This window comes from Pinus tabuliformis, chromosome 2_1, assembly GCF_031772625.1.
Source record: "Pinus tabuliformis cultivar Carrire ecotype Pingquan chromosome 2_1, CPIR1, whole genome shotgun sequence".
NCBI lineage: Eukaryota > Viridiplantae > Streptophyta > Pinopsida > Pinales > Pinaceae > Pinus > Pinus tabuliformis.
In genome coordinates this window covers 77925658-77997746 of record NC_142299.1, presented here as the reverse complement: position 1 = coordinate 77997746, position 72089 = coordinate 77925658, and positions in this window count along the sequence as shown.

Sequence of the window (72089 nt, the reverse complement as noted above, 5' to 3'; positions counted from 1 at the left end):
GAATTTGACACAGATAATTTTATCAGGCCAGAACCTGTAGCGTTAATTTTCTCCAGTTTATGAACAGTCATGCACAGGCAGAATTTTGGTGGATAACTCCACAAGGAAAAGACAGATGCTGAGCCAACTCAGCAAGGTTATTTACTCACCACAGCAGCAATCACAATCACAGGTGGCAGACCCAAAATACAGCGCGCAAGCCATAAAGTCGGGTTCTCCAGCATTTGATCAAAGTATCCCAACCGACTTAGCAGCTCCCAAAGGCCAAAATATCTTCTGACAGAACATCAAGACACCTTTATCTTGTATTCAATGCTGTAATAAATTTCTTATAATAATATCTCAAAAGTGGGTGAGAACATTAAGTCTGAGATAACTTAGAACTCAGATATTTTTGTAAAATTGTATGTATATATTCGCCCCTGACTGAAGCTTAAGGGGTTGTTGTTGTTTTCATTTTGGGCATCTCACTTGCTGTAAAATTCTCAGAGAAATAATACAAAGGGTGAATGGAATTTCCGAAGCTTGGCGTACCTTGATGCATTGTGATGAATGGTGGATGTTGCAGGATTCCAGAGTGTTTCATAAAACAATAAGTCTTTCTTAAATCTCTGTGTTACATGTTTTCGAGTCTTTTGTTCTCTTTCATTGTTTAAATGTTTTACACTTGATAGCAAAGTAGAAGAATAGTTCCAGGATTTAATCACTGATTACCCTGAACTCAATCTGAGCTATTATCCATGTTTTCTTCAGATACAATGAATGAAGTGTAATTCTTAATTGCTGCACTTTAAAACTATATCTTTTACAGTGATAGATATTACCAGGGATTCAAGTTTGCTCCTGAGATATCTATCTGTTTCTCATACCTAGTTTGGTGGAAATACTTGAATACTTTAGTGAAAATTCTTAATTGCTTTCACTGGTTTTTTCACCTGTTTGTGTTATAAATCAAAAATTTTGTCGTATGAAGTATCCAAATGGCCCTGTAAGTTTCACCAGTTCACCTCAAGGTTTCGAGACACCTACAGCCATAGACTCCATTGCCCAATGATATTTGACTCCTTGAACATTATATCACAAGACCTGAAAGGAAATCTTCAACCAAAACATGAACAAAACCTGTGCCTAATACCTAGCCTAAAACACTATCGTAACAGATACAAATCATAAAGAGAGAGCCCTCTCTGATCACAGTTTGGCTAGAAACAGTGATCGAAAGATTGGTTAGTGGTTACCCCGGCTGTATTCCCTTGGGAGTCATAGGGAACAACCTGGGTGTTAACATAATTGGCGACTCCGCTGGGGAATTCTTAAGATTTTTCAATTACTATCTATCTTCCAAAGCTACCATCAAGCCTGAAACTAGCCAAGAGGCCTTAGAACTGTTTCTGTAATACAGGGACAGCTTTAGGGAAGAGCTAATTAGGGAATCTTCCTCCTAGCTTTGGAACATACATAGCCATTCCAAAATTTTCACCCAGTCCTTGCATATATAAACTTCTTGTACAAATTCGAAAGAAATTAGAAGCTGGCTCCCAAAAGAAACCCAAGGCACACTAGGGCAAACCCTAACCCTAATCAACCTATCATTGTTGATAATCCAAATACCATTCCAAAGAACATTAGGAGACAGCAAAAGCAGGAGAAGCCTGCTGAGTCAGATATAATTTCAGATCAGCCTATCTGCATTCCCACACCCTGCAAAGTTCTTTTCCGGTCCTCACCAGGTTCCCCTAGTTCATCATCAACACCTCAAAGTCCTCTTCTCCCATCTTCACCATCTGCACATACTCTTTCAAACAGTTCCCCGCTTGTTACCCATACCATTAACCCTGTCACACCTGTAATCCCTGTTGTTCCATTTGTTCCTGTTAACCCTCTAAACCTCATAAACATCGCTAACAGGTATGCACCTCTGCAGATACCAGCTAATGCTCCAGCTCTACCCCAAGACTACCAAACCAAAATCTCATTTTTTGACTCCCATGGCCCTTTGACAGCTGTCCAGCATGCTAAGAAGATGCAAGACCACTTTGAGACCTATGAAATAGATGATAACAGCGTCAGGATGAGAATTTTTGTTCAAAGTTTAACTGGGGATGTTAGAACTTGGTTCAGATCCCTCAATGCAAACTCCATTGCAACACCTGATCAGCTTTACGAAGTTTTTGCTGAGAGATGGGAGAAGAAGAAAGATCCTCTACACATACTTGGTGAATATAACACTATTAAAAGAGGTCCCCAAGAAACAATTTTGGAATATTGTGCTAGGTTTAACAATGTATATAATGCTATCCCCCAGAACTTAAGGCCCCCTCCTGATTTGGCCCTGTATAACTTCCCTGACGGTTTTGATTCTGATATGGCCTATCAGTTGAAAGAAAGAGATCCTCCAACCCTTGCAGAAGCTCAAAGGGTTGCAGTCACTGTAGAGGCTAACCTAATTGCCAAAAGAAATAGGGCAAAGTTGGAAAAGAAGACTGGCTTCAGAGAAGAACCCTCAGGTTTTGATCAAAAGCTGGATGCAATACTAAACAGCATGAAGAGATTGGGTGAGAGAGTGGAATCAGTTGAAAGAAAATCATCATGGGAGGCATCACAAAGCAACCCTCCTAGAAACCCAAATTTTAGGAGAAATCAGAACCCAAACATAGGAAAAACAAGTGCTGACCAAGATATTAGACCCCCTTTTCAAGAAAACTATGCAGAAACTTCCACAGCCAACCAGCTCAATGAAGATCCTGAAATTAACTTAATGGGTCTGGATGGTGAAAGCCATGTTTTCTTAACACAAGAAGACCATGAGGAGGATGAAAGCAAAACATTCCAAACTAAATCAGGAGAATCCTTTGACTTTAAACAAGGATATGACACTGCTGTCTATGAAGTCCATAAACAGTATAAACTGAGGAGTAGGACTGTGAATGTAAACCAGCCCGACAAGATAAAAGATAAACAGAGGTCCAAAGAAACCATGATCACAAAACCCAATGACAAAATAAACTTTCCTGCAGAAGAAATTGTAGTTGAGGAGGTTACTGAACTGCTGTCCCCACTACAACAGCCCATGGCAACTTCGTCCTCTCACCCTGATTCAAATTTTACCCCTCAAGACATGAGTAAAAGGGGCAGGTCTCAAAATCAAGATGAAATCCAACAAGAAGATTTAATGGACAAAGAAAAGACTGTTATCCGTGACTCTAAAATCCAAGTTGACAAACCTTTTGACCTAGGCACAGAGATTGGCAAGCTAAAAATAGCAATTCCTCTCTCAGAGCTAGCCAAGCATGATATCTATAAACAGCAGATCAAGAACTCCCTTCAACTCACTAATAGCAAAGATGATGTAAATGTGCTAGATGACACTCCAGAATTACTGTTTGGCCCAGAGGTAGATGGAAAAACAATAGTCACAGGGGTTTTACCTTTTTATGTCAGCCTGCATGTTCATGATAAAATACTGCATAATGCAATGTTCGACTCAGGCGCCTCTCACAACCTTATGCCAAAAGCAGTCATGGAAAGATTGAATTTGGATGTAACAAGACCATACAAAGACCTGTTTTCCTTTGATTCTAGCCAAGTCAAATGTTTGGGCCTAATAAAAGATTTATGTGTGTCCCTGGTTCAATTCCCCAACAAAACCATTCTAATGGATGTTGTAGTCGCTGATATCCCACCCAAATATGGGATGCTGTTATCAAGATCATGGGGAGCCAAGCTCCAAGGCTCCCTGCAATTAGATATGTCATATGCAACCATCTCTGTCTTTGGGCAACCAAAAAGACTTTACAGGGAAACACTCATGAAGTATATGGTCAGCAGTGAAGAAAAGCCTCAAAATTTTCCAATATATGCTGTCCATTCGGACATAGACTCCTTCATCCTTTTCAATGACAGCACAAGCCTCTCAAACAATGACATTAGGACCGAAACACTCATACAAGAACAAAACATTGATCAAACAAGTATCGCCTGCCAAACATTAATCAGCCCAACAATACACAGTATCCCTCCTCTAGTTGTCAAAGATTGTCAAAAAAGTGATGAAATTGTCCTAGAAAACAAATGGGAAAAGAAACCCCAACTCATGCTCACATTGCCATCCCATGAACAGAATTTTAAATCTCCTGTTCAGCAAGACATCCTGTGGGTCCTAGAATTTGATGGCTCAGTTAACAAGCTAGGAGCAGGAGCTGGAGTGTGGATACATAACAAAGAGAAAGATTATGCAGAAGGCAGGGCTTATAGATTGAATTTTAGATGCACTAACAACATGGCAGAATACGAAGCTCTGTTGCTTGGTCTCAAACTAGCAAGGTCATTACAAGCTCCTAAACTCTCCATCATGGGAGACTCTGATTTAGTAATTCAACAAGTGAAAGGAAACTTTGTCACCAATGACAAAAGATTGAGGTCCTACAGATCTGCTGTAATTGAAATATTAGAGACCTTCTCTGAGTGTGTTATCACAAAAATTTCAAGGGGCCACAATCTCCATGCACACAGCTTGGCAACGTTTGCCAGCACCTTCAAATTCCCATTAGATCCCAATAACTGTTTCACAGCCGAGGTCAAATACAGACCCTCTATTCCAAACAATGTTAAAGAATGGCAAGTATTTGAGGATGACATGCAAATAAACAATTTTTTAACCTTGCAACAAGAGTTCACAGGATTAAATATTGATATTGATGGAGCAAGTCAATCACAAATACCTGAGTCAGCAAGTCAATCACAAATACTGTTTCAACAGTCTGCTCACCCAATGTCACCTAGAACAGCAAAACACTTACTGAGTCCAACTATTTTCAACAATGAAAACATTCAGCAAATTCACCAAATTGACTGTGAAGAGATGAGCAACGCTGAAACTGAAATCATACAACTCAAAGACAATTTCCTTCCAGTAGGCCTTACTCCACTAGAGGATATTTTTGACTCAAATGACATCCCTAGGAAGCCAAAGATGCAGCCGTTGGATGCAGCAGTTGAAGAATGCAACATTGGTACCACTGACAAGCCTAAAATAATAAAACTATCTGCTGCTTTGCCCCCTGATCAAAAACCCAAATACATTGATCTCTTTAAAGAGTTTCAAGATGTTTTTGCTTGGGGTTATGAGGATCTAAAGTCCTATGATACTTCTGTCATCCAGCACACCATTCCCCTCAAGCCTAATCAAAAACCATTCAAACAGAAATTGAGAAGGATCAATCCTATGCTCCTTCCTTCCATTGAAAAAGAATTACATAAAATGTTCAAAGCTGGTATCATAACACCAATTAGGTTCTCTGAGTGGATTTCAAATTTGGTCCCTACAAGAAAGAAAACTGGTGAGATTAGACTTTGTGTAGACTTAAGGAATTTGAATCAAGTATCACTCAAAGATAACTACCCTTTACCCAAAATGGATCACATTCTTCAAAGAGTAGTAGGGGCTTCAAGGATATCATTGCTTGATGGATTCTCAGGCTTCAATCAAATCCTAGTACACCCTGATGACCAAGACAAAACTGCATTTACAACCCCATGGGGAACTTTCAAGTATGTGAAAATGCCCTTTGGATTGAAAAATGCAGGGGCAACGTTTCAAAGAGCAATGGACATTGCTTTTGCAAAAGAGATTCATGACTTTTTGGTCATTTACTTAGATGATCTAACACCCTTTTCAAAATCTGACCAAGAACACTTGAAACATTTGAGACAGATTTTCATAACATGTAGGAAATATGGCATTTCCTTAAACCCCAAGAAGTCATTATTTGGCTTGGAAGAAGGGAAACTCTTAGGACACATTATTTCAAAAGATGGGATAAGAATTGATCCAGATAGGATACAAGCTATCCTACAAATGCCTCACCCAAGGAATGTCAAGGAATTGCAAGGATTCTTAGGGAAAATCAACTTTTTAAGAAGGTTTATCCCTAATTTAGCAGAATTAATCAGATTACTAAACAATATGCTAAAGAAAGATTCAAAGGTCAAATGGACTGTTGAAGCAAAACAAGCCTTTGAAAGTATAAAATTGGCCTTGACTCAAACCCCAGTGTTAACCAATCCTCAGTTTGACAGAGACTTTATCATTTTCTCCTTTGCCTCCCAACATACTATTGCTGCTGTTTTATTACAGAAAGATGACCAAGGGAATGAGAAGCCTATTGCCTTTTTCAGCAGAGCTCTTAGAGATGCTCCTCTAAAGTATCAAATTATGGAAAAACAAGCCTATGCTTTGATCAAAGCTATTAAAGACTTTAGGATTTACATCCTTTACTCCCATGTTGTGGCTTACGTACCAAGTCCTATTGTCAAAGACATTCTCACCCAAGAAAACTTAGAGGGCAGGAGAGGAAAATGGATTGCCAATATACTAGAATTTGACATTGAAATAAAACCTACTAAGCTGATAAAAGGGCAAGGTTTGGCCAAATTAATGACAGAAGCAAATTTCCAAGCCTTAGATATCAACCAACTGGACAGTGAAACAGAGCTGGCGACTCCAAAGATCAATGTAGCCTTTGAACAATCTCCTTGGTACTCTGATATCTGCTATGTGTTACAAAACCTGTGTGCTCCCCCAGGACTGTCCAGAACTAAGTGTAGGTTCCTAAAAATGAAAACATCTAGATTTTGTGTGATAGATGGAAACTTACTTTGGAAAAACCATGAAGGTATATTGCTGCACTGTCTAATAGAGAATGAAACTAACAATATCATGCAAGACTTCCATGCTGGAGACTGTGGTGGACATTTGTACTGGAAGTCCACTGTGGACAAAATATTGAGGGCTGGTTATTACTGGCCCACCATGTTCTCTGATGTTAAGAAATTTACAGCCTCATGCCACAAATGCCAACTGTTTGAAGGCAAAAGACAGTTGCTGCCACTTCCTTTGAAGCCCATTGCAACAGAAAAACCCTTCCAACAATGGGGTTTGGATTTCATTGGGGAAATTCATCCCTCATCCTCAGGCCAACACAGATGGATTTTAACAGCAACAGACTACTTCACCAAATGGATTGAAGCTGCCCCATGCAGACAAGCAAATGATTCAGTAATCATTCAGTTTTTGGAAAACAATATACTGGCCAGATTTGGCTGTCCGGACAAGATAATAACAGACAATGCTGCTGCCTTCAGATCCAAGAAAATGGTGAACTTCTGCCATAAATTTCACATCACTTTGGGCCATTCTACTGCTTACTATCCTCAAGGAAATGGCCTTGCTGAATCATCAAACAAAAGTTTAATAAATATCATAAAGAAAGTGCTGGAAGAGAACAAAAAGAACTGGCACAAGAAACTAGTAAATGCTTTATGGGTAGATAGACTAACGACAAAAAGATCTATTGGGACCAGCCCATATGAGTTAGTCTACGGATTAGAAGCCAAATTTCCTTCATCACTAGGAGTGCCGGTTATGAAACTTCTGCAAGAGAGCCAAGCAGAGCCAAATGATATGCAAAGGAGGATCAATCAGATAATCTGTTTACAGCAAACTAGAGAACAAGTTTTCAGCAGAGTGCAGATACTACAAGACAAATTGAAAAAGGCCTTTGATAGGAGAACCAAAGCAGAAGATTTCAATGTGGGGGACAAAGTCTTAAAGTGGGATGCAAGAAGAGAAGAGAAAGGAAAACATGGAAAGTTTGACTCTTTATGGAGAGGACCATTTGCTGTCCAAGCAGTACAAGGTAACAACACTTACTTCCTTAAAAGTTTGACTGAAACTGACTTGGATGAAGGTCCTGTCAATGGCAGGATGCTGAAGCACTACTTTGACTATTCCCCATGAGTGGAAACTAAGGATTCATTGTATATATGCAGATGTACATATTGTTTTCTGTTTTAGATTGTAAAATACAGTTTTCCAAGTGATTCACCAACCAGCAAGAGGCAAATAGAATCAGAGGTCTTCCAAGAAAGAGGCACACTATTTTGACACATCAAAGCAGCGAAATTTCAAGATTGAGATGGGCAGTCAAAGAACAAGGCAATCTGACCTGCTGTTCTTGGTCTTTCAGAAGAAAAACCATCCCCATGTGGAGCCACTGTTGGATACCTATACTAATAGGTTTCATATTTCATGATTGGCCAAGGAAAGTCCAAATATGCTCTGCTTTGATATCACAAAGATCCCATATTTCCTAGAGAACAAGAGGTGTGTAAGATGTTTCAAATATTGATGACCTTATTTCAAATTTTGATGGATGGTCCAAAAGTCTAATCTGGATCATGCCATGTTTAAATTTTTTGTTGTAGAATAGAGAAAGGAGTCTGTCCAAACTGCTTAATCTTGGCAGACAACTAGTTAAGGTAGAGAAGAAAAGGATCCCAACAGCTTAATCTGGGACCTTGGAAGAGATAAGGGTAGAAGTAGATAGAAAAGAATAAAGAAAAAGCCAAAGAAAAGAAAAGGCAAGTAAGGGTTTGCAAGCCCAAATGCACCCTCCAAGGAGAAACAAAAAATGTTAGGAAAATAGCTGGGTAAGCAGTTGTGGTTGCAGAAAAGGTATTTTCACCATTACACACATGTCAAGAGGTGTTTTGCCAAGGCAAAAATCTATCAATGGACAAAGTGGTGAATTCCATCAAAATTACAGCAAGGAGCATGACTAACCTCCCTCTCCCCCTTCATTCCATTACTAACATTCCCTTTCTTTAAGCTGAGATTTATGAAGAGAGATCATGGTTTTATGATGGTTCTTGTTCTTTCAGAAGCCACAATTCTTGTCTAAGATCTTTTCATTTTGATCTACTCTCAAAACTAAATCAACTTTACATAAACTCAGTAAAATCCCCTTCATTTGCTCCCCTCATTCATATTAACCTCTAATTCTACTATATAGCTCCCTTATCTTACCCCTCCCCTAATAATACTAACACTATGGTGTATAAAGCCCCAAAATCTTATAAATACTCCTCCCCTTGGCATTATAGCCATATGTTCTTCAAAAGGAACCAAAGTGACCTCTGGTCACCTTGGTGAACCTATCACATCCCATTCCCCCTTGCTACAAGCCAACTTGCTCCTCAAACCACCAATTGCATTGAAAAAAAAACCCTTGAAAACCCTCTTTTACCCTTAAAAAACCTTTGCAAAAATTACCCAAAGTCTAAAAGCCCGCCTCTGGCACATTTCCAAAGGTTAGCGCGCAGTTTGATTTTATAAAAAACATTGAAAAACCACTAAAAAACCCACAACCCAAAGTTTTCTGCCCGCGCATATAACCCGAGCATGTTGATGCTCCGCCCACCGTCGGATCAAGGCCCGAAAATCCGACGATCCACGATGATATCGGAGCAGCCCCCGCAGCCGTCCTTTACCGCCCGAGAAGGTGACGTTGCGTCACGTCAGGGCCTCTCCACGCGTCAAGCAATAAGGTCTCTCGGAGCCAGGCCTGACACTTTCAGCGCCGTACCCAAACCGCCCCGAGAGACCGTAGCGGTTAGCCTTAACCGTAACCGCTACGGTCCTAACCGCCATCTGTCTTCCACTAATGCTTCGCCACGTCATATCCACTTGTCCTCGCCCCTGTTATTCGTCCACCTGGCCGCTGACGTGGCTGCCACCTCATCGCCCCCATGGACCAACAGTGTACTGCCACGTCACCCGATGACGTCAGCTGACGTCACCTCACCTTGACCCACCAATGACGTCATGCTGACGTCATCACTAAAAAGCGCCAAAATGGTAAAAAGGTCCATATTAACCCAAAAAAACCGTGTTTTTCTCACTTTTCACTCCTGTCGCTACTTCGGCTCTGCATGGCTGTTTACGTCCAAATTTTCGCCAACCTGCTCGATTGACCGAGGCGACCTCCACAGCTCCAACCGTGCACGCCCATGCGACCTCCGTTCGTCAATTAACAGGTATTTACCGCTTGCTGCCCTCCATACGCCTGTTATTGAAATAAAAGTTACTCAGAGGGCTAAGGAGACCTTAAAAATTATATTTTCACCGGCCATTTCCCTCTGCACATCCACATTTGCAACTGTGAAGTCCAAAAACATCAGCCGAGCCTTAATACCTGTAATTTCGCTCAAAAACACCATCCACTGCGTGTTCCCGGCAAATTTCTTGTTAAACTCAATTCACCCGCTAAAAGAGGACCTAGTGAGACCATAGAGAAGCCCTGCTCCTGAAACAAACAGTATTTCAACTGCTGTTGTGTAAATTCCTCCTCTGGTATCTAAGATACAAACTGTTGTTACAGAAAATCACTTCTATTCTGTGTTGCTTCCATTAAACCATCCACCTATAATTGTTGAACTTTGAAGAAGATCATGGAGACTCCCATTGCTCTCAACATTAAGCCCCTCAATACCCCTCACCAGGAATTGGAGTGGAAAGCCCTGGGAGATATGGATTACCAAATGCTGGACTGGTTTCTTATGGGCTCCAAGTATAATATCCAGATGCTGAATGAGTTGAAAGCCCAGCACCTGAGTGGAGCAGACATCTTGGGGATTTGGGACTCAAACCTGCCAATCTATAACCTCCCCCAGGTAAATCCTATGCCAGAGTTGATATACAGCTGCCAGGAATGCTATGACCCAAGCCGAAGAGCTGTCATTAGCCCCTCAGGCTTAGTTTTGTTCCAGATCACCTCAGAGACTATTAATGAGATGCTGCACTTCCATACTGCCAAGCATTTGACCCCCCTCAATATGCAGAATTTGATAAAGAAAGGGAGCAAGCTGTCAAGCGACCAACTCATTAAAATCAATCAGCTGTTTGTAAAACCAGGCTCTGAATCCGTCAGAACTCCTCCTATTGGATATCAGTACTTGAATGAATTGGGCAGGATGTTAGTGGATCTGATCAGCTATGCCCTAGGATTCAAGGGAATGGAAGATGTGGATGAAACCATAATAGCAATGCTGTCTCTATTCTCTCCTGGTAAGCCCCCAGCTGTGCATTATGATTATGCTACATACATTGCAGATAAAATCCATGACCAGTTTATGAACTTAAAGAGAGAAAGACTATTCAGGTATACCTCATACATATACCACCTCTTCTTGTTTTATCAACCAGCTACCTTCTCTTTTCCTTTGAAGCAACTCAATGCCCAAGGAAATCCAAGATCAGTGGTGTTTTGGACCTCTGTCTTTCACTATATATCTGTGTCACCTTACACATACAATGAGTTCATTGACTTATTCATTTATCCAGCCATGACAGTACTGCAGGGTACTCCTCCTCCTAGACTAACCGATGACATGAGGAGAATTCTCCATTTGAATAAGTCCTACAGCATTGGGAATTGGTACTTCTACCAAAACCACACAGTCATCAGAATATATGGCTGTGAGTTGACACCTTTTAGATTGCCAAGGTATGTCCCCATGAGGCTTTTTGCCTTGGAATATTTCAGACAGTTTGGCAACTCAGACTACCTGCATTTTCAGAGCAAGAACAAGAAGTCACAGCTAAAGGTAAGGAGCCAGCTGGGTCCTTTCCTATATAACAGAAAAGAGGAGGGATGGAAAGAGGCAAACACTATCCTGGAAGGCCTCAGACTGCAAACTAGTTTTGAATGGATACCCTATGACCCCAATCATTCTATCTCCCTCAGGAGGATAAAATACAAATTGGGTGGTTATGCACACAAGAGACAACCTGAGATTGAACAGTATGCCAATGCCTTAAGCTGGGAAGAGGGTACCTTAGAAGAAGAAATAACTGCTGAAGAGCTTCTAGAAAGAGAAGCTAGAAATATACAAAAGCAAGCTGACTTGGAAAATTGTGGACAGGTTCCTCATTCATACAGAAGACAGCTGGGAGCAGCTACTACATCATCAACAACACAGCAGCAAACTGCCGAGAAGGCACCGCAGACAGCAAGCAAAGATAAAGGGAAGCAGGTGGAACAGCCACCTCCATTGACAGAAGAACAAGTGGAGACATTGCTACAACAGCAAGAAGAGATGGAACAGCAGGAACAAGGGCAGCAGCAAGAAGAAGTGCCACTTAAGGAACAACAACCCTTGCAGCAAGAAAGGGTGATTGACACTCCTAGTTCCACTGAGCAACAGGCTCAGAATATAGTGCCTCCTAGGGCAGAAACTACTTTTGATGCCTCGGTCCTCCAAACCCCACAAAAGGAGGACTTAACCAGGAAAAGAGATAGAGAGACTCCCCTGACTTCATCCATCGATCAGGGAGAGAAAAGGCAAAGGTTGAATGACTTCCCAGAAGATGATGAGGCAATAAGACAAGCATCGGGCATGGGCCCACCCAGCCGAGAAGTATCAGCCAGTTCTTTCCAGCATGAACATGATAGAGCTATGGGAGGGGAGGTCAGCTCCTCCAGCCAGCACAAAGAAGGACAGGTAAGCATCAAACAGCAGTTTATCGACATTAAAAGGAGGAGTGATCCTATTAAAGTACAGCTGTACAATCATTTGCTGAACTTGGCTCCCACCAATCAGCAAAGACTCATGTCTGCCTTTGATGTAAGTGAAGGCAAAATGATCATGAGTCACTTCATGCCCACAACTCTGCATCCCCAATCTACCTCGGATTACCTAAGGACCAACATGGAGGTTCTGGCCAAAGATATACACCCTATGGATAAAATCGAACTGCATAAACAAACTGGTGAAATGGTGTATGCCTCCTTGGCAGATGAAACATTGGAAAACTACAAATTGAAGAGCAGCCTTGATAATACAGCCTCTCAGCTGGAATTGGAGAGAGCATCATCACAGGCCAAGGACAACAGAATCAAGTCCTTGGAGGAGGTAATTATAGAAATAGGACATGATCCTAAAGATGTTAAAGGGATCCAAGAACTGTTGAAGATAAGGGATCAAGACATGGCTGCCTTAAGAAGGAAAATCAAGCTCCCAGCCACCATCCATCCTCAAACAGATGAAGTTGCTCAGCAAAGGCTAGAAAAGGATGCTACGGATTTGATGATATCCTTATACAAGGAGCTGGTTCGGACTGAAGACCAGCTAGGTCAATCAGAAGCTGCAAAGGCAGCATTACAGACAGCATTGAAACAGAGAGAAGAGGGCCAAACTTCCCAGCCCCCTCCGGAAGTAATCAATCTTGAAGAAGCTACTCCAATAACTACTCTTCCTCCTCAGCAGACGGGAACTACAGCACCATCTACAGCAACAACTACGCCAACAACAGAGCAGACTCCTAGTCTGGATATGCAGAAGCTGCAAGCTGAGATCCGAGTTCTTGAATCCCAAATGAAAGAGCTTGATGAAGTCAAAAAGTCTTTGACTAAGGTGAATGAAAGATTTGATAAAAGCAAGCAGAATGAGGCAGCAAAGGAAAGAGAAATAAAAGCTCTAAAAAAGAGAATAGCTGAACTAGAAAAAGAGCTTGCACTAGAAAAAGTAACAGCAGAATTAAAAGCAGTCCTCTGGGGCAACATTGGTCGATCCATCACCAATCAGTGGCAGTATATTGAGACTATGGATGAGCAAATAGTACTCATCACAAAGGCAAACAAGGAAATACACAGAGCAAGAGCAAGCCTTGGCCACATGCCAGATGCTGCCAGCAGAATGATCAATGTTTTAAATAACAAAACTAGCTCTCAACTAGCTACCATGGGAATTACTAACAGGACTGAAACAATCTCAGTAGTTAAAAGAGTCCTGACGCTAAGAAGCCTAGTTGGGACACTGGAGAGGAGAACACAGGACATGCAGACTGAAATTAACAAATTCCTGGACAGATTCCTGGCATTACAGAACAGAGGCCTCCCCAGCATTTTAAGCAGTGTAGGAAGACTGCTCACCCTGGAAAATTACATCAAAAGGGTTGATGCCCATGCTGCATCACAAATTGCAAAACAGCCCAGTACCTCAGCAGAAACAGGGCCAGCATCAGGGCAGAATTTGTATGATAGGGTGGATAACTTGTTTTTTATCATGAATGAAATTGATCACCTGTTTGATACACCACCAAATTTCTTTAAGTATACAGAAGCAGATGAGACTATGGGGGCAATCATAAATCATCAATTGCCCACACAGGAAGTATGGAGGAATTTGACACAGATAATTTTATCAGGCCAGAACCTGTAGCGTTAATTTTCTCCAGTTTATGAACAGTCATGCACAGGCAGAATTTTGGTGGATAACTCCACAAGGAAAAGACAGATGCTGAGCCAACTCAGCAAGGTTATTTACTCACCACAGCAGCAATCACAATCACAGGTGGCAGACCCAAAATACAGCGCGCAAGCCATAAAGTCGGGTTCTCCAGCATTTGATCAAAGTATCCCAACCGACTTAGCAGCTCCCAAAGGCCAAAATATCTTCTGACAGAACATCAAGACGCCTTTATCTTGTATTCAATGCTGTAATAAATTTCTTATAATAATATCTCAAAAGTGGGTGAGAACATTAAGTCTGAGATAACTTAGAACTCAGATATTTTTGTAAAATTGTATGTATATATTCGCCCCTGACTGAAGCTTAAGGGGTTGTTGTTGTTTTCATTTTGGGCATCTCACTTGCTGTAAAATTCTCAGAGAAATAATACAAAGGGTGAATGGAATTTCTGAAGCTTGGCGTACCTTGATGCATTGTGATGAATGGTGGATGTTGCAGGATTCCAGAGTGTTTCATAAAACAATAAGTCTTTCTTAAATCTCTGTGTTACATGTTTTCGAGTCTTTTGTTCTCTTTCATTGTTTAAATGTTTTACACTTGATAGCAAAGTAGAAGAATAGTTCCAGGATTTAATCACTGATTACCCTGAACTCAATCTGAGCTATTATCCATGTTTTCTTCAGATACAGTGAATGAAGTGTAATTCTTAATTGCTGCACTTTAAAACTATATCTTTTACAGTGATAGATATTACCAGGGATTCAAGTTTGCTCCTGAGATATCTATCTGTTTCTCATACCTGTTTGGTGGAAATACTTGAATACTTTAGTGAAAATTCTTAATTGCTTTCACTGGTTTTTTCACCTGTTTGTGTTATAAATCAAAAATTTTGTCGTATGAAGTATCCAAATGGCCCTATAAGTTTCACCAGTTCACCTCAATGTTTCGAGACACCTACAGCCATAGACTCCATTGCCCAATGATATTTGACTCCTTGAACATTATATCACAAGACCTGAAAGGAAATCTTCAACCAAAACATGAACAAAACCTGTGCCTAATACCTAGCCTAAAACACTATCGTAACAGATACAAATCATAAAGAGAGAGCCCTCTCTGATCACAGTTTGGCTAGAAACAGTGATCGAAAGATTGGTTAGTGGTTACCCCGGCCGTATTCCCTTGGGAGTCATAGGGAACAACCTGGGTGTTAACACTGGGATCTTCTCAACTATAACCTTCTTTAAGAATGAAATGTGGAAAACTGGGTGCACTCAGGAAGATGCAAGAATCTCCAATTTGTATGCCATAGTACCAATCTTTTGTAACACCTTGTATGAACCATAATACTTTGGTGATAATATATTATCCTTCTTAGCTTGCTTAAGGGACATTTGTTTGTATGGTTGTAGTCATATAAATACCTAGTCACCTACATCAAAACTTCTTTCGCTGGGATGTTCATTTTCCTGTTGTTTCATTCTATTCTACACCAAAGTGAAGTTATCCTTTAAGAGTTTGAGAACTTGTTGTTGATGCTTGATGTGATCTTCCACTGCTTGAACCTTAGAATTTTCTTTCAAAGATGATGTTATGGACAGTGGATGATATCCATAAAGTGCCATGAATGGGGTCATTTTTGCTGCAGTATGGAAGGAAGTTTTATACCACCATTCAGCCAGAGGCAACCACTTAACTCATTGTGTCTGTTTATTAGAGACAAAGAAACAAATATATCCTTCCAAACATTTTTTTCACTATCTTAGTTTTCCCATCAGATTGAGGATGATAAGATGAGCTATGAGCTAACTGAGTACCCAAACAAGAAAATATTTTGTCCAAAAATTTCCCGTGAAAATGGGATCTTTGTCGCTTACAATAATCTTTGGGTTTCCATGTATCTTTTAAATTGTTTCCATAAATGCAGTAGCAACTGTACTAGTTTTAAATGGATGAGATAATGCACAAAAGTGTGCATACTTGGTAAGTCTATCAACTACCACCATGATGACACTCTTTCCTTCGGAATTGGGTAAACTTGCGATAAAATCCATTGAAACCTCCTCCCAACATTGTCTTGGAATGGAAAAAGGTTGTAACAGAATCGTTGCAACTTTATTTTGTTGGAAAATCAAACATTTCGTCACAAACTTTTGAATATCAGATTTAAGGCCATCCCTAAAAAATTGTTTCTTATCCCTATGGTAAGTTTTTAAAAATCATGAGTGCCCTCCTAAGGGAGAGGTGTGCTATTCCAGAAGAATTTTTTGTTTTATTTGGGAATTCTTACAGAGGTATAAGCGATCTCTATACCATAACGAATCATTTTTCCAGCTAAATGTATCATATATACTGGGATATCGCTGCAACTTTTGAATGAGTGCCTACACTTCTTTGTCATTCTTCCATTCATCCCTTACTTCGTTTATCCAATATGGTTGGATAATAGAAATAGCACAAAACAATGCTTCCACTTACTCATCATTTCTTGAGAGTGCATCTGCAACAACATTTTGCTTCCCTTTTTTGTAGATGATTTGAAAGTCATAACCCAACATATTTGTGACCCATTTTTGCTGCTTTATGAAGATAATATTTTTTCTAAAAAGTATTTTAGGCTATCATGATCCATTTTTACCTTGAAGTGTCTTCCCATTAGATAAGGTTGCCATTTCTTAAGTGCATGTAGTATTGCCAACATTTCCTTCTCATAAATAGATTTGTGTAAGTACTTTCCTTTTATTGGACGACTTTCAAAAGAAATGGGTCTTTCGTCTTGCATTAAAACAACACCAATTCCATTTCCTGAGGCATCACATTCCACAATAGAGGTTTTTGTGAAGTCTGGCGTAGCTAAGACCGGTGCTTGGCACATTGCCTCTTTAAGATGTTCAAAGGCCTTCATTTCTTCTGGAGTCCACGCAAATGCATCTTTATTTAGTAATTTTGTTAGGGGTTGATCAAAAATGGATTCAATTTTTCCTCCAGATAAAAGTCTTCAAATGCATTTGAAATTTGAATCAAATCGAAGTGCTCGTCGATACAATTCCAACGGTGTGAACGACGCGTAAATCTGAGTTCGAATGAAGAAGTTATGGCCAGTCAAACTTTTTGGGAAAAATTAGGGCAAAAGTAAAAAAGTCAAAGTCAACAGGTCAAATTCAAAGTCAACGGTCAACGCAAGGTGATGTCAGTAGGACACGTGGCATCCCAAGAACACGCCACCCATCCCAAATGATGTCAGCAAGAGCAGTGACGTGGCGGCATGTGATTGGACAAAATGGGCCAATCCGGTGTTGACATGTGTCAACTCGGATTTGCCCAATGTTGGCATGAAATCCCAAAAATTTGGGGTCAAGGGGAGTCGATGGACTCTATTTGAAGGAATTTCAGTTTTATAGGATCATATCAAAGTTTCGTGTAAAGCCTATAATTGGATATTCCTCTCAGAGACCTTTCCAATGATAAATGGCACTCTGAAAAACTCCTAAGGAATCAACAGTTATATCATTTCAAAGTTTAGTAGGGTTTCAAAACCTTATGGTTCCACTAAATTCCAAATTGTGGACCCCCTATCAACTATCAAACATACAAAGGGCCACTGTGATTTACATAGATTGTTGGATCTAAGTTGTCGAAGATAGGTTTGTGTCGCACTTCAATGTAATGTGCACGAATTAGTGGTAGAAGTGAAAAATTGTGGACCCCCACCCATTAATGGTCGATCATATGCTGGTGGGGGGGATGTAATTAATCTAAGCTACTGATCAAACAAGGATGATTTAATCAACGGTTAAGCGATGTATGAGGTGCATGATTCCAACGACAAACAAAAGGCATGGGACAAGAAATATCTTGTTAATTAATAGACATTGCATTGCACCAGGTTTGAGTCAAGCACTTGTGAAGTTTTTAGCACATTGGCACGAAACAAAGAATTTCCTATCACTGTAAATGGTTTGAATTCAATGTCCAAGATGTGAAAGTTTAACAAAGGAAAGTGGCAAAAAACATAGGAACCGAGGCCCCTTCCTCCATACTTGATGAAGTGACAACAGCGATAGGTGGAAAGACCAAATTGGTGGAAACTATTGATGTAGAAGCTAGTTCAAAAAATAGGTCAATGCGATGGTGATGTCGCATGACATGGCATGGACACATGGCATGCAAATTTGGCACTTTCGGGTGCCCAACTGGCCCTTTCTCGGGTGACACATGGCACCACTCATAAGGTGACACATAGCGATGTAATGACGTGGTATGATAAATTGGCAGCATAACATGGCAAGTTAAGATGTCATCGCACTACGAAGGTTCATGATGAAGAGTTTAAAAGTTTGGCATGGTGGTGTGGTTAAAAGAGGTGCGAGACAAAAATATTTTCGACAATGGACATGCAATTTCAAATCTCACCACGAAATGTAAAGTTGAAGTGGGCTATGAAGACCAGTTGGATAATGGCATGTTTAACTAAGGTGTTGATAGAGAGCACTAGATAGAAAATACGTAAGTATGGAAAAAGACCCGAATTCGATGCCCCATGAATTTTCTGAATAAAAAATAAAATCATTGAAAAACACCAAACTTGGGATCTCGTCCATACTAAAGAGAATGGACAGTGACGGGCAAAGAGACAACATGGCCCAATGATAAAGATACACATGGCTAATAGGACATGGAAATAATGATGATGTGCTTCCTCGGTAACATGAGATGTGGCAGGTGTTTGGGTGGCAAAGTAGACTGAATATGAGTGACAAATGACACAAATTAGAGACTACCAAGTGGAAATGATAGGATGATGTCAACACATGACATGTTTTATGACCTAACATATCTTTGGGATTCATGTGATTTTTTTTGTAAGGGTTCAAAAATGTAAAGTGTATCTGGTCATTCTAGCCTCTGGGCGTTTTCCACAAATGCCATAAATTAAATCACTTGAATACTCGATTAAATGAGAAAATGGAACAAGTTCTTTTTGGCTTAAGCCATTGGTCGTAGTTTAGAGTTATATGGTGTAAAGAACTAAAGGTCAAGGTGAAACTATACTTCCAACGATTAGCACAGGGAATTGACGTCTCAATCATATGCGCCAAGATATGAAGTTTGAGGGTGCAACACAATCAAATTTTGCATTCGAAGCACCAAAATACGGTTAAGTGGTAGTTAAACGGATTCTGGCTGCGATTACTAGGTCTACTAATACAGTCAATAACGATATTACTAGGGGTCGAAAACACAGTCTTATACCTAAGGTAATTCAAGTGTAGAGGATATGAAAGGCATAGTGTTTGATCGAAATTTATTGATGATGCTATTGAAATTTGAGTCCGGGACAAAGCACCGAAGTTAGCTCTGAGAAATTAAAGGAAAATTTTAGGAGTGAATCTAACATAGTGAATAAAATATGATTTCATTCGTTATGAGAGGTAACTCCTCCAGTTGTGTGATAATTAATGAATGTTCTCTTTGCGTTGTGTGAGAGTTAATGAATTTCATCTTCGCGATGTGTGAGAGTTAATGAAGTTCAACTTCGATCTGTGTGAGAATTAATGGAGTTTCTCTTTGAGCTGCGTGAGACTGAATTTAAGTGGAAGCTACTAGAGTGTGAGTATAGTTGAGTAAATTCAATTGGAGAAAGAAAGGGGGTGGAAGCTACTAGAGTGTGAGTGTAGTTGAGTAAATTCAATTGGAGAAAGAAAGGGGGATGTTGAAGACACATAAAATATATTTTTGATTAAAAATTAAAGAACATTACGAGAGATCTTAGTTTGAAATTGTATGACATATATATCTAATATTTGAGATGTTGCTAATTAGTAATGGAAGTATATTTTAGTTATGTATTAAGATCTGGAGTTGTAGGATGAGTTGCGGGAGCATATTTGAAAATATATGATCATATTTGAGTGTCAAGAGAGGTGCATAACAAAGGTACAATTGATATCAGAAAGTATGAAACCCTGAAGATTCTTGTTGAAATGTGAGATATCAGGATGAGTGAGAGATAAAGTAGAGAGAGAAACATATATGAATTTGAAGTTTAATGTAACAAAAAACTTGTGGATTTTCATTTGAAAATGGATGAAAGAGGGATTTTCTAGGTTCTACATGTTGGTGCCTATACATCAGGGAGTTGGTGCTTCCTTCAAGTGGGTGTCTGAGAAACAACTTGGGGGTTGGTTCCTGTTGCAAGTGGGTTCTTTCAAATCAGGGAGATGGTGGTTCCTTTAGGTTAGTGCCTCAAAATCAATTGGGGTTTGGTGCCTCTTGCAAGTGGGTGCTTGCAAATTACGGAGTTTCTTCCTTTTGGTTGGTGTGAGTAAACATAATGTAATACGAGTTGTAGCCTTCATTTTCATAAATAACTAAAATAAGATTGGTGGTTTCTCCCTTTATTGGTTTCCATGTACCTCTGACATATCTATGTGTTACATTTGTGTATGATGTTTATGATGCTGCTGAGTGATTCATGTTTTGTTTATGATTCTACTTACATGATTGATTGTTGAGTAAATTGAATGTTATAAACTGGTAATAATTATTTAAATTGGTCATAATATTAATTCAACCCCCCTCTCAGTATTATCATGGTTTCCAACAAATGTAAAAATTCTAGTTCCCCTATCTTGGCTTCTTAAAAAAAATGTTTTTATCTAGAGTGAGGAAGCCATATGAGCATTCATTACTTTAAAGGATGCCATGTTCATTATTCCAAAAATATAAAATCTTGACTTTAATAAGAATTTTGTCTTGTAGTTTCATGCACCAGGAAGAGGTCTATGAATAATATTAATACAACAAGAACACCCCTCGGCATTCGTTAGTAAGCAATTACGTGACCACAAATTGGGAAAATCCACATATGAAAAGGAAATGATGGATATCCTTCATGTGATGGACACTTTTAACCATATCTCATAGGGAGGCATTTTTAGATCAATAATGACCATCATAGTCTAAATTAATTCATCGAACAATGTTTTTTTTCATTAAAACAGTATATATTGGTCACCAATATATATAATAATGGTAAAGAAAATGTTGTTGTTGATGCCTTATCTAGGAAATTTGAGGAGGGTGCATCACTCCTTTTCTTATAATTACAAAGTCTAGGATGGCTTGAGGAAGCCCATAGGTAATGACTAGTAAATATTAATTTAAATCATCTCATCTGACTTCTTCACATAAATAACAACCCACATAAAAGTAATACATGGCAACAAGACAGATCTCAGTATAAAGCGAACATGGTTTTGGAAAAAGATTCCACCCTAAACCAACAATTCTTAGCGGATCTACACTCATCACCTATAGAAGGTAATTGTGGCTTTCATAAAACATATGAAAGAGCTAAGTGTTCATTCTTCTAGGAAGTCATGAAAACAAATATCTAGGATTTTGTAGCATCCTATGATGCTTTCCAAGAAAGAGGGGATAGATAGTGAAGATATCAAGGGAATTGCAACATCTACTAATCTCAACATGCATATTTATAGAAATTTCAATGGATTTTATTGTGGGACTCAGAAAAGTGGGAAAACAATCAATCATCATGATGGTGGTAGACCATGTTCCAAAAATTGCCCATTTTTGTGCCTTAGCTCATCCTTTCACTCCATTAGTTTCCTAGGAATTCATTGATTAGATATTTAAGCTACATGGTATTCTCACTTCCATTGTCTTGGATAGAGACGCCACCTTCACCAATAAATTTTTACGGGAGTTATTTAAACTCAAGGTACACAAGTGAGTATGGGCACTATGTATCATACTCAATCTAATGATCAAACATAAGTGGTCAATAAGTGCTTGTAATCCTAATTGAGATGGTTTACCTATGAAAAGTCGCACTGGTGGGAACATTGGCTTCCATTTATCAAATGGTGGTAAAATACTACTTATCATGGAGCTACCAAAATGGCACCATGTTATAGACATTTTTGTGCCTTACAACATTGAGCATGAAATGTCAATAATCCAAGGGATCCAAAGTCCCTAAATGAGTTGTTCCTACCCCTAAAGGAACAAGGTCAACCAAAGACAGCTTCTCCCAGAAGTTCTCCACCAAAAACAACTCAGAAATGGTCAAATCAGGATCAATTCAGTAGCTCCACTAGCTGTCTGCGTTGAAATGAAAAGTATGCACTGGCTACCTGCACTGCAACGCAGGTAGAAGCACTACCAGGGTGCGCTGAGCGGGAATTGACAAATGGCAAGGTCATTCAACGAGGTGTCAAGACCCTGGAAGCTTCCAGAATCTTCCTCAATGACACTTGCCTCAATGAATTCGACTAGTGATGAGTAAGAGGTTCTCAACCTCCAAGTGGAAGCAAGAACCTCCAAGTGGAAACAAGAACCGACAGAGAGAAGCCACAAGTCAAAACATGAGCTGACTCATCCTCTCTGCTCACATCTATATATGGATCTCTCACCCAGAGGTTCAAGGAGGCTGGAATTTTGTATTTGCAGAGAATTGCTGTTGGTTTGAGATTGAGATTAGTACATTGGGTGATTTATGCTTTGTTGGAGGAGAGGAAGGGATTCTTTTGCTGGGAGGTAGATGCTGGATCGGACCTCATTTGGTTGTATCTCCTCTTGAACCTTGTTTATCATATCAATAAAGCTACTTGATTTTCTCCTATATGCTTGTATTTCAATGATGTTTTGTTGTATTTGCATATTTAGTTTACAGCTGATCCTAAACTAGTTATGAATGTGAATCTATATCTTTCGTGTAGTCTTCTGCTCTTGTGATCTTGCAGGAACCGTGTGAAGCTGGACCAGTGAAAGAGCAGGCAGCAGGAAGCGAACGAAAGAGAGAGTGATTGGATCGACAAACTAGCAGAAGACATCGGTTAGTTAGATCCTTCTTTCTCTATTTTGCATCTCATAAAGAAGAATACTCAGATAGCTTTCCTTGTTTGTTGCTAAGGCACTATCACCTCTTAGAGTGGGATAGGGGCGTTCCGTATTGGATACTTTTCCCAACAACAAATTGGCGACTCCGCTGGGGAGAGTATCTTGTTGGTTTACTTGTGTTTCTATTGCTATTCATTTCATAAACTCAAGAGTGCCGAATCGAACTGCATTTTCTTGCGAATGCAAAGTAGAGATCAGCTACTCTAGCCCTCTCACTGGGCCTGTTTATGATCTGAGAAGCTGATCCACAAGTGCTCTAACAGCCCTTTGTGATAGATCTTAGTCCTCCTATAAATCATCCTCCTAATTGTACCTAATTGATAGCTTTTATCCGGCCAAAAACTGTAGAAAAACTTGCAAACCGTAACCCAGAACCCAGAAACTACTCTCGTTTCTGCTTCAGCGCAGACCCTGTGAAGAGGTTCTGCATTTCAACGCAGGTCTCGTGAAGGCTACCTACGTTGAATGTCAAAACCTCTGTGTTGAGGGTGCGCTGATCAGTCTTTGCCTTGTGCAGCTGTGGTTCCCTGCTTCCTTTTGCTCAGTTTTCATCTCTGTTTTTGCAGCCTGTTATCAGTCAGTGTACCTATCTGAAACCCCTTTTCTTTGCCTCAATTCCACCTCGGTTATATAAAGAAACTGTATTTGTTCTTTGTGTATTTGTTACATCATTTGCAGTTTCCCATTACAGAAGTAAACTAGTCATACTGTCGCCCCTAGATCTAGACCTGTCGTAAGTGTCGTTTTGATCTTAGGAGTGAGTTTGCTTGCTGTTCACGGTTGATTTAGCTTTTACTTTTGTCTTTTGGTTTGAATTTACGCATTTCAAAGTGTCGAAACAAGTAAATCATTAAGTGTCATAATCGTATTTTGATTTTGAAAAAGGAACTTGTTTGTGTTTTCACTTGAAATCGAATTCAAATTTATATAACAGCTTTCTTTTTAGGCATCAATATTAAGAAAGCGAAACCAAATACATGCATATGTGCATTTGCATTTGATAGTTTGTATGTTGATTTAGGAAAAAGTGCATTACTGTGTGCTCTATGCTCTTTGAGAAAAGATGGTGTCTTTCTTTTCCCCTTGTAGCTAGGATTTTCATTGTTGAAAAGATATAAAGCTTGCTTATCATCTTTAGACTGCATTTAGGAATTGTATCATACATCTTGTGGTGATCCAGAAAGGAAAAATTCTAAAAAGATCAACCTAAAATAAATTGAATGAACTTAACAATGCTTTGCGACATAACGCACAACATAGAGGTCTAGGCTAGAGACGTGTTCCGGCGTCGTAAAACCTAGTCATTGGTCGCCTCACTGATGGTTGGGTGATTCCTCCTGAGGGACGATTAGTACCAGTACGGATTGTGCTCCCACGTACCGTCGCGTATATATTGGGAGACCCCTATAGGAATATAACCTTTATCCATAGGAAGCCGTGTCGGCCGCCCTACTGATCGCAATGCACTGAACATAGCATTCAGGAAGATTGACTGCCCGTACCCTAAAAAGTATTCTGCGGTTTTGCGAAAAGTTTGGCACACCCTCTACCTAGACCTCCAGAGCAGTTCCTTTTGGCCTTTTTCAGACTCTATAACGGAAAAAGTCCATCCGAGCATTTGTCACTTCGGGCTCGTTAAAACATCGAAGGAGACTAGAGTCATCTTTAGCTTTTTATCGACTCTTTAAAAGTGAAAAAGCAAGTTGTGTCTAAAGCGTCTAAAAATTCATTTAATTCGGAAACACATTTTCCCTTTTGTATTTTGGTTGATCGAGTAATCCGCAATCGTGGAAGAAAGTCAATTGAAACCCCGTCGTTCACAGAGGCTTACGAGTCAACCATCTTTGTCTCCGGAATCGAAAACAGTACGGACAAAGCGAACTCGTTTAACCGGTTCAAAATCTCCTATCAAAGTTAGAACAAGTGTTCCAACAACATCTGAGATTCCAGTTACTCCAAACATTTCTGGAAACCCTGCCTCTATAGAAGAAGTTCAACAGCCACAGAGGGACAGTGATACTGATCCTAGTCTGAGAGCAAATACTTGCGTTACTGAACCAGTTCCATCTGCAACCGGTTCAGAGAGTCTTGCTCCTCAACCATCTGTCGCTGTCGACTCAACCCCTTCTTCGGCACCAGAAATATTTTACAGACCTGACGGTCTTCCCCTTCCACCTGGTTTGATTGCGATAGAGGAAATTGCAGAAGATCCGCAAGCAAGTACTCCAACACATTTTGGAGTCGGGGTCACTCTATTTCCTTCGACATCAGAAGTTAATCTGTCACCAGTGGAAGTTCCTGTAGAATCACTAGGAAATCTATTGGATAGACTCAAAATGTCTGAACAACCGTCAACATCTAGGATTGTGTCGAATGACACAGCGACCGCAGAACTCCCTGCCGTCACTCCGACAATGTTTGCCGGCGTACCATCTGTCCCGACTAGCTCTCAACCGCTAGAAGGAGTCCATCCAGGGACTATTTCGACAGTGTGGTCCATTCCTGTTTGTTCCTCCGGAATAATATCCGGCAACTCTTATGTTGAGACTCGACAAATTGATCCATTTGGAGGTCAATTTGGGTCATCCAGTCCCCAAGGTCAAGCAATCCCCTTGAGTTTCGGATTACCACCGTATGGGGGGCAGTATGCCCTTTCATTACCCCCTCCGGGAGGGTATCCATACGGGAATTCTCAACAGTATTTAGGTTATACTGGAGTTACGACAAGTGGTTGGGTACCTATACTACCCCAACAACAAAGAGTTGTGTATTCTATGCAACAATGTGTACCTATGTCGAACATCCCGACAACACCGGCTATTGTCACAGTGTCACAAGTTCAAACGATGCCTGTTGTATGTCAACCTCAGATTTCTCAGGTTTTAATGCAACAACCCCTTGACCCTGTGACTCAACCACAATTGCCAACTGGTGGGACGACACAGGTCCAAACGGGTACAATTACCCCACATCTTGGTCCGACGGTTAGTATAGCACAACAGAACATGGCTTCGCAACTGTGGCTGGTGCAATACCAACAACCACAATTCCAACAAGTGTACCAAGGTTCTAAGCAGCAGATCTTTGCGAACAGTGGACAACCGTACATTCAAAACGGTCAAAATCAACCACTTTACAGTGGTCAAGTCCACCAACCGTATCAATCATACCAGCATCAATTACATTATGCTGGTATGCAAAGGCCAACTGCTCAGGCAATTCCATCTTACCCTGGCTATGCTTCACCCAACCTGAATCAACAGTTACCATTCATGGCAACTTTAGAGTTACCCGATTTACACCGGTTAACAAACGATCCAATTGCTTACGCCCCTTGGTGGTCAGCAATTCGTCACAAACTTCCATCGGACATTCCTAAATTTAATGGAAATCCAGGTGAAGACCCATCGAATCACGTGATGACATTTCATCTGTGGTGTTCATCAAACACCCTAAACGATGATTCGATAAGGCTTCACCTTTTTCAGAGGACGTTAACGGGTCCAGCGGCAAAATGGTATATTGAATTACCTAGAGCTTCGTTCGACAATTTCAGCACCCTAGCCACGACTTTCTTAACCCATTTTCAATTACCAATAAGGTATGAAATGGGAACCGAAATTTTAACCAACTTCAAACAGACAACGGCCACTCACATATCTGATCATATACATGAGTGGTGACGTCGTCGTAGGATGGTAAAAATGTATGTTCCCGATCAGTTATTAGCTGAATGGTTTATCAAGTCGTTACTTCTTGCCATAACGGAAGATGTGGCGAAGGGGGGAGTCGTAACGGAAGAGCAAGTTATCGCTCGTGCGCAATATCTAGACTTAGTCTATACTCAGTTTGGCACGCTCTACGACCCTAGACCGGAATTCTCAATTCCTCCTCCTCCTAAATCAAATAATGACTCTCATGCCGACGATGGCGTGATTGGCACGACAAACGCGAAATCGACAAGGGCTTCGTCTAAGAAAGCCCGTAAGAGTTTAGATCAAAATGCAAAGGACGAAATTCTTGCTTCGGAAGTAAATGCCGTATCAGCAGATAAAGGAAAAGAAACCAAACAACCAGGAAGCAAGAAGAAGCAAAACAAAGGGAAAAAGAAGAAACAGGGTGAGTCATCTCCTGAAAAAACTTCTACAAAACCTCCTGGAAATAGGAAACCACCCCCCTCAGGGTGTCAGATATGTGACGAGAATCACTGGACGAACAAATGTCCATACAAAGCTGAGCTTAAAAGATTCTTTAAGAGTTCGTAGACCTCAGCTGTGTTAACTGATCCGTTTCCAAATCCAGGTACAAATCTGGTTGATAGTGGAAATGCTTCCCCGTCGCAAGTGCTAATGTTGTTGGTTTCCAAGCAACAAAATGATGCTTTGATTTCGACAAGGAACAAAGATTACGGGAATCCGCAGCTGTCGAACGACAAAGGTAAATATCAACCAAGTAGTTCGACAACAACTTCGACAGAAGTTGTACCACCCATCATTCCTGAATTAACAATAAAACCGCCAAAGGGAGTAGTACACAAGTCGACATTTAATCCTCGCGCCAGAGCAGTGCAGCATTATAACATAGTGGAAGATTTGGCCCAATCGCCATCCGCTATGTCGACTCTTGAAGTACTACAAAATTGTCCATCCCAAAGGCAGGCTTTGTTATCTGCCATTGGTGGGGTTGATCCTAAGGATTCCAATCTTGTATCCTTTGACCACAAAGGATACGATCCTCATTTACCAGCTCAACTAGCTTTCCTTATTCAAGTGAAAGCCCTCAACAAAACTGTTCACAGAACAATTATTGATGAGGGGGCATCTACATGTATTATGTCGATGAGTTGCTGGAAAACTTTAGGATCTCCAACCTTGTCACGATCTTCGACGACATTAAAAGCATTCGACGGAAGGACATATACCCCATATGGTATCCTAAATAACTTGAAGGTTGAACTGGGGGGAAAAATAGTAGAAATAGATGTTGAAGTCATCGATGGGAATCTTGATTACAACATCCTACTGGGAAGACCGTGGATATATGCCATGGAAGCTGTTGTGTTGACCTATTTTAGAAAGATCGCATTCCCTTTTCAAGGGGGAATTACAATCGTCGACCAACAAAACTTCCTCCCCAACAGTTCACAAGTTACAGGAAGCATTCCCATGATCCATGGAAGCCCCCATTCGCTTCAGAATATCGGAGTAGGCCTACTGAAAGATCCTATATTAATGGGAACTTTCACTCTTCCACCTCCAATTGATTTGGCGGAAGTAGCGTCGATAGGTACCTGCAATATGATATCTTCCACGAAGATCTCAGAAGACGATATCGACATGGATCATGCAATGGTTTTACCCCCAAGCCCAATAGAAATATTGTAGCAATCAATGTTTCGGGCATGGGAGGCGAACCCAAATCAACGCTCATCAAGCGTTTGGGTAGATAGGTCTAGAGAATATGGTACCCCTTTTGATCCTTGGTCGAAAGTCCATGGAACCGACGAAGGAATTCTACAATCAATGTTGATTGAGGGGGCACCATGGAGTGATTGCCACCATCGTTCCCTTCTTCCAGATTATGAAGAAGATACTCAACATGACCTTTATCACCCTTCAGTTTTTGAATTCCTTTCGAATACTGTAAATACGGTGGATTCCGAGCGAAACTTATCCAATATTGAAGAGACTGTAGCCATAAATATCTCGACTAAAACAAATGTTGTAGAGAATATTTATGTCGGCAAAGGTTGTTCTCCTTCAGAACTGGAAATATATAACGCTCTTTTTCGCGAGTTTAGAGATGTCTTTGCTTGGTCATATGATGAAATGCCAGGCATTGACTCAAGTATCGTTGAACATGAAATCAAGATGTATCTAGATGTCAAACCGGTAAGACAACGGCTCAGGCAGGTGCACCCCAAGAAAGCCGCTGCCATTAAGGCAGAAGTTGAAAAACTTCTCCATGCTGGTTTCATCTACCCGGTTCCTCTAACCGATTGGGTATCGAATATTGTCCCTGTTATGAAAAAACAAGGGACAATTAGAGTGTGTGTCGATTATAGGGATGCAAACCAAGATTGTCCAAAAGACAACTACCCTACACCCTTCATCGACCAGATAATTGATGAATGCGCCGGATGTGAAATCTTTTCATTCATGGATGGATTTTCCGGGTATAATCAAATAAATATTTGCCCATAGGACCAGTCAAAGACTGCATTCATTTGTCCGTGGGGCACATTCGCTTATTGAAAATTACCCTTTGGTTTAAAGAACGCAGGGGAGATGTTTCAGAGGGCAATGAATTATGCCTTCCATGACATCAAGAACATCGTTCAACCATACCTCGACGACCTCCCGGCTCATTCGTGAAAGCGGACTGATCATCCGCAGCATTTAAGAGCGATATTTCTACGTTGCCGACACTACAAGATACGACTCAATCCGCACAAATGTGTATTTTGCGTCAGTTCTGGTCGTTTACTTGGCTTTATGGTCTCCAAGGATGGGATTCGTCTCGACCCTTGCAAGGTTCAGGCAATCATCAATTTGCCTCCACCTTCAAATTTGCTTCAGATTCAGAAACTCCAAGGGAAAGCAAACTTTCTGAGGAGGTTCATTCCGAATTACGCAGAACTTGCTAAAGGTTATACACGTCTTTTGAAAAAGGAGGTACCCTTCGTTTGGGATCAGGTTGCGCAAGCTTCCTTTGATGCTTTAAAGGATTCCTTAATAAAAGCATCATTAATGTATGCCCCCGATTATCAAAGAGATTTTAACCTGTATCTGGCTGCAGCAGATACGACCATCGCAATGGTTTTAGTTCAAGAGGTCGATGGAATTGAACACCCTATATATTATTTAAGTAGAAACTTAAATGATACAGAAAGAAAATATTCTTATGTTGAAAAACTAGCGCTTGCAGCTGTTCAAGCGATTCAAAGGTTTCGACATTATGTCCTCTTTCGGAAAACTACCATTCTGTCAGATTGCAACCCCATGACGTATATATTGTCGTGACAGTTGCTGGGGGGAAAATATTCAAAATGGATAGCAATCCTTCAAGAGTTTGATCTGGAATTTGTAAAATCCAAATCAAAGAAAGCTCTAGTTTTCGCAGAATTATTGTGCGATCTCCCATCGTCGTCCAACGATGAAACATTCGAAGAATCAATCATGGACGAAAATTTGTTTCTGATATCTATAAGCAATGAGTGGTATGGAGATATAATAATTTATCTCCAAACCCAAAAGTTCAGGCCTAACACCTCTCACTCTGAACAGAAACATATACGATACCAAGCAAAAGACTACATGATTGTCGGTGATACGCTTTATCGTCGAGGTATCGATACAGTTCTGAGGAGGTGCCTCACCCATGAGGAAGCCGAAAAAGCCCTGAATGAGTGTCATTCAGGCGCGTGTGGGGGGCATCAATCTGGATATGCAACAACACAAAAAATCTTACGAGCAGGATATTTCTGGCCAACCATGTTCAAAGACTGCATAACCGCAGTCAGAAGTTGCCATGCTTGTCAAATTTTTTATAGCAAAACCAGAAAACCACCCGCACCTTTACAACCAATAGTTGATGTTGGGCCTTTCGCCAAATGGGGCATCGATTTCATGACATGTATCCCCACCTCGACCGGGGGGCATGGGTATATTATAGTCGCCGTTGACTAATTTACCAAATGGGCCGAGGCGATGCCTACATTGGATAACACTGGTGAAACAACTGCCCTTTTCTTTTTCAATCATGTAGTCGCCAGGTTCGGCGTACCACAGGCCATAGTTACAGATCATGGATCGCATTTTCGCAATCACATGATGGTTGAATTAGCTACCAAGCTAGGGCTATCTCACGACAGCTCTACCCCGTATTATCCGCAAGCCAACGGACAAGTTGAAGCGATCAACAAGGTCCTGAAGCGTATGTTGCAAAGGATGATCGGAGTTCACAAAAGAAGGTGGCACCTAATCCTGTACTCAGCCTTGTGGGCTTACCGAACATCAGTAAGGAATGCGACCGGGTTCACACCTTTCCAACTGGTATATGGCCTGGAAGCAGTCTTACCAGTCCAGTGCGAAATTTCGTCTCTTAAACTCGCAATCGATCTCCTCCCCGGAACTTCAGAAGAAGAGGCCCGTTTCTTGGAATTAATCCAATTGGATGAAACCTGTCATGATGCCGCTTTGGCTAACGAAGCCCATAAGAAACGAGTCAAGGCGCAGTTCGACAAAAATGTCAAACCCCGTGTCTTCTCAGAAGGTGACTTGGTCTTGCTTTACGACCAAGAATCTGATAAATTGGGAGCAGGTAAATTTAATTCTTTATGGATGGGCCCCTATATTGTTAAACGAGTGTTAGCAAAAGGAGCCTACGAGTTAATGGATTATGACGGAATCCCACTGGTGCAACCTCGTAACGGGTTGTACCTCAAGCGTTACTATGCTTAAATAGTAACCAATATGCTTTTGTTGTATTTTGTTTTCGCTAAAGTGGTCGTTTTGGTCGCGTAATCCACCTTTTTACATTTATTGCAGATGTCGAACCTTTTGGGGACATGTGTGGGATATGCCGACGGAGCAAGTCGTAGTTCGCGGAACCTGTCCTCCGCAGCCTGGGCCATTTTTGATCCAAGCGGCGAGTTAGTAAGTTTCAGAGGTGTATGCATTGGTCAATCAACGAATAACATCGCTGAATATAGCGCGTTGATAGAACTGCTCTCTCATGCCATCACCCATGGTATACGCCGACTAATCGTCAGGCTAGACTCACAACTCGTAATACTACAACTCAATGGTATATATTCTGTCCGCAACCCAGCTATTTATCGCATGTTCCTAAGGGTTAAGATTTTGGAAAGACAGCTTGATTTAGTTCAATACCAACATATTTCCAGAAACTTAAACACATTAACCGACTCATTAGCAAACTATGTGTTAGATAGACATTTGCGACATTTATAAAAAGAAACACATCATCAATGTTGTACATATGGATCATATAACTCAACCAGAATAAAACCCCGAAAATCAAAATACATATATATAAGCTGTTTACGGTTTACATATAATGTTCTGTAACCAAGACAAAATCGGTCGCATGACCCAAAAACTCAAAAATGCTAGGCGGCACCCTAGTCTAGTGATGCTCATGATAGCACGTCACGGCCTGTGCAATCATGCGTAAGAGACGAGTCCATCGTCTAGGCACACTAGTAGTATGCCGTTGCAACTGTAGAGGTAACTCGTCGATCCTCACATCCAGAGTGCCAAGAGTAAGGCTCCCAACCTACTCCTTCACAGCTGTAAGGGTCTCAGCCACATCAAGGTCACGAAGGATAACCCTCCCAGCAGTCTCCCCTGCTGGAGCAGCAGCTGGCGCTCTCGGGCGAACTGCTGGATGAACAAGACCAACATCTGCATGCACACATGAGTTTGATTAAAGTCTTGATAGAATAAAGCACAAGGACATTATGAATAAGAACAGTAAACAGTGATATGGTTAAAGATTTTAACAATAGCGCCCCACTGCTCGCCGTCCCGCAGTACCAAATCCGGATCACCCCGGAAATCCATACCAACATATGGATACTCGGAATAGACCATCTCCTGACGCTCGAACCACCTGAAGAAGGTATCAGAGAAAGAAATCTGAGATTGACCAGCATGCCTAGACATGTGATCAACCCATCTCTGCATGCGTGGCTCGGTAGGAGAAGGCAAGTCAAGTGCAATGTACTGTGGCTGCATCAGTGGTATCTTCTCTAAAGCAAAGGCGATCAAAATAGAACCAAATCCAAAGTTCTTCAGCTTCCCGTCCTTTACCTTGGTCAACTGACTTTTCATCTGAAGAAGTACTGCATCACACCAGTTGAATATTTTCGGTTGGAGGCACTCCAAGACATGCTACACATAGGATCTGTTGGCAACGTGAAGAGATGCGCTACTGGCCATCCTACCAATAGTATACAGTATGGACCTGAGAGACCTGTCAGCAACCTCATGGATAACGATCTTGCCGTCTTTACTCGGCTGAGATCCTTCCCTGCAATACTGGCGAACATAATCGTTCACGGAGTTGCTCCCTCGGGCCGAACCTAACAAAGAAATGGGGGCACCCCGCCTTGACAACCCAGTCAAGAAGTAAATGTCTACTGGGGTCAAGGGGATAGATTTGCCCCTAATCTGGAATACTTGGTTGATAGGATCCCAAGCATCAAGCATATACTGTAGTAGGGAGATCTGCTGTCTCATACTAGAGATACGGAAGAACTTCAGCAGACCACAGTTCTGTAGCGCGTTCACCGTGACAGGATCATGTAGGGCAATCATGTCCTCTTCTTCATGTTCTCGTTCTCACCATGTAAGGGTCATTTTGCTCCAATGATCTCTGAAAAAGAAACATGAGAGGAGTTAGATCCTGAATTTGATGAGAAACTGGCAAAATTTTCATCAAAAACTGTGCAACAAAACTCTTTTTCTGAGCCCAGCGCACCTAGCCAGTGTTCCACCTGCGTTGAAGGTCAAACTGCCTTCATACAGCTTGACATTCAGCGCAGGTTTCGAGTGAACCAGGTGCGCTGATGGCAGAGCGACCCAATAAAACCCCAGGGGCTCAGGAAAACAGGAAAACAAGCACAGAATGCAGAAAAGAAACCATGAAATGAAAGAGCTCAAGTTTAGCTCCTACCTGGTCCAGACGGCACCGAAAATCGTCCGCAGAATCTCCCGGAATCAGCTGATGAAAATCAAGGGGGAAGAGGCACCTCCAAAGCTCCAACAAACCAAGCTCAAATGAAATGGTAAAATGAGAGGTAAAAGCACTTTTTAATTGCTTTTTACGTAGTTCAAAGCGAAATATTAGGGTTTTAATCTCATTTTCAAGCAAATGTTATTCATTTCTAACTAGTTTGATGTAGCAATTGAGGATACAGTACTATCTTTGAAAAGGGCAAAGCTAGATATGGTAAAAAATCAAAATTTGACCATAAAATCGCGCATTTTTAGCACATAGTTCATGCTCGTTAAAAAATAAACATAAGATCGAGCAGTTTTAGCACATAGTTCATGCTCGTTAAAAAATAAACATAAGATTGAGCAAGTGTTTCAACCCGTGTTTAAGCTCGTTAAAAAATGAACTACCCGGTAAATAACCACTGCGAATGTACATTATCAGCCATTAAAGCCTTGGTCATGTTTGCACCATCACCTCCACTTTTCCATTGGCCGATCATTCACCTCCATTTGATTGTTTACCCATTTTGAGGAACAGCTGCGAAGAGTGATTTCACTAGCCATCCTTGTGACACTGCCGTGATTGGAAAATTCCAAGCCTTACCTGGAATCAGCTGCTAACCCGTTCATCACTCGTTCCTCAAAAGACGAGTCTTCTTTAAGCTCTTTTCATCTGACTCGTAAAATATGAAAAGATTGCCGAGTTTTGGCCTTCCAGCTCGTTAAAGAAACCGGAAGTGCTATCCCTCCTCTAGATTTTAATCTTTTTGGACCTGAGGGATTATTGCACAAAAAGATCGAGCGCTTGTTTTGTTTGGCTCGTTAAAACTATCGAAAACTCATCCCTTCTATATTGTTTTATACTTTTTCGGACTTAAGGGATTAGATGACGAAAAAGGAACTTTGGAGTTACCTTTACGTACCTTTTCAAACTCTCTAAAATTGAAAAGGACCGAGTTATCTTTGTCGTTAGACTCGTTAAAAAGCATTAATAGCGACAAACTCGTCTTTAGACGAGAACGAGTTTCACTATCGCTAGGCTCGTTAAAACATAGCGATGGGTTTGCCCGAAGGGAAAATTATATAACAAGCATATGTTATCCTCCTCAAGCTTGACAAAAATAAAGAGGTACTGGTCAGAAATGACTGGGGAAAAATTGGGAAGAAACTCAAGGAACTTTTATTGGTAGCAAGTCGCTCTTGAACATGACACTTCCACTCCATGCCTGAGTCGGGTTGGGTTGTTTCATTCACCGGTCACATCGCCATGGTCTCACCAATACCATCCATCTTTGGGGTAAATGCTACCAATCCATCACACAAGTGTCGCCGATATGTTCAAGAGAAGTCATCCAGATAAGTCAACCGTGTCCCATCCACTACCATACATTATCCTTCATCCTTTCATGACCGCCACCCTGAACCATATGTCACCAGATTGTTTTCACCTCCATCAAAATCATTAGCTCCGTTCCGTGTCACTGATGTGGGATACATTAAGGCCCTCCTTTGATGGATCGCTTCTTGTCGACATCAGCTCATTATCCAAGAAGTTGATCTAGGAACACCCCCTTCAGTACTTTGAAGCTTGCATGCCTCAATGGCAAGTTTCTCACTTCCGGCGACAGGTATACATCAATGACCTTCGACCGAAAGATTTTGCGTGGTGTTCGACGCCAAGTCCTTTATTCACATCACGTGAATTGTACTGCAGTACCTTGAGGGTCATTATCATTATCGGTGATTCCTCTCGCGCTTGTTAACAGTTTACATCATTGTCTGGTAATCAAGCGATGTCTTTCCATGTTCGACTTCAGAACATTTGTCACATGGATTGACTTGTACTTAGAGTGAAGATCGAACGAGATTGAAGACCCTGGATCTAGTTTCATTCATCCGGGCTGCGATATATATTCGGGAAAGATAAAGACATTGACATGTACATCATTGCAGCAGATAATCATCCTACCAAAAAGGATGATGATTTCATCAAAATCATCAGTCTACCATCAGACGATTGTCTGTTCTATGTACAGAAAAATGAATTTATAAAGCTGAGCATGGGAATGCCCGCCTCAACTAGATCATGAAAGCAATATGAAAAATAATGTATTGTATTGTATCTTATTACAGGTCTCCTCCCAGCATTAGAAGAACTTCGGATCCGCCTAATAAAGCATTTCACCCGATAAACAACCTCATACTTTAGGGGGCAACTGTTATAGACATTTTTGTGCCTTACAGCATTGAGCATGAAATGTCAATAATCCAAGGGATCCAAAGTCCCTAAATGAGTTGTTCCTACCCCTAAAGGAACAAGGTCAACCAAAGACAGCTTCTCCCAGAAGTTTTCCACCAAAACAACTCAGAAATGGTCAAATCAGGATCAATTCAGTAGATCCACTAGCTGTCTGCGCTGAAATGCAAAGTCTGCACTGGCTACCTGCACTGCAATGCAGGTAGAAGCACTACCAGGGTGCGCTGAGCGGGAATTGACAAATGGCAAGGTCATTCAACGAGGTGTCAAGACCCTGGAAGCTTCCAGAATCTTCCTCAATGACACTTGCCTCAATGAATTCGACTAGTGATGAGTAAGAGGTTCTCAACCTCCAAGTGGAAGCAAGAACCTCCAAGTGGAAACAAGAACTGACAGAGAGAAGCCACAATTCAAAACATGAGCTGACTCATCCTCTCTGCTCACATCTATATATGGATCTCTCACCCAGAGGTTCAAGGAGGCTGGAATTTTGTATTTGCGGAGAATTGTTGTTGGTTTGAGATTGAGATTAGTACATTGGGTGATTTATGCTTTGTTGGAGGAGAGGAAGGGATTCTTTTGCTGGGAGGTAGATGCTGGATCGGACCTTATTTGGTTGTATCTCCTCTTGAACCTTGTTTATCATATCAATAAAGCTACTTGAGTTTCTCCTATATGCTTGTATTTCAATGATGTTTTGTTGCATTTTCATATTTAGTTTACAGCTGATCCTAAACTAGTTATGAATGTGAATCTATATCTTTCGTGTAGTCTTCTGCTCTTGTGATCTTGCAGGAACCGTGTGAAGCTGGACCAGTGAAAGAGCGGGCAGCAGGAAGCGAACGAAAGAGAGAGTGATTGGATCGAAAAACTAGCGGAAGACATCGGTTAGTTAAATCCTTCTTTCTCTATTTTGCATCTCGTAAAGAAGAATACTCAGATAGATTTCCTTGTTTGTTGCTAAGGCACTATCACCTCTTAGAGTGGGATAGGGGCATTCCGTATTGGATACTTTTCCCAACAACACACCACATGAAGTTGTTTATTTCCAAATGGAAAACACCCCTATCCATGGCATTTTATGTATCAGGTACAACTAAGGGTTGCAGTAGATTATGAATCACACCAAAGAAGTCATTATCCATATCCTTAATGTAAACTTGGTTAGGATGAAAAATCAAATGAAACAAAAATCAAATTATCATAGATCTAAATGCTCTTTTGACAAAGGGGATCAAGTGTTGCTTCACTTGTAGCCTAACAAAAAGACATTCCTGAAAGATAAAGTTCCCTAAAATCTATATCCTAAGTTCTATATCCTCTATTAGGTTAAACAACACATTAGGAAGTTCCCTTATAAGTTGGCTCTTTGATCCCACTCCAAGATTCATCCATTCTTTCTGGTGTCTTGTTTAAAGAGTCTTGTGGGATAAAATTTCAAGGTGCAAACCAGCCTGCTAAAAATTGATGAAGAAAGTCCCATTTGGCTCCAACTAGAAGCCATATTGGATAATGAGAGAATTAATTGTGTTAGTGCAAGATCAAGTAACTATTGATAGAGTGTAAATATATGCAACTAGAAGATGCTACATGGGGACCAACAATAATTCTCCAACAATTTCCCCCCCTTTAGCCTTGAGGATAATGTTGCTTTTGAAGGGGGAAGGTGTGTTAGGATCCCCTCTTAACCCACTTAATTAGATACTTTATTAATGTATGAGGCAAACTTCGTTGAATAAGGCCCAGTAAATACTTTTTTTTCATTATAAAAGAGGTTGTTTTTATTAATAGGACTCAAACTAGTTGTTTGACCCTCATTAGAACTCAATGTTGTTTTTATTAATAGGACTCACTATTTTTTTTCCACGATCCTCGTGTCTAGGATAGAATCTTAGATCAATGATGCTACCAAGCCAAGAATCACAATGAAGCTACTTTGCACAGCGAAATATAAACAACAGTAAATATATTATTGCATAAAATATACACAACATTTTACACAGGTTTTAACAATAACCCAACTTTGTTATATTAATGCAACTAAATAATACAACATTATAGGGCTCTCATACCATGGATAATGTCCCTCATACATCCATTGAGATAAGAATACAAAAATGAGGCTTGGTTTCAATCCATATACAACCACTCTTCTCCCAATAATATACTTTGACCATCTGGTTGTCACATGCTCTCTCAGATCCTCTCGGTCGTACCCTATAATTTCCCAGTCCTTCGGCTCTTGATCTGCAACATTTATCTCTATCAATGCTCCAAGTCCCACTTGCCATGGAATATTGGCTAACTAATCTACTCACTATTCGTGCCTTAGTCCATCAAGGGAAAAACACATCAAGTCTCTTGTCGAATTGTTCACAACTCCACTTGTGAATAACTCTCAACTGTTGCTCCTCAGCTACTTAGGGACTTTAGCCACTATAGTTTTCTTGTGTTGCTCCAATGAAGACTAACATAGGGCATGAAGGGCTACCACCTATCACTGCAATATTTCCATCTCCCATAATGACCACGGGTTCAAAGGACTACCCATATTTTGTTGTAGATGTCCTTCTGTTTTGGAGAATTTAGCATCTAGGGATAAATACTAATTCACTAGACAAGTAGCTATGCCTAGAACTACAGTTTAAAGTGTTTTCAACTTTCCCTATGAACAATAGATGAGAAGAGAGGATAGAAGGCCTACATGTAGTCTCGCTTTCCACTCATCTCCCTTGTATCGATTCCGTCACTCCTTCCCGTACTTAATCCGCTTGAGAAGTACCTAATCCACTTGAGAAGTACCCTATAAATACAACAAAAGATAAAAATCAATCAAAGCATACAATACATTGAACATAAATGAAAGGAATCAGAAGCAATTCATACATATAAGCATTATGAAATAACACAACATATGGAAAAAGGCTCAAACACTTTATTTAAATAGAAGAAGGAATTAAAACCATCAGTGTCCGATTCAGAGTCATTCCTTCAGCTTGGATCCCATCCACATCACATCAAAAGCAAGAAAAGCTTGTGGTATCACATCATTTTCTCCAAAGTCAAGTTTCCCTTAAAATTCAACATAATCCAGCCAACCCCTGATCACTTAGATGAGTGTTCAATTTATAGGAAGATGAAGGAGGTTTTGTCATTAATGGTGACATTGAATGGCCTTCCATACTTATAATTAGTTCCATGGAGGAAGCGATGAGAGGATAGGATGCTCCTTAACTCATTCCTCATCCATTTTCGAGCTCATAGGAGTAGCTAACTGAGGGAATATTCTAGATGACTCCAAGAGATAAGAATATTCCCCAAACCACAATTGAATTTCGCTCAAATTCACCCAGCACAGCCTAAAGAGGGCTTAGGTGCTCTACAGATCACCCTGACAGTGTATCTACCTGCTCTACAGAGCACCCTAGCAATGCATCTACCTACGCTAGTCCCTTTAAAGACCATTTCTAGATGTCTTAGGTCATGAAACTTTCTGGGAAGGAGGCATTCAAAGGGGTGACTTGTTTAAGGCATGTAGCAACTGAAATTAGGGTTTTATGAGCCCTAAAACATTGATCTAAATGTTGGGATTTGATGTCCCAAATGGATCTGTAACAGCTGCCCCCTAAAGCATGAAGTCGAAAAAATGCCAATGTTGAATGAAATTCTTTACGATGTGATGAGGAGGTACCAAAGTGGAAGGTGACCTACATCAATTACAATACATATATCATGATATTTGATTTTACATGAATTGTTGAGGTAAGGCATACCCATGCTAAACTTATAAAATTTCTTTACATGTACATAAATAGTCGTCTACGGATATAGACCCATGATCGGAACGACTATCAATTTACATCCATTGTACATATGATTTAGTACTCTTGATATCGCAGCCTAGATGGATGAAACTAGATCTGGGGTCTTCAATCTCGTTCAACCATTCGCTCAAGTACGAGCCTAACCATGTGAATATGTGATCTGAAGTCGAACATGGGAAGACACCATCTGATTACCAGCCAATGATATAAGCTATTAACATATGCGAAAGAAATCATCGATAATGATAATGATCCTCAAGGTACTACAATACATTATGCATGGTGTGAATGGATGATTTGATGTTGAACACCATACAAAGTCTTTCGGTCAAAGGCCATTGATGTGTGCCTATCGCCAGAAGCGAGAAACCTACCATTGATGCATACAAGCCTCAAGGTATTGAATGGGTGTTTCTAAGTCAACTTCTTGGATAATGAGTTGATGTCGACAAGAGGTGACTCGTCGCAGGAGGGCCTTGATGTATCCCACATCAACGACATGAAACGAGTGTAGTGATTTTAGAGATGGAATTTGACTGACGACACAAGGTTTAGGAATGGCGGTCATGAAAATGAAGGTTTATGAGTATTGCAATTGGATGACTTCTCTTGAACATATCGGTGACACTGAATGAATTGGCAACATTGACCCAAAAACAAAGTAATGGATGGTGTGATAGACCATAGGAATGATAACCATCAAGCAGATAACCCAACCCAAATAGTCTAAATGAACTGGCAGCATTTGCCATTGACCCAAAACAAAAGTGATGGATGGTGTGATAGACCATAGGTATGATAACCATCAAGCAGATAACCCAACCCAAATAGTCACGTAGATGAAGTGAAAGTGTCATGTTCAAGAGTGACTTGCTACCATAAAGTGATTTTCCCCTTTTTCCCGTTTTCCCTAGTCATTGCTGACCAGTACCTCTTTATTTTTATCAAGCTTGAGGAGGATAACATATGCTTGTTGTATAATTTCACCCTTTTGATGAATTCATCGCTATTTGATGTTTTAATGAGTCTAGCAAAGGTGAAACTTGGTCTTGTCTAGATGGACAAGTTTGTCACTATTTGATGTTTTAACGAGTTTAATGACAAAGATAACTCGGTACTTTTCATGTTTAGAGAGTTTGAAAAGGGACAAAAAAAACTCCACAAGTTATTTTTCATAGATTAATCTCTCAAGCTTGAAAAAGCGTAAAACAATACAAGAGATATGTCGTTTCCAATCCGTTAACGCGCTGAAAAGGATAAGCACTCGACAATCTTTTCATATTTAGAGAGTCTGAAAAGAGCTTAAAGTGGACTCCACTTTGAGGAACGAGTGGTGTTTAGGATAGAAACTAGTTCCGGTGATGTTGGAACTTCTCAAAACATGTTGATTTATGTGAAGAGGTTGGCTAATAAGACCACTCATTGCAACTATTCCTTAAAAAGGGTAAAACAACCAAGTGAAAGTGTATGATTAGCCAAAGGGATGGTGGCGATGGGATGAAAACAATCAAGGCTCATCTGACGAAAGAGGCTAATAAAATGGCAATCACGAGGGTTAAAATGGAGATGGGTTAATTTTTACACAAGCTTGAACCATAGGGAACTATGCTTGGATTCAATTTCATGTTTACACAAGCTTGAAATGGAAAACTATGCTTGGAACTAGTTTCATTTTTACACAAGATTGAAACAAGGAAAAACTTTGTTTGAAACTGGTTTCATTTTTACACAAGCTTGAAATGAGGAAAAACTATGCTTGAAATTGGTTTACACACCCCCAACATGAAGAAAGGAAAAGTCTCCTATAACCAGATGGAAGTTGCTACGGTGAAGCAGGACAGTTATCCAACACCTTTTTGGCCTCGTCCAGATAGGGAAAAAGGTGAATGGGGTGATTCCCTTCACATAACCTACAGGGAAAATTAAATTTACCATTAGGTGCATGCCCCTGAAGCTTCATTACATTCACCTAAGTAGACTACTCGTGGCTATCAGGTGGATTGAATGAAGGTTCTTTTACGAGATCAAGTGAAAGACTCGACTGAGATTTTATGAGATCTAATTAAAGAATCAACTTAGAAATTGGGACCTTGAGGAACTCTGCTCATATTCCTTGTTTCATTTTTTAATGAGGTTGAAACAAGACCAAGAACTATTCTCATGGGAGATGTTTCATTTTTTAATGAGGTTGACACAATAAAAGAACTATCCTCATATTCCTTGGTTTCATTTTTTAACGAGGTTGACACAAGACAAGGAACTATCTTCATATACCTGTTTCATTTTTTAACGAGGTTGACACAGTAAAAGAAATATCCTCATATACCTATTTCATTTTTTAACGAGGTTGACATAGTAAAATAACTATCCTCATAATCCTTTCGATCACAATTGATAAGTGGTCATGAAGGAGAGATCTGGTTCCAATGTCCCCAATACATGACGTACAACATCACTGAATTGATCGTCAGTTGATGTAGGTATGGAATGGGTTGCCACATAATTAACCCATGGCAGGGATGATACCATTGGTACAAAAGGACCACTTAGGGAATATGGTTGACTAGGAGCCATATTTGGACCAGGAAATGAAAGTTGGTCAACAGTGACAATTCTATCTTCATGCAGGAAACACATCACTCGAAAGAGTGTGGAAACAATAGCTCCCATGTCATAAACATAGTTGCGCCCAAGAAGTAAGTTGTAATCTAAAGGGCCTGGGACTATCATCACATTCAGATAAATGATTTTTCCTCCCAAAGTAATAGGCAACTAAGGGAGGATCCCTAATGGTTGGCTGGTTCCTCTATTAAAATCCAACAGATTCTGGGTAATAGGCACAAGTGGCAGTGAACCTAGCGCTTGCCAAGCAGTTGAGGAAAGGATACTCACTGATGCACCTTCATCTATAATAGTGCAAGATACAATCATATTACAAACTTTTACTATGATCTGGAAAGGCACATAAGAAAGAAGGTGGAATCCTGCCAATCGATTCCAATCAAAGGAAGTGACTAGACTTGATCCAAATTGGATCGTAAAAACTCTCTAAGTTTTCATGACTATTTCAAATTATGCTAAAAGATTCAAGTCCTAGAAAAATCAAGGTATCAGAAGGAATCCTAGTAACAATTGTAGTTATGGCCAGAGCGAAGCAATGAGGACCCTCGGTCAAGTGTGTAGACCGTTGGCCCATGGTAAACGCGCAATGGCGCAAAACTAGCAAAATTGGAGGTCAAATCAAGAAATGGGGGTGGTTTCTGATACATGATTAGCGCTAAAGTGCTAATCGCGTATCGCAGGGCATCCCCCTCAGTGAAGGAAAGCCCCAAAGCACCCGGACCCGAAAATACTATAAAATCAGAAAAAGTAACGCATTCGGATCTGTAGCGCTAGATTCCCCAAAACCGGTAGGATATCGGAAGGCTTCGAGGCAATAAGAAGTTTTTACTGAGTCTCGCCCGATGCCATACACCAAGCGACATGCGTCCGACGGATGAGAGAGAAAACCACTTGCATCGAACGGGTAAACGTCATGCAACTTACCCTCCTGATATGAGCGATGATCGTAGGATCTGCGGGGCCCAGATCAACAGCGGAGATGCGTCCCGATGACTGACCAGATTTGATAGGTCAAAAAGAAGGATTAAAGGGGATTTGGAGTCCGACGTGGACGATGAGTTGGCAAATGATTCGTATTCGTGGGTGATCTTGAAGCAAATGGAATTAACAACCATTTAAACATGATTCAAGGAATCTGACACCAGTTCGTTGGGAAATAGGTGGCCACCTCCCTGTGAGACGTTACCCAGTGATGATGATGCAAAGCAGAGGAATTCGAACAGACAAAGGTAAAGAAACCAGAAGGCTGAGAAGTGAAAATGAACAGTCAAAAGAGTAGACTAGCTTTAAAAGCCATGAACTGACAGAAGCAGAGCAAGAGGCAGAAACTGAGAAGACAAACAGAAAGGCAGTGACAAGAGTTAGTCATATGAAGCTAGCTAAGAGCAGAGAGTAGAAGCCAAGCTGACTTGAAGGCAGCATCGAGCCAGATAGATGTAGAGTAGAGTCAGAGAGTCTGTGTACTCCAAAAGGCTTGAGAGGTTCAAGCAAACTCCTCGACATAGGCTTGTCATACTACTTTGACCCTCAGAGGTTGAGTTCAGTAAGGAGAGTCTATGTACTCCAGTCCTATTGACTTACATCTGTTTAAGTGAGACTCAATTTGAGTTCATGATTGTAAAACACTGCTTGAAAACATAATAGAGAGGCCACCACTGAAAGGCTAGACCAGGAGTCGTAGCCCAGGAGCATTGGGTGAACTCCTTATCAAACTTGTTTGTTTATCTGTTTGACTGTTATGTTCTTCTTTGATTGCCTCAATGTCCATGTATTCTAGCAATCTTATCGATCCGTTGCATAAGTAACATAGGCACATCCATGCACATGAGTCTGTAATACCTTTAATTCTTTATCCTGGATAAACTCCAGATCAAGTGGTATCAGAGCTACAGGGTTACTAAGGTTAGACAAGCTTGTGTTGGATTTTGTTGTTGAATGCTAACTAGATCAAAGCTTAAATTAGGAGAAGGAGAGTTGGCTGAAACTAACCAGGAAATTGGAAGAGTCTATTCTAAGAGGAAAATGTCAGAAGAAAATCCCTTGGAATCAGACCCCCAATTCATGGATAGTTTTATGACCATGAAATCCATGGTGGAGGAAATGTATAGAGAATTCAGGAAAAGTAAGGATGAAGATTCATCCAACTCCAAAAAAGACAAAGGAGTAGAGACCCCCAATTCATGGATAGTTTTATGACCATGAAATCCATGGTGGAGGAAATGTATAGAGAATTCAGGAAAAGTAAGGATGAAGATTCATCCAACTCCAAAAAAGACAAAGGAGTAGAAGAATCTCTCCTCCATGACCATTCTAAAGGCAAAGGGAAAGAAGAAAAATTTCTCACACCTCCTAATATCCTTGAAAACAAAAAGAAGACATCTTTGATTAAATTAGATGTTAAATTTGATTTACTAATATATGATGGAGAGTTGAATGTAGAAAAGCTGGATACTTGGATTAGACAGATTGATGTTTATTGCAGAGTGCAGAGCATTGACTCAGAAAAGAGTAAGATTCAGCTAGCTAGCCTACGCCTTGGAGGCACTGCCTTGGTATGGTGGGAAGGTAAGACACAAGTTTACATGAAGAAACATGGTAATATTCTTTCTGTCTCGAGTGAATTTATTTCTGCAATTAAAAAGCAATTCTATCCACTGGCTTACATGCAGCAAGCCATGCTGAGCTGGCAAACTCTTCGACAGTTGAAAGGGAAAATTGTACAAGGATACACCCAAGAATTTAGGAAAAGAGCTTTGATTCTAGGAATTTATTTAGACTCACCTGAGACTCTGTTGAAGTATATAGGTGGTCTACACAACTACATGAGGCACACTATCCTCATGTTTAATCCCACTATTATAGATGAGGTATCTGTTCAGGCTATGCATCTAGAAGCTAGAGGTAAGAATGGGAACCCAGAAGTTGGGGGATCATCCCAACCCACTGCAAGCAAAAATAAGGAGAAAAGAAAACAGAAATGGAAAGATAGGAAGACAAACACTGTGTAAAAAAGCAAGTCTTCATGCACTCACTGTAAGAAGGATGGGCATGATGATGAACACTGATGGATTCTGCACCTAGAGCTGAAACCTAAGAAGTTCAAGGGCAAGAAGAAGAAGATTGTTGTAGCTATTCAAAAGGATTTGGGGTTAGACTCAGGAGATGAAGCAACAATCATAGCCACAGGTATAAAAGGTTGTCCGCTTTAGAGAATGCAAAAATCAAGAAGCAAGTACAGGAGTTGCTCGAGAAGGGGTTCATAAGACCTAGCACATCACCATGTGGGTCTCCAATTGTTTTGGTGAAAAATAAAGATGGCTCGTGGAGAATGTGCATTGATTACCGAGCACTGAATAAGATAACAATAAAAAATCGTTATCCCCTTCCTCGCATAGATGATCTATTAGATCAGTTGAAAGAAGCTGTTTATTTTTCCAAGTTAGACTTGCACAGTGGCTATCATCAGGTTAGAGTTGCAGAGAAAGATGCATGGAAGACTGCTTTCAAAACAAAGCAGGGATTGTATGAGTGGCTGGTTATGCCTTTTAGCTTAACTAATGCTCGTGCTACTTTCATGATAATAACACTGGCTACTTTCGTGCTAGATACTTGGGTCATAGGGATTTCCTTAAAGCCTCCAGGAATTCTCTGGCTAAAAGAGAACCTAGAGATCGTATTCCGGGTGTCCATCTTCCGTATGTTCAAGGGACCACTGATAGAATTGGCAGGATTCTTAAGAGGCATAATGTCCCTGTGACCTTTAGGCCCCTGAACACCATTCGTATGTCCCTCAGATCAGTGAAGGATCCTATCGACCCTAAGGATATGAAGGGCGTTTATATGATCCCTTGTTCCTGTGGGACCCCCTATATTGGGGAGACTGGTCGTTCCATCAATCAGAGGATTAGCGAGCACGCAGCGGATCTTAAGCATAGGAGAGCTAAGTCTTCCGCTTTGGCTGAACATGCTGAGAAAACCAATCATCATGTTTGTATTGAAGAGGCCAGTGTTATTGCTAAGGTTTCGCATTTCCACCATCGAAAATTCAGGGAAGCGCTTGAGATTGAAAAGAGACCAAGCAATCTCAATAGGGAAGATGGATGGAAAGTCAGTAGGTGTTGGGTCCCTGCCCTCCCGTCCTAGTCGTTTTTTCATCCTCTTTGTTTTTTGTCGTTTTTCTTTACTATTATTTTATTTTATTTTATATATATATAATTATTTTTATTTATTTATTTATTTATTTATTTTATTATTTCTATTTTTATTTTTAACTAATTTATTTTATTTATTTTAATTTTAGTGTCGTTTCTATTTATTGTTTTCTCCTTTCTTTCTATTTCTTCTGATATTCTGAGGCCCTCTTATTTTGAGGTCCTTCTTATAACTAATTTTGTCCCTTATATTTTTAACTAATTTTGGCCTTATAAGGTCCTTTTTTACCTTTTTGTATATACTCTTTAATGATACTTCTAAATAATATTAATTTATTTTATTCTATCTTTTTCCTTTAACTTATGGTAATTAACTTTGATTTCTAACTTAATTTCCTTTTATTTATTAATGAAATTTAAATAAAATTATTATTTTATATTAATAAAATGAAAATAAAATTATTATTGGTCATTTATTTAACTAATTGCCCTTTAAATTATTAATCAACTTATAATTTTAATGATTCTTTTAATTAATATTATTTTATTTATATACTCTATTGAGGCATTCACTAATTTTCCCATTAACTTATAATAGTTAACTTTGTTTTTCTAACTTAATTACCTTTTATCTATTAATTAAAATTGAATAAAATTATTATTATTTTATATTAATATAATTTAAATAAAAATATTATTTCTATATTAATTTTTAGGTATTCTATTATTATAAGGCCATTCACTCAACTAACTTTCCGTTAAATTATTAATAATTTTTAATTAATCGAATATAATAATTTTGACCTCTGTCCTTGAGTCAAACTAGCCGTTAGAAAAGATAGCTGTTGGAGGGTCCGATTAGACTATTTAACATGATGAGCTTGATCTGTTTCTTCAACTTGTCCTGACGATGAACCACACTGGTTGGTTCGAAACGCGTCGACAAATGATATTCCATGTGATTTTCGCCGAAGAATCTTTCTTAAAGTAATGAATGATGTACTCAGACCTTTTCTTGATGATTTTTTTATTGTATATCTGGATGACATTCTTATATTCAGCAAAACATGGGAAGAACATTTAAAGCATGTTAAGCAGACACTAGATGTTTTGAAAAGAGAAAAACTTTATGTTAAACTCTCAAAATGTGAATTTGGCAAAACATCTTTGAATTATTTAGGACATATAGTAGGGGGTGGTGAATTGAAGATAGATCCCTCTAAGGTTGCAGTCATTGTAAACTGGCCTAAACCCAAATCTGCTACAGAAGTTAGAAGCTTCTTAGGGGCAACACAATATTGGAGAAAGTTTATTTCTAACTTTTCCCTAATTGCAGCTCCCTTACATGCTTTAACAGGATTGAACAAGGTGTTTCAGTGGGGAGGCAAATAGCAGAAAGCCTTCGACACCTTGAAAGAAAAGATTAGTACAACACCAGTACTAGCACTACCCGATCTTGAAAGCCCGTTTGAGATTCAAATGGATGCCAGTGACTATGCCATGGGAGCAGTGTTGATACAGCATGGTAAACCCATATGTTATCATTCTGAGACATTTAATTCTGCAGTAGTTAACTATCCCACATATGATAAAAAATTGTATGCATTAGTACAAAGTGTGAAAAGTGGAAACATTACTTAATGGGAAAAGAGACAATTATACATACTGATCATCAACCACTTCAATATCTACACTCCCAAAGTAAGTTGCAGCAATCAAGACACTATAGATGGATGGGTTTTCTACAAAAATTTCATTTAATCATTAGATATAAAAAGGGCATACACAATAAAGTTGCAGATATGTGGCAGGCTCCAGTATTGTAGCAATAATGCTACAACTCATAGGGCTCCCTTCTTTACTTTTATCAACCCGGTAGTTCATAACAAACTTGGAAGCGATGGTGCTATATGCACAAGTACTAGCTCTTGCCGCAACTGTCACTTGATCAGCTGGCACAAGTCCGCTAGGAGCTTAAGCCAACTTATATGAGCTCTTAGAAGAAGCTTTTAACTGTGATGGATGAAAGATAACTCAAAAGAGGCTAGTTTACTTGTTGAAAGAAGCTGAAAGCTAAAAGGAAATGCAAACCCTAACGAACCCTAGTTTAACCGACTAACCCTACTGGTGCAAGAAAAGAGATGAAAGTGGTGGAAATGGATGCCATTGACTCTTGGAAAGGTAAAATGCATGTGACTAAGCTACTTCTAAAGTGAAATCTGGAAAATGCATCTTTTTGTATTTTTGAGTAAGTTGTCAAAATTATTATGCATGTGCTTTAACTGTTTTTGACTGTGCAGAGGTTGATTGGTGAAAGGAAATGGAGTGGGCATTTGCAAGAGGTTGGGAAGGTGAGAAGAGGGCCTAAGGGGTCCCTAACACCCTTCTATAGAGTTTCACAGTGATTGAATCTCGAAAAACCACTCACGTGATCTTCTACAGGAAGTCTGGAGGGGTTCTACAGGATGTTCTATAGGAAGTTCTACAGGAAGATCCGAAAGAGGATTTTGGAGGGTTAATGGTGGAAAAACGGTGGGAAAGTGGAAATTGAGGATGGATGAGGATGTGAAGGGGTATAAGACCTGGTAAATGAAGCTAAGGAGTGATTAAGGTGATTGGATTTGTTCAAGGATGGAGGGAGCAATGATGCACAAGAATGTAGAAATTAGGGAAAAGTGAGAAAATGTGGCGAATGAAGGGAAGGAATCTAAGTTAGGGGGTTGGAGCAGGTTGTATGATGGAGGAAGGGTGGGCAGGGAGGTATCACAGGTGTTCTGCACACTATTTTCCAAAACTGATCAAACAAAGACTAGGGAAACCAAAGATCTAGCTATCTTGACCTAATTTGACCTAAAAACCAGAAACATGATGAACCAAAGTTTATTGGCAGAAAATTATGTAAGATAACTATGGAAACTAAGCAAGAATAGATCCTAAACATGCAAGTACAACTGTTATCAACTTTTCCAACTAAAAATCTAAAACTAGCAATTGCATGGAAAGGCAAAAACAATGTTTTTGTGGCAGCAAGTATGCCTTGGTCTCAGCTCATGGTCCCAAGGAGGGAGAGATGAGATCAAGGATTGCTTGATGGTATTTTTTCAGATCTTTTCCTTTACCAAACTATCAAATCAACCTGAGGCATGAAAAGCTACTTTAACCATAAAAAAAAAACCTAAGTAGCAAAGCAAGATCTTAACCTAAATAACAGAATTTATTCTATGAATGCAGCAAAGACGCATAAAAGTACACAAAGGAGGTACTGGCACTTGGGTTGGGCCCAACCCCCAGGAGCTACAGCCTCCTTTAGAGCTAGTGCAAAGTTGGATTCATCTTTATTGATTAAGAAATAATAGTTACATCGCAAAAACTGTCTACAAGAAAAAGCTCGAAAATGTGTTGATACAGAGCTGCACTAAAGTGCGAAAATAGACTAACAAAATGACTAACCTACTGACTAAAATCTAACTACAATCTGACTAAAAACTGACTAAAAATGGACTAACTGAAATGAGCCCCTAATCCTTCTTATTTATACAAATTGAGGACCCCAACAGTCCTCCTAAACTTTAGGGACTCGGCTGCCAAAACTTGCAGTTAACAGCAGTCCTACTTGACTTGCTTGGTTTCCCCTTGTGCTCCGAGTTTTTGAAGGAGAATTCGAGGTAAGGGCTCATAAATGAAGGGGACACCTTCCTACAAATCCTCTCCCTTGTTTTTCCACGAATTTGGCTTCCAAGTGCTCATGTAAACCTTTGATTTTGTCTCAAAATTGACCAAAAATCTGCATAAAACACACATTAGACTTTTTGGCATAATGACTAACCCAATTCACTCTATTAGCATAAATATAATAAAAAACATGCAATAAAATAATGAGAATGGTGGTAAGTCGAATTAGGAGGCTAAATGAGCCCATATAATTACCCATTTTTGGGGCTCATCATCATCCCCCTACTGAAATTGTTGCTCATCCTCTGAGCAACTAATCTATCTCTTCATTCTTGCTGGCTTTAGTGGCCTCCTTATCATCCCAAGCTTCTGATGTGGTCTACTCATGTGTGCCATAAAATTCTGCCTTCTTGTCCATGTCCTTCCACTGCTCTTCCTACTTTGCTTGTTTGAATTCTTGTGCTTTTCCTGGCCTTAAAATACATGGAGGTTTGCCTTTTTCTTTTTCCTTTTTGTTTTATAGGTGTGATTAATGCAGCAAGCATAGTTTTTTCCTCCCTTGCCAAGATTTTAGGGGATGTTTCTTTCTGCTGCTCTTTCCCTTCACTTCCTGTAGAAATCTCTATGCCCACTGTTTCTGCTTGTGTCACTGATATCTGAGGGTGTGTCTTTTCTTTCTCTTGTTGGGTCCTTGCCTTGGTTGTGGCAGTCTTCTTTTGGGCTTTCTTGGCCTTTTTCTTCCCAACCTTTTTCCTTTTTCCCTTCTTTGTTTTTTCTATTTTCTCCTTTTCTGTCTTAGGCTCAACAGTCTTGTCAAATTCCTCTTCTTCCTTCTATTTTTCCTCTGTTTTACTCTCTGCTTGAATGTCTTGTGCTCCCTCATCAATGTTCTTCTCAATTTCTTCAGTTTTCTCCTCCTGAATCCTCCTGGCATGGTGTTGAGTGCTTCTTTTTGTGTTTTAATCAGAAAAGGAAATGCTCAGTCAACCAAACAGTCAATCTGAAACAGAGGATAGCTGAATTTGGTTTCCCCTGAACCCAAGAAGGAATTTCTCATGTGTCCAATATCAACTAGCAATAATTCCCTTGTTTTAAGGCTGCTGTCACCCAGAACTCGACTGTTTGCTTATGAAAGGAAGAATTTTGTTTTTACAGGCAGAGCACAAGGATCAGGTTCTCTTCTCAGCACACAGACAGATATGCAAATCCAATTTTTATTTTACACACTCACAGGCTTTCCTCCACGGCTGCATATATCTTCCCTATGGGAGAATTTAAAAAGAAAATGTGGAGGAGATTTTTGATGCAGGAAAACTGGGGAAACTCAGTGCAATATGCAGGCAGATGTTTTACTTCCACTACACAGGTAGAGTCTTCCTCTGATTTGTCAATCTAATGCCATGTTTAATTCACCACCTTGCACAAACAAATCATGCACAAAGAATTTTTCCCGAGCCTGCCTCGTTTTGAGTTTGAAATTCGCTGAAAATCATGGGTTTTCTTTCTACAGGGCTGTTTTTGGCCTTTCCTCTAGAAGGCTCTCATTTCCTGTAGAACGAAATTGTGCTTCCTGTAGAGCCCGATAGGCGGGAGATTAAAAAAAAACATGCAGAAATCTCAAAAATCAGGCAGAAATCTTGCAGAGGACCACTGGTTAGCTGCTCTGGAAGTGGTGGACGCATACTCTAGTTGGGAACATCGTGAAGGCACAATGAACAAAGAGTGGTGAATGCGTTAACTGAGCTGTCTTTTAACTGCTGGCGTGATTCGTGGTGAGGAGATGAGGTGGTCGGATGTACGTTGGCCCCATGCAGACTGCAGTGCTGTTATGAAAGTTCATGTTTTCTACTTGTTAATCACTTGACATCATGTGTGCTGGAGTTCAGAACATTTGCCTCTACCTATTTTTTAAATTTCTCGTGAGTTGACTAGACACGTGCACTGGGTGATCTCCGGATGAGTGTAATCGAACTAGTTGAGGGTGTCGGGTTAACTGGCCATCTTTCTGGCTTAATCCAACCATTTCATTCGTTCATGAAGTTCTTAAATTACATTCATGCAACAGAGGAACGGGTTTAGTCACTTACCTGGAAGTCGAATGCGTTTGCTGTGAGGTGTTGTGGCCTTTCCTTCTGCTGCATGCCTTTGTTTCTGTGGATGCATGTCGGTCTGGTTGTTGATATGTGGCTATTTTTCTTGTGCAGGTATCCTCTGTTTGGATCTAAGCTACAGGAGTCTGTTTCAATGTTCAGATTTGCACCCTCATGCTGCTGATGCTAGATTTTTGTAGGAAAGCGACTTGTTTTCTCCATAGCTCCCAAACGATAGATCGGATTGACCTGAAATTTTCTAAGAATGTTTCTATCATCATTATGCACCTCCCATAGCAAAATTGTGGTCAATGGATGCACAAATTTCGAGAAAAATTGAAAATGGTTGAAGGTGACAGAGGTCAATTTCTCGGAAACTGTGCACTGGAATTGGCTGAAATTGCTTGGGCATGTTACTATCACCCATATGCATCTCCCCATGAAACATGTTTTGAAATGGATGCACGGATATGGAGAAAATGCAAAAATGGATGAAGGTGATGGAGGTTGATTTCTTGGAAACCGTGCACTGGAATTGGCTGAAATTGCTCGGGCATGTTACTATCATCTCTATACAACTCCCCATAGAACAATTTTTTATATGGATGCACGGTTTTCAGGTTAGGGAAAAAACAAATTTCTGCTCTATGTATTTTTGTTTCAAAGCATTCTGCAGTTTTTTGCACGGTAAGAAAAAATGAGCTTGGGTTATAATGCAGACTTGGAATTGATGGGAGAGAGGTTTGAAGATTGTAGGAGGATTTATGAACCCTTTATGAAGCTTCCATGTTCGCCAAACTGCTTTTTAAAATCCATTTCTAGCTTTCTGTAATTTCTACAGGAACTTCCTGTATTAAACACAGTTTTCATAAAACAAGCACAATGAGGTGGGAAAAATGATGGAGAAGGGTGAGGGATGGAAACAAGAATGTTTACAGGCCTCATAGATAGATTCTCAACCTTCGGGTCATCTTCTGAGATCGATTTTGGCTTGTGAAATCTCAGTCCGAATGTGAAATCTCAGTCTGAATGGGACCAAATCTTGGGAAAGGGTAGTGGTCATGGAGGAATGGATTGCGAGGGATGCTTGCAGCCTGGTGCTGACCTCTGTCTTGGTCTTGTGCGATCCTCCTAACCTGCAATGTCCTTGCTGCAACCTGCAATTATTCAATAGAAATTAGGTTTATTTTTCTTTTTGTCTTTTCTTCTTTCTTTCTTTTTTTTTGAAAACAACTAGGGCACCTCAAGGAGGTTTTCACCCTAATTGTCTGCCCTGGGCGCCTCCAAGGGAGGTTTTCACCCAGGGATCTTATTCTTTTTTATTTTCTCTTCTTTCCAACCCATTGACTACCTCATGGAGGTTTTCAATCAATGAGCCAATCTGAGGCGCCTCCAAGGAGGTTTTCACCTTAGATTTTTATTTTTTTCTTTTTTCTTTTTTCTTTTTTCCTACCCTACCCTACTTGAAAAACAAAATCATTTTCAAGTATAAGAATACTTCCAATGGAGCCATGTGCACATCGAGATTAGAGACAAAATGATGTGGAGGCTTGAAATGCATGCTTTGACAGGTATCTGGATTTTAGAGACCAAATGATTTGACTTTGAAGGGATCAAACATAGCTGAGGAAGAGAGTACTGCTGCAACTTAGTGACCGTCTGGAACCATATCTCAATATAGCTCTGATATCCTTGGTCCTTTTGCTGATCTGGATCATTCTTCATGTCACCTTCTACCATGACCTTCTCATCTTCCTCTTTTTGTTGATTTTTCTCTTGAATACATGGAGGATTTGATGGTAACCATGAGGGAGCTTTGTCGATCTATGATTCTATTGTCTTCTCTTCATCAAGTGCAACCCATGGTTCTTTGCTCTTCTCTTTTGCATCTTCTTCTGCTGGATGTGGTCCTTCAATGATATCAATATAATCTCTTCCTTGCAATACTCTTCCTGAGCTATGGTGAATATCATTGAGCTCAAAAGGAGTTGTTTGGAAATGTTGTGCCTTAGCTTTGTTATTGGGTTGGGCTACTCCAATGTGCAGGTTTGGAAATGGTGGTATGGGTAGTTGAGTGGAGGTGTATATTTGAGATGGATGTGGATGGAGTTGTGGTTGGGTAGGTGGTTTCCCACTATATACTTGCTGAACCTACATGTTGTTTGGGTTCGGGTTCAGTTGAGTAGGCATTTGGGGCTACCTTGGTGGAGCAGGAGGCGATGGTTGCGGTTGAGCAGGTGGTGGAGGAAAAGGAGCGGGGAGGAGTGTTGTACTGGGGCCTCCACCCCTAATGAGGTGCATTTCACTGAGGCTGTGGCTAAGCATAGGGGTGAAATGGATGAGTAGCTGGTTGGGCATAATATGGAGATGTGAAGGACCAAGGAGGAGGTGTGGACCAAGAAGGATGAGCAGGGGGACCTCAAGAAAGCATGGAAGTGGATTGATAGGGGTTGTAATAAGTCTGGGATGTCCCTTTCATTCCCTGATGGTAAGGTATGGGTCCATGTGGCCTCCTTTGGTTCATATAATAGAGTGGTTTAGTGGCTCCTTTGGCTCTTTGATATGTAGCTTTAAGTCCGGGCAAGGAAGGGCACTGGTTCGTAGGATGGTCTCTTTCACAGACAAAACACACTTCTATGGAGTGCAATGGACATTCGTTCCTAGGATGCTTTCTAGTGCACCTGGGACAAAAGATGGCCAAAGCCCTCTCTGCTTCCTCTTGTCTTCTTTTGATATGCAATGCAACCATCTGCCTTATCTCGCTCTTGCAATCTTCCCACATGTTTCCAATTTCACCTTCAATGGATGAGTTGGAAGAAAAGGTATTGCCCCCAACATTTCTATTTTCAGCCATTTGCTCCAGAGGAATGTTTTCTTCTTCTTCTCACCTAGAAGTTCTTTAAATATTTCTTGCTGTCCACCTAAGGGTTCTTCTTAGTCACAGCCATCGAAGAAGAGAGAAGGTTGGCTGTGTGAAGTAGTGGGGGGTGTTGTGCAAACATTTTTCTGACTTATCTCTACCCCTACAAGGCATGAAAGGAAATCTTTTTGGTTGATTTTTGTTTTTTTTTTCTACTTGTACCTGCAAAACTGAAATAGATTGAACTGCAACTAACTAAAATCTATCTTGCTGAAATGAAAATGCAGAATTGAAATGAAAGTAGGAAAGGACTAATCTATTTTGCTGAAATGAAATTGTAGGAATGAAATGCTAGGCTACGCTTGCAGAATTAAAATGCTAATCTACGCTTGCAGAATTGAAATTGCGGAATTGAAATGCTAATCTACGCTTGCATAATTAAAATTTCAGAATTGAAATGCTAATCTATGAAAGCAGGAAATGTTTAATCTACTTTTTCAGAAATGAAATTGCAGAATGGAAATGAAACAACTACTCTACGCTTGCTGAAATAAACTACTTAGCAGAAGGTTGTAGTAGAAAATAGAAGAAAAGCAGCAATCAAAAATACTCTGACGCTTCCCGAGAAATGGTGTCAAAAAGATGGTGGGCTCCAGTATTGCAGAAATAATGCTGCAACTCCTAGGGGTCCCTTCTTTACTTTTATCAACTCGGTAGTTCGTAACAAACTTGGAAGCGACGGTGCTATATGCACAAGTACTAACTCTTGTTGCGGCTGTCACTTGATCAGCTGGCACAAGTCCACTAGGAGCTTAAGCCAACTTCTATGAGCTCTTAGAAGAGGCTTTTAACTGTGATGGATGAAAGATAACTCAAAAGAGGCTAGTTTACTTGTAGAAAGAAGCTGAAAGCTAAAAGGAAATGAAAACCCTAGCAAACCCTAGTTTAATTGACTAACCCTACTGGTGCAAGAAAAGAGATGAAAGTAGTGGAAATGGATGCCATTGACTCTTGGAAAGGTAAAATGCATGTGACTAAGCTACTTCTAAAGTGAAATCTGGAAAAAGCATCTTTTTGTATTTTTGAGTAAGTTGTCAGAATTATTATGCATGTGCTTTAACTGTTTTTTACTGTGCAGAGGTTGATTGGCGAAAGGAAATGGAGTGGGCGTTTTCAGGAGGTTGGGAAGGTGAGAACAGGGCCTAAGGGGTCCCTAACACCCTTCTAGAGAGTTTCACAGTGATCAGATCTTGAAAAACCACTCATGTTATCTTCTACAGGAAGTCTGCAGGGGTTCTACAGGATGTTCTACAGGAAGATCCGAAAGAGGATTTTGGAGGGTTAATGGTGGAAAAATGGTGGGAAAGTGGAAACAGAGGATGTGAAGGGGTCTAAGACCTGGTAAATGAAGCTAAGGAGTGATTAAGGTGATTGGATTTGTTCAAGGATAGAGGGAGCGATGATGCACAAGAATGTAGAAATTAGGGCAAAGTGAGAAAATGTGGCGAATGAAGGGAAGGAATCTGAGTTAGGGGGTTGGAGCAGGTTGTATGATGGAGGAAGGGTAGGCAGGGAGGTATCATAGGTGTTCTGCACACTATTTTCCAAAACTGATCAAACAAAGACTAGGGAAACCAAATATCTAGCTATCTTGACCTAATTTGACGTAAAAACCAAAAACATGATGAACCGAAGTTTATTGGCAGAAAATCATGCAAGATAACTATGGAAACTAAGAAAGAATAGATCCTAAACATGAAAGTACAACTGGTATCAACTTTTCCAACTCAAAATCTAACACTAGAAATTGCATCGAAAGGCAAAAACAGTGTTTTTGTGGCAGCAAGTATGCCTTGGTCTTAGCTCATGGTCCCAAGGAAGGAGAGATGAAATCAAGGATTGCTTGATGGCCTTTTTTCAGATCTTTTTCTTTACCAAATTGTCAAATCAAATTGAATCATGAAAAGCTACTTTAACCATCAAAAACAACCTAAGTAGCAAATCAAGATCTTAACTTAAATAATAGAATTTATTCTATGAATGCAGCAAAGACGCATAAAAGTACACAAAGGAGGTACTGGCACTTGGGTTGGGCCCAACCCCAAGAGCTACAGCCTCCTAAGAAAGATTAGAGCTGGTGCAAAGCTGGATTCATCTTTATTGATCAAGAAATAATAGTTACATCCCAAAAACTGTCTACAAGAAAAAGCTCGAAAATGTGCTGATACAGAGCTGCACTAAAGTGCGAAAATAGACTAACAAAATGACTAACCTACTGACTAAAATCTAACTACAATCTAACTAAGATCTAACTAAAAACTGACTAACTGAAATGAGGCCCTAACCCTTCTTATTTATACAAATTGAGGACCCCAACAGTCCTCCTAAACTTTAGGGACTTGGCTGCCAAAACTTGCAGTTAACAGCAGTCCTACTTGACTTGCTTGGCTGCCCCTTGTGCTCCGAGTTTTTGATGGAGAATTCGAGGTAAGGGCTCATAAATGAAGGGGACACCTTCCTACAAATCCTCTCCCTTTTTCTTCCATGAATTTGGCTGCCAAGTGCTCATTTAAACCTTTGATTTTGTCTCAAAATTGACCAAAAATCTGCATAAAGCACACATTAGACTTTTTGGCATAATGACTAACCCAATTCACTCTATTAGCATAAATATAATAAAAAACATGCAATAAACTAATGAGAATAGTGGATTAAGTCGAATTAGGAGGCTAAATGAGCCCATATAATTACCCATTTTTGGGGCTCATCAATATGTTGTCCAAACCAATTATAAATGCATCTACTATACTTAAGCATAATTCAGTAGTGCATGAGAGCTACATTGAACAATATGCTCAAGATATAGATTTTAAAGATGTATATGCCACTTTAAGTCAAGGCAAATGAGTAGAAGAATTGGATTATCATGTTAAGGACCAACTCTTGTATTATTTTGAGAAGCTATGCATTCCACAAACTGAAAGAGTAAAGATAATTTGAGAAGCACACACTTCTCTAATATCAGGTCACTTTGGTGTAAGTAAAACAATTGCACAGCTGCAAAGATTTTGTTATTGGAAAAAAATGAATGAGACAGTTTCTAGATATGTAAGAGGGTGTACCATGTGTGCTAAAAGCAAGCCCAGCAATAGAAAAATAGGCTTGTACACTCCACTACCAGTTCCTTCTCATCCTTGGGAAAGTGTTTCCATGGACTTTGTTGGAGGACTGCCTAAATCTAGGAAAGGTCATGACTATTTATATGTTGTTGTGGATAGGTTCAGCAAAATGTGTATTTTAATACCTTGTAACAAACAGATTACAGCTGAACAAACTGCAAAGTTGTTCTTTCAGCATGTATGGGTTCATTTCAGATTACCCACTTCCATAATATCTGATCGAGATACCCGATTTGTTGGGAAATTTTGGTCAAGTTTGTGGGAATTGATGGACACCAGGTTGAAGAAAAGCACAACTTTTCATCCGCGAATAGATGGCCAAACAGAATTGGTTAGCAGGACAGTGATCCAGTTGCTCAGAGGCTATTGCAGTAAGCATCCCAAACTTTGGGATGAACATTTATGTTATGTGCAGCATGCTTGCAAACAAGCTAAACATTCTTCTACACAGAGATCTCCTTTCGAGACCTGTTTTGGTTTCACACCAAGGTCTCCCTTGGAATTTATCTTTGGTAAAGACATAGCAGTTGATGGACACAGTGATGTGGACAAGGCAATCAAGTTCATTGAAAAAATCCAAGAGATTCACCAGGCAGTACAGGAATAGCTGGAAAAGAGCCAAGCCAAGTACAAGGTAAGTCATGACAAGCATCGGATGGAGCATAGTTTCCAAGTTGGTGATCACGTTTGGCTATATATCAGTAAAGACAGAATGCAAGCTGAAGGTAAGAAGCTGAAGCCAATAAGGTATGGACCTTTCAAGATACTTGAGAAAATTGGTGAGAATGCCTTTCGCCTTGATTAACTAGCTTACATGCACATCTACTAAGTTGTCTATGCAGACAGCTTGAGACTATTTGAACCTTCATTAATTGAAGATCCCGAAGAGCAGATTCAATTGCCTTCTATTGATGATCTGTTGCCTGAATATCTTAATGAGTTGCAGGAAGATATAGTTATGGATAGGAAGGTGAGAACCACACACGGAGGAGATGTTGAGTACCTCAGGATTGGGCTCAAAGGTTCAAAACCAAGCAGTGTGAAATGGACAGAAATTGAGAAAGCGAGGAAGAAATACACTCACTTGATTGATGCTTAAAAGAAAACCAACTTTTGGTGGTTCAAAAGCTTTTTCAGTGGTGAGGCCGAGATACAAATTGGATCCTAAAAACTCTCTAAGTTTTCATGACTATTTCAAATTATGCTAAAAGATTCAAGTCCTAGAAAAATCAAGCTATCAGAAGGAATCCTCGTAACAATTATAGTTGCAGCCAGAGCAGAGCAATGAGGACCCTTGGTCGAGTGCACAGACCGTTGGCCCATGGTAAACACATGATGGCACAAAACTGGAGGTCAAATCAAGAAATGGGGGTGGTTTCTGATGGCGTCCCCCTCAATGAAGGAAAGCCCCGAAGTGCCCAGACCCAAAAATGCTATAAAATCAGAAAAAGTAATGCATTCAGATCCATAGCACTGGATTCCCCAAAACTGGCAGGATATCGAAAGACTTCGAGGGTGTAAGTAGTTTTGACTAAGTCCCACCCGATGCCATACACCAAGCGACACGCGTCCGACGGATGAGAGAGAAAACCGCCCACATCGGATGGGTAAACGTCATGCAACTTACCCGCCTGATATGAGTGATGACCCTAGGATCTAGGGGGGCCCAGATCGATGGCAGAGATGTGTCTCGATGACTGACTAGATTTGACAAGTCAAAAATCAGGATTAAAGGGGATTTGGAGTTCGACGTGGACGATGAGTTGGAAAACGATTCATGTTCATGGGCGATCTTGAAGCAAACAGAATTAACATCCATTCGAACATGATTCAAGGAATCTGACACCAGTTCATTGGGAAACAGGTGGCCACCTCCTTGCGAGACGTTACCCAATGATGATGACGCAGAGCAGAGGAATTCGAACAGACAGAGGTAAAGAAACCAGAAGGCTGGGAAGTGGAAACAAACAATCAAAAGAGCAGATTGGCTTTAAAAGCCATGAACTGACAGAAGCAGAGAAAGACACAGAAACTGAGAAGACAAACAGAAAGGCAGTGAAAAGATTTAGTCATACAAAGCTAGCTAAGAGCAGAGAGTAGAAGCCGAGCTGACCTGAAGGTATCATCGAGCAGACAGAGCCAGAGTAGAGTCAGAGAGTCTGTGTACTCCAGAAGGCTTGATAGGTTCAAGAAAACTCCTCAACATAGGCTTGTCATACTACTTTGACCCTCAGAGGTTGAGTTCGGTAAGGAGAGCTTGTGTACTCCAGTCCTACTGACTTACATTTGTTTAAGTGAGACTCAATTTGAGTTCATGATTGTAAAACACTGCTTGAAAACATGATAGAGAGGCCACCACTGAAAGGTTGGACTAGGAGACATAGCCTAGGAGAATTGGGTGAAATCCTTATCAAACTTGTTTGTTTATATGTTTGACTGTTATGTTTTTCTCTGATTGCCTCAGTGTCTATGTATTCTAGCAATCTTATCGATCTATTGCATAAGTAACATAGGCACATCCATGCACATGAGTCTGTAATACCTTTAATTCTTTATCATGGATAAATTCCAAATCAAGACTACTTGGAGGGGGTATTGTAGAAACGGGAGAATTAACCTCTTGAGTTATGAGAACTGGAGGATTTTCCCCCTGTCTTGATGGAATAGGAGGACTGCCCCCAAGCTCATTAGAATATGAAGAAATAAAGAAAACGTGAGTGGTATCATATTCACTCTCTTTGGGAAAAGTATGATTAACTGAAGGTGAAATCGGGTCAACTGTTACCTCGACCTATTGATTTGGGTCGGGTATAGACTCATAGGATTCACTTTCAGAGAGAGTGGGTTTGACCAACGGTTGATTTGAGTCAGTCAATTCATCAACTAGTGAAGGATTAAGGGAGAGTCTCCTGTAACTAGATGGAAGTCGCTGCGGTGAAGCAGGATGGTTATCCAACACTTTTTTGGCTTCATCCAGATAGGGACAAAGGTGAATGGGGTGATTCCCTTCACATAACCTATAGGGACACTTAACTTTACCCTTCTTTCCATGAACTTTACTACCACTAGTTGATGGTGTGTCACCAGCATGATCTCCAGAAGTTGATGAGACAGGATGATGTGAATGAGAAGACCATTCTTCTAAGATCTGAGGAATATTAGGACAATTTCGAAGAAGATGGTCTCCCACACAAAGTTTGCATAGATATCGAACTTTGTGAGGCTTGATGGAAGATTGCTCATCAGATGTTGCATTCAAAGCAATGTCTGCTTGGTTGCCCCTTTGTTGAATTTGCTTCTTCTTCCCTTTCTTCTTCTTCTTAGCCACCTGGTTACTAGTACCAATAATTTCACCAGGCAAAGAGGAAGAAGGGGAGGAAGAAAGAATCGAGGACGAAGGCAAAGGGTCAACTTTAGGATCAACTAGAGGTTGATTTTGTCCAGTTGGAGGAATACCCGATTGCGGAGAAATCACGACATTTTGAATTAAGGAGGTTGAAAACAACCATACTGGCAAGCCAATGGTAAGTCCCGGTAGGGATAGTGTAGCCATATATGGAGCACCAATATTTCCAAAAGGAGGAAAAGGACTAGGATTCTCATAAAAAGGAATTCCTTGATCGGTGGACTCCAGATTTTTCGCCATATATTTCAACCTAAGATCAATTAGGAGTGAGCGTGGAGGATGTTATCCACGTCAATTAATTTTATTTTAATCAAAGTAACATAACAAAACAAAAAGGGATAATCTAGGCAAAAGGTTTACCAAGCAGCTGTGAACTGCAGAATACCTCCTAGCAAAACAAGAAGTATAGGCAGACAATCTCCCTGAATGTTGTGTTCGGTGTATCACAGTGTACAAGGCGGCCGACTCTGTTACCTAAGGATGGATAGCAACCTAATGTTGTCCTCCCATATATACCCAAAAGTATGTGGAGGCCCAATCCATATGTTAGGTTCCTATACCAATAAGAGTCATAATTTGAATGACTGAGATTAAACCTTGTAATATTGTACATACCTTTGCTTTTGCAAATGTTTTCCATATCCAAAAAATTAAAAAATGTAAAGAGGGTATGTCCTAAAAGAAAAATTAAAGGACAAAAAGAATAAAGAAAAAGGTCCAAAAAAATGAAAAATATGAACCCCAAAAACAAAAAGAGACCATGAAAGTGTGCAATTCTAAATGCCACTACTATTTACTTTATGCAAAATAATGATTGTGTGTAGCTTGTGATTCATGCCACAATCCAGGTTAATCAAACTATTTAATCTTGATTATAACATGCTTTAATTTTCATGTTGATAGTTAGAAAATAAAATCTGGCCAAACATTGTAACCTTGGAAAATAATGAGATAGGTAGAGTAAATAAAAGGAGCTCAACTGTTTAATTTGAGCCCTTGGATGTAATAAGGTTAGATTTAGTTAGATTACTATTGTAAAGAAAAAGAAAAATATTTAATAAGGGTTTGCTAGCTCAAATGCACCCTAATAAAGTGAAGTAAAAATGGTAGGAAAAGTAGATTGGTAAGTAGGAGAAAGGTTGCATAAGTATGATGATTGATTAGACAAAAGCATATTTATCATTATTCATCATGTGTTCTATATATGAATGGGAAATCAAGCATGCAATTGGGTTTCAAAGTCAATGAATTAACTTCCCCCATTCATTTCACCTTTTATTTAATTAATTTCCCATAAATAAAGTTCAAAGTACTTAAAACCTTTAAGTCAAAGAGGCTCAAAGCATTTCTCTGACTTTTGGAGGGACCAGAACCTCGGCTCAATGATTTATGGATATCAAGTACTAAATTCCCCTCATACAAATTCATACCCCCCCCTTCAGTTCATTCATTTTCCTAAATAATGTTCCTTTCCTAAGGTAAAACACTTTTTTCCTAGGAAAAGCATTTTCCCGCCCACATAAAGCCTTTTCATATAAAAAAACCCACCAAAACACTTTACCCGAAGTATTAATGTTAATATGTGAAAAACATCAAATTCACAAAAAAAGCATTTACTTAGTGATTTTTACCTTTTCTGCCATTTTTATATTAACTTGTAACTTTATATATTAATTCTCATTAATACCCTTTCCCGTATGTATATATTAAATCCCTTATGTTAAATATCCCTAGACCTAGTTTTAACTATAAAACTACGAATTTTACCCAAACCTCGACAAAGTTCATTAACTAATCGATTTGCAATTACGTTAAGTAAAACTCCGCAAATCATGCCCGCCGCCTAATTTCGTCATTAACCCATGCTTAAATCACCATACTGCCGCAATTAACCCATCGCCCCCCCCCCACATTAACCTTCGTGCACAATCGCACCCAGACCACCGTTCGATCTGAAGGCCTAGATGCAATGCCCCAAAACCATTTCGAGAAGGACCATCCGTCGGATGATACACGCCCGAAAAAGTTATTTTCCACAAGACTACCCTGGTGACGTGTCAGTGGCTGAGTGGAATCGGGCGGCCCCTCCTAAAAACCACCCTATGCTCATAAGCGGTGAGAAATTAACCGCTTACCACCTCCCTGCTACGCGACAAACTAGTCGCTATTGACCCATACCCACAAAAACTAACTTTTCGCTCATAAAAGCCAAAAGGCCCCAAATCATTTGTTTTCACTGGAATTTCAACTGTAAACCTATGTACGCATGCATGTCACCTGCGAACGTCGAAGCCATCAACCCATGTCCAATTGCACTCAAAAGACGTCGCAGACCACCTAGACAACCTTGCAGCCTATACGGAACCCCTTCAACCATTTTCAGTCGTCAGTCACCCTGCTTAGAACCATTTCACCGCAATTCTAGGTATTTAAGCCACAATTCATCAAACACCCTATCAATTTCAAATAAACCAGTGATTGAGTATTCTTATTTAAGTATAAAATTAATTGAAGAAACTCAAGAACTCAAGCCTACTCTATGCTGAACCACCATTGCCTTAAAAATAAAAATTACCCTCCATACTTAAATCCACAAGAAGTGAGAATGGTTGCCCCAATTTCCATGGATGTGAGATCTGCTATCACTTGGATTGAACTTCATGTTGAAGGAAGGCAATGCCAGGGTAACCACAAACCACGCTTAGCCAAGAAGCTATCCCTACTAGGTCGGGAGAGGGCTCTTTCCATAAGGATATTAGGCAAGATGACTGGATCGGGTAAAGGATATTAGGTTAGGTATAGTAGCACGAAGTTTTGATTGGATTTTGAAGGGGTTTTGTCGGATCAGGTGGAGCTGGACAGTCTAGGTCTGGTAAACTAGGTCAGAATCGCAAGGTGTTCAATGGGGCAAGGTAGGCATAGGCTTTAGCACTCTAGGGCTTGATGGGGTGAGATGTTTAAGACTGGTGAGAAGCTAAGAAGGGCATGTGACAATCATGGATCCTTCCTGGACTGCAGAAAACATGAAATGGTGAATGGTTTCCCAAGGCAGAGCACTGATACAATGAATTATGCCTATCAAACTTGAAAACATTCAACTAGAAGAAATGAAATGATTAATGGCATACATAAAACATATAAACATATAATAAAAGAAGAAGAATCTATACTAAAACTCCATACCACAGGGATCCCATAAAAATAGCTGCAATTCTTATTAATCTCCTGCCAAATTGGTTACAAAAGGTGTACAATCAAGGTCTGAGCATCCAGCTGAGTCCAAACCCCTACCAAGCGAAAGAAGAATAAGATATAGACATGTATTCAACCTCCTCCCATCCTCAGGGGTTGAATCTCTAAGATGTGGAGCTAATCTAACTGATACTTGAACAAGAAACAGGAATATAGGCATATCAACAACTTCCCTCTAAAAGTGAAAAGTTGATTCATTTGAGCTCAAACTAACTTCTAAAGCAATGAATCTACCTTATATTAATATTTATCTATCATAATTACATGCCAAGTCATAATTTACAATGGTAAATCATCCACCATGAGAGAGAATCCATGATTACAGTAAAAAATTGGAAAAATAGCAACCTTGAGCAAAACTGCCAAAAGCTCAGTGCCACTGGCCAAAAGTGCAGCGCCACTTTTAGGTCCCTTTTGGAGGGCTTCCCAGAATTTGACCCCTCAAAACTGGATTCTCCCAAGACTGCTTCTGTGTGTCCAAAAAGTGGCAAAAAGGTCATTTTTAGGGTGTATTTTGACCTTTTGGTGGACTAGTTCTGCCCCAAAACGTTTGAAACTTGCTAGGGTGCATGTCCTCATCACTCCGAATCTAAAAATGCAAACCATTTCTTCATTGGGTGCCCCTAGGATAAGCGCAACAATTTTTTTGTGTAATGAATTCCAAAATTTGCAAATGACAAAATTTGCTCCAAATTTTCCCAAAATTGGTGAGAAGCACCATCATCAAGTTCTCTGATGAGCCAAGGAAGCTTTAGCCAACATCCTAAGTCTATCCTCCTCCTTTTTTCCTTTCAAGGCCCGCCTTAGCCTAGCTTTCATCTTTCTGACCCTCCTATTGCAAATCTTGTTTCGGGTCCTGTAATGATAGGCCATGTGTCTGATCATCTGATTGTCTCTGTTGGCCTTCCGTAGCAGTTTCTCAAGGTGCAGGTTGAATCTTTCAAGCCAAGTCTCCCTATCATATTCAATCTCCTGCTCAATAAGAGTCAAAGTGACTTGTGCCTCTTTGCCACTTTGTCATTTTACCGAGCATTTCCAGCTCAATGAGGAATTGTTTGTCACTCAACTGCTTGTTTTCTTGCTCCAAGTATGTGATGACATATTTGTCCCTCTCTAAATTGTCCGCTAAATCTTGCACTTGAGCCTCCCTTTCCTGTATGATGATGTCTTTGATGGTTTCTTCGTCATGAGCCTCTAAGTCAATTATTTCAACTCCATGACCAGTATAATGCTGCTCTGACTCATCATGCTCAGTCAAGTCAAAGTCCCTTTCCTCCTCATCATCCAAACTTTGCTTTGGCATTTTTTTTCTTCCCTTTGTGTAGTTGTTGCACCTGTACCTGCTGTCTCGATGAAGAAGACAAAGCCCCTTCCACATTGTGTGGAGCTAGCATTTGCCTATGAGCTGATGAAGAAGGCAAGGTCCCTTCCACATCCCGCGGAGAAAACACTTGCCTATCTGCTGCAAATAATCTCCTTGTGCCCCTCTGATATGTCATGTAAACGGGCACCTCAGTAGTTCTTGTCTCCTTGGCCTCCTCATCTGTTTTCACTTGGCTAGAAGGTCCTCCTACTTCTTGAGACACTGGCGGAGGAATTTGAGGACCCCTGAAGATATCATGAGAAATAAAGGTCTCCCAAGAGATGTTAAGGAGACTGAGATGATGAAGCACAATGACCTTGATCAGGGAGTAATGATAAAGCCTGCTCATCTGCTACAGGTATGGCTTCCTTTGGACAATATAAGCCATCTTCTCAATACTCCTGAACACATAGTAAGGGAGGTTTAACATCCTTACCCTGGTAAAATGCATGAGGAGCCTGATGTGATAAGTGTACAGCCTGGAGAATCTACCCTCACAAGTGAAATACTTCATGATGATTTTCATCATGGGGACATATTTGTTTTCAAGAAATCTGAAAGGAAATAGTCTCTTCACCTCATTTCTGTACCGGGGTTTGATATAAGGCTCATAATAGTGCTCATCCAGGTCCTGGCCCTTGAACCATTTCTCCCCTACATTAGGAATCCTGGTGGCATCTGAAATGATGGAAGGTGAGATGGTGAATGTTACCCCAGCAAGAGTCACCCTATTGTCCTGAAGATGGGCTGCAAAAAGTAGTGAGCTTCGAGTGGTTTTGAACTCTCTCTACCTATTCATAGAATTCTTAGCAACCAAGGTATCTGAAACATGTGACAGCTAACTGAGAGGCCTGCAATTCCCTAAGGTTTGATGGCTCTTCTCTAATAATCCTGCCTCCCTTGTGTGGTTTTCTCGGTTGCCTGGCTCTATCTACTGAAGTGTCATTGTCTGTGTTCTCCTCCTCATAGTCTTAGTCCTCTTGGTCCATGTTTGCAAGGTTGAGGTGTATGAAGGGAATGAGTGAAAGTGTTTTTAGGAATGAGGGGATGGGAGATGAGCTTGTGACTAGGAAATGAATGGAGGAGTAGGAAATGTGGGGGAGGGCTTGTTTGCTTAAGAATTTGCTTTTGGGTAAGAGGGATAAAGGGAATGGGAATGAAATGGAATAGGAGTAAAAGGAGAAAGGGATAAGGTGATAGGAGAATAGGGATAAGGGAATTTAGAGTTGTAGGGATAGGTTCTAGGATGAACAGTGAGGATTTAGGGTTTTAGGCATCATTAGGGAGATTTTAAGGTTTCTTATTAAACATGGAAAATGATGCTTATAGATTGGATTTGCAAACCAAAGCTAAAGTGAGGGATGTCCACTTACTTGTAATGAAGGAAGGAGAGAGTAATTTGGAGTTTCCTTGAGGGTTTGAGGGTTTTTTAGTTCTCCTGCCAAAAACACAGCGCCACTGCTCAGAAGTGCATCACCACCCTAGAAGCGTAGTGCCTGTGTAAATTTACACTGTGAAATTCTGCCAAAAGCACAGCATCAAGCTCAAAGCACAGCGCCAACCTGCGTTACCCAGAAGCATAACGCCACTCTGCCAAAAGCGTAGCGATACTGCTCCACAGCTCCAGAAGTGCAGCGCCAAGATTCTTTCACCCAAAACTCACTCAAGCTTGCCTCTTCTTCTCACTCTTTGATTCCTTGCTTGGCAAATGAAGATAATGAATTTGAAAATGAAATGTGAGGGCTTAAATAGGAGTAGATTTTGATTTTTCACTTAAAAAACCCACTTTCTAATGTTTCTTGTCCTTCTTCAAAACTCTGTTTTAATGCCTTTTTCTTCTTTGTGTCTTTGCAAGTGGATAAATGCTCAATTTGACTTGATTTTTTGCAGTGTTTCTTTGTCTTGCAGTAAGGAGAGATGCTCTGGTGCAACTGAGATCAATTATTACATATAGTGACTTAAAATTACATATGAAATACAAATAAACTTAAAATACTCTGTTTTCACCTCAAAAACATGTTTTTGGGGTGAAAATTAAATTAGGTTAAAAGATAATAATTCATTAACCATGAACTACAAGCCGTCATGTTTGATTTATTGATCATCCTCAAACCCTTGCTAACCTTTTTTTACACTTTAAAATCCGGCTCTTGACCTTGGTGATGAAACCCTAAGACCTAATGAAATCATGCCCTATGACCTAATGAAATGATGATTGCAGATTAACCATGAAACAATAACTGAAGACAACCTGAAAAAGGATCAGCAGGTATACTTTATGAGGGAAAATTTTAAATTTTCTCAAGAGAGGACAACCATCAGTGGATTAGTTTGACATGACCTAATGGAATGATGCAAAATTTTCAGTATGGGACCCCTAAAATGAAAATACAAAGAGCGAATTTTGATCCCTGATGGAAGTATGCAGATATTGACACTAAAATTGGCCTTAATTGGGATGGCAACTCCTTGTAGGTGTCAAGAACATCGTAGATCAAGTGCCTCATCCATTGGGCAATATGGTCAAAACCAAAAAAAGTGAAAAATGGCTCAATACAAACCGAAAAATGACTGATTGACTGACTTTAAACTTGAATATAAACCAAATCAACCAAAATTGACACTAATCATTCAAACTTTATAGCCTTCACTTCTGGCCCCAAGCTCAAATGACAGTGTACTTGAAAACTTGCAAGGAAAATAAAATTGGTATATACAATGAAGGTGAAGTAACTTCAGGGAACAACCTCAAAAGTAGTAGTGCTTCAGGCACCTACCATTCACTGGCGCCCTTGAACAATCTTGACCATCCATTTCCTTTAACAAAAAGGCATTCTATCCTCGATAAGATGAGATTTTGTATGGTCCTTTCCATAGATTGTCAAACTTACCGTGCTTTCCCTTTTCCTCATTCCGTGCATCCCACCACAGGACTACATCCTCTAGTTGAAACTTTTATGCTTTGGTTTTGCGGTCATAAATCTTTTTTATCTTCTCTTGCAACCGAAAAGTGTTTTGGGAAACCTCTTCTCTTGTTTGCTGAAGGTGAATCATTTGATTAATTCTGTGTTGAATATCATCCTCTTCGCTGCCAGCTTCATGTAATAATTTCATGACCGGGACAACAAGTGATGTAGGAAATACTGTATCAGTACCATAAACCAACTCAAAAGGTGACATATCTATGGATTTCTTGCTACTCACTCTGTCAGCCCACAAGGCATTAACAAGCTTTCGATGCCAATTCTTCTTATTTGCTTCCAACATTTTCTTGATTATATTCACCAAGGATTTATTTGATGACTCGGCCAATCCATTACCCTGCGGGTAGTATGCCATGGAATGAGCCAATTTAATGTTGTACTTGTAGCAAAACTCCACCATCTTCTTGGAATTAAATGTTGCTGCATTATCTGTTATAATCTTGTTTGAGCAACCAAAATGAGACAAGATATTAGATTCTAAAAACTGGATAATTACCATGTCCATGGCTTACCTTGTCGGAATGGCCTCAATCCACTTGGTGAAGTAATCGGTAGCTGTCAAGATCCATCGGTGTTGTGCTGATGATATAGGATGGATTTCCCCTATGAAATCAAGTCCCCATTTCTAGATAGGTGCATTTACTTCAACTGGTTTCAAAGGAAGAGGAAGCAACTTCCTTTTTCCTTGAAAAACTTGGCATTCATGGCAACTCATCACTGTCTTATACAAATCTAAAAATAAAGTCGTTCAATAATACCATGCTCTCAACACTTTATTAGCTGTTGTTTTCCAAAACAAATGACTGCCACAATCACCTCTATGAAAATCATTCATTACCTGCTGAGCTTCGTCTTCAACCAAAAAATTAAGAAGAACTCCTCCTGGATCTTTCCAATAAAGAGCACTGTTTAAAATGCATAATTTTGCAGATTTAAGTTTTAGTGATCTACCTTTACTTCTTGACATTCCAGGAGGTGGAAAAAGATGCTGAAGAACATAGACTATATCAGAATACCAAGGTGATTTAAGAAACAATTCTGATACTTGAATGAGCAAGCCACCATCTTCATCCTCTGACATTATTGCAATGAGATTTATGTCTAGATCATGCAGATTTGATTCAACCATCAGTTTTCCTAAACCTCGTCCCTTGATTAGTTTGGTGGGTTTAATCTCTAGATCATATTCCAACATTACTATAATCCACTTACCTCTTCTTCCCTCCAGATTAGTTTGCATCAGAACATCCTTGACTGCTACATTAGGAACATATGCTATGGTATGTGAATGCAGAATGTATACTCTGAAATCCTTCAATGCTTTTATGGGAGGCAACACTTGTTTTTCAATGATATTATACCGCAAGGTAGCATCTCGAATAGTCCTACTGAAAAAAGCAATAGGTTGCTCCATTCGATCTCTCTTTTGCATCAATACCACAACCATGGTGTGCTCGAATGCAAATGAAAATATAATAAAATCATGAGTATAATCAAGACTAGGGCAGTGGTCAAAGAAAACTTTACCAAATTGAATGATTTCATGGCATCCTTGGTCCATTTCATAGTGCTGTCCTTTTTCAACATATTAGTCATTTCACGTAAATGTTCAGCCAAATTTGGTATAAATCTGCGTAAGAAATTCATCTTACCATTGAAAGCCTGAATCTCCTTTTTGTTGTGCAGAAATTCTATATGTTGAATTTCCTCCACCCTTGAAGGATCAATGTGAATACCATCTTTGGAAATGATATGACCAAGGAGTTTACCCTTGTCCATGGCAAAAAGACTTTTCTTCGGGTTTAGAGAAATCCTGAACTTTCTACATTTCTGAAAGACAATCCTTAAGTGGTGCAAATGTTCATCATCAGAACCAGAAAATACCATCAAATCATCTAAATAAACTACCAAGAAAACATCCTTCTCATTAGTAAAAGCTATGTCCATCGCCCGTTGAAAAGTGGCTCCTGCATTCTTCAATCCAAATGGCATTTTGGCATACTGAAAAGTTCCCCAAGGTGTTGTGAAGGCAGTTTTGTCTTGGTCATTTTCATGCACCAAGATCTAATTATAGCCCAAGTAACCATCATGTAGTGACATCGTGATGATCCAACTACTCTTTGCAGAATATGGTCCATCTTAGGAAGTTGGTAATTATCCTTTAAGGATACCTTGTTGAGGTTCCAGAAATCTATGCACAACCTTATTTCTTTGGTTTTCTTCTGTAGCGAGACCAAATTTGAAATCCAATCAGAAAATCTAATGGGAACAATGATGCCAACTTTGAACAATCTATTTACCGCTTTCTCAATGGGTGGCAGCAGCTTTGGGTTGATTCTTTTCAACTTCTGTCTGAAAGGTTTTTGATCTGGCTTGATAGGAATAGTATGCTGAATTATATCCTTGTCATAAACCTTCAAATCTGAATTATCCCATGCAAAAACATCAGAGAATTTAGAAATTAATCTAACATACTTGGCCTTTACCTCGGGAGACAATGTTTTTGATAAATTTACAAGCTTGGGCTTGTCAGCTGTTCCAAGATTTACATCCTCAACTCCTTTGTCCATAGGAACCAAGCTCGGTTTTCTTGCCACATCATCCTGATCAAAAAGCTCCTCTAAAGGAATGAGACCTCTAGGAATAATGTTATCCTTTAGCTGTAAAA